General features: G+C 46.6%; 3 protein-coding genes and 1 long non-coding RNA gene across 5 annotated transcripts in view; 2 read left to right on the top strand and 2 right to left on the bottom strand.

Annotated features, from left to right (window-relative positions):
• Window positions 1-6,131: 6,131 nt before the first annotated feature.
• Window positions 6,132-13,768, bottom strand: LOC117286543. Of its 2 annotated transcripts, none has more exons than XR_004517731.1 (4): window positions 13,667-13,768; window positions 9,286-9,349; window positions 8,685-8,952; window positions 6,132-7,483 (listed from the first exon to the last, which is right to left on the bottom strand). It is a non-coding gene; the product is annotated as an uncharacterized LOC117286543 (long non-coding RNA). The 2 variants fall into 2 exon arrangements; XR_004517736.1 differs by having other exon boundaries at window positions 8,685-8,913.
• Sftpb (surfactant protein B) lies at window positions 11,488-20,401 on the top strand. Its single transcript, XM_033765185.1, has 11 exons — window positions 11,488-11,746; window positions 12,001-12,128; window positions 12,402-12,473; window positions 12,757-12,882; window positions 13,303-13,479; window positions 13,684-13,773; window positions 16,433-16,616; window positions 16,761-16,918; window positions 18,052-18,132; window positions 18,573-18,652; window positions 20,347-20,401. Exons 1-11 carry the CDS (start codon window positions 11,590-11,592, stop codon window positions 20,348-20,350), a joined length of 1,257 nt encoding a protein of 418 aa, XP_033621076.1. The 5' UTR covers window positions 11,488-11,589; the 3' UTR covers window positions 20,351-20,401.
• A 7,930-nt stretch (window positions 20,402-28,331) lies between these two features.
• Window positions 28,332-53,626, bottom strand: Usp39 (ubiquitin specific peptidase 39). The gene is made up of 13 exons (XM_010625679.3): window positions 53,429-53,626; window positions 51,157-51,226; window positions 47,055-47,149; window positions 44,802-44,938; window positions 43,952-44,104; window positions 42,647-42,872; window positions 39,743-39,820; window positions 37,412-37,479; window positions 36,782-36,970; window positions 34,759-34,901; window positions 31,469-31,604; window positions 29,268-29,354; window positions 28,332-28,777 (listed from the first exon to the last, which is right to left on the bottom strand). The coding sequence occupies exons 1-13, from the start codon at window positions 53,571-53,573 to the stop codon at window positions 28,730-28,732; spliced, it is 1,575 nt and encodes a 524-aa protein (XP_010623981.1). The 5' UTR covers window positions 53,574-53,626; the 3' UTR covers window positions 28,332-28,729.
• A 2,836-nt stretch (window positions 53,627-56,462) lies between these two features.
• The window catches only part of CUNH2orf68 (chromosome unknown C2orf68 homolog), a 3,698-nt gene continuing 3,461 nt past the window's right edge, over window positions 56,463-56,699 (top strand). The window contains exon 1 of the mRNA XM_010625697.1: window positions 56,463-56,693. Coding sequence (XP_010623999.1) covers window positions 56,577-56,693 — 117 coding nt within the window. The 5' untranslated portion in view covers window positions 56,463-56,576. The remainder of the gene's footprint in view (window positions 56,694-56,699) is intronic.

Here is a 56,699-nt window from a genome sequence, read left to right as displayed (position 1 = left end):
ATATGTATAAAACAGTAAGTCTGCTCCTTCAGTGTACTCTGATACATTATCTTATTTACTTTGTTTTGTTTTGTTTTGTTTTGTGGTGCTGGGGATTGATCCCAGTGCCTTCATAAGGAGGTACACCCACAGCCCTTTTTTTATTTTGAGACAGGGTCTCACTAAGTTACTAAATTGCCTAGGCTGGGCTTGAACTTGCAATCCTCCTGCCTCAGCCTCTCAGGATGCTTGGATACCATGCCAACACAAATTAATTTTAACCTGTTATGGTTTATATCTAGATGTCTCCCAAGAGCCTCATGTGCTCAGACGTGGGCCTTGGGTAAAGTGGTTGGTGTTGGGGGAGGGGTGCTATAGCTGACTTGCTGTTGGCAGGGGAAGCCTTGTTGAAGGTGGGTAACTGAGGGTGTGATCAGAAAGGATGTATCTCCCTCCCTGGCTCCTTCCTTCACTCTGCTTCCTGACCACTACACCATGAGCAGCTATTCCTCCCCTGTACTTTTCTGCCATGCCATCTTGCCTTGAAGCCAGAGGACTATGGTCTGAAAGTGTGAGGCAAAATAAACTTCTTCTCCTTTAAACTGTGGATGTAGGCTGGACATGGTGGCACATGCCTGTAATCCCAAAGCTCAGGAGACTGAGACAGGAGGATCACAGTAAGTTTGAGGCCAGCCTGGGCTACATAGTGAGTAGTCTGAACTTCATAGCAAGATCCTGTCTCAAAAAAAAAATAAATAAATTTTTTAAAAATTGTGGATGTTGGGTATTATGTTCCAGCAATGAGAAAATATGACTAAGATAGATTTTGGTGCCAGAGAAGCGGGGTCATTGCTATCACTACCTGACCAAATGGGTTAGAAGCCTTTGGAACTGGTTTGTGGGAGAAGGAAATACCAGCTATAGAAGCCCAGAGTGCTGTAAGATAAGCTTGATGGGAGATTCTTGTTGCAGCTCAGAAGAAAAGAATGCTGATTTTTTTTTTTTTTTTTTTTTTTTTAACGGCAGAAAGTAAAGACTAGGCTCAGGAGGCTTCAGTTAAAAACAAGAACTCCATTGGCAGTTGGACTGTAGGCCATGTATATTATGCTCTGGTAGAAAATTTACCTACATTTTGCTCATGTCCTAAGACTTTGCAATACACTGAGATTGAGGGTGGCAGACTAATTAATCCAGTGGAGAAAATTTCAAGACACTTCAATGTTCAGAAACATGGGTACTGCTTTCTGCTTTTAAAAAAGATTTATACTGAGAAACAGATGCAAAAGGCTCATTTTAAAAGTTTTGCAGGGGCTGGGGATTTAGTGCAGTGGTACTGCACCTGCCATGCAAGTGAAATGTCCTGAGTTCAATCCCTGGTACTTAGACAAAAAAAAGTTTTCCATTTCCCCAGAAAGGACAGGCCTGCAAAGTTAGTGGCTTTGAAGTGGAGGTCACTGAAAAGATTAAAAAGAAGCCAAGTATTTAACATGAGAACAATAGGAAAGAAGACTTGAGGGCATTTTGGGAAAAAGAAAGACCCTGCCCTTCACCCTGCAAAAGTGGAAGACTTTGCATTGGGAAGAGAGCCACAGGGCACCCTGCCCTTTCTGGGCAGAAGAGGGAAATGTTTCCCAGAGTTCAGCCATCCAGGTACTCACAGACCTCTGCAGTCATGATCCAGGGAGAACCGGCTACTGCTCAAGTTGTCAGCAGAACTTGGTATCATAAACATGGTGGTAGTTGTATGGGCATGCCGAATGCAGAATTTGTGGGGTCAGGAAGGCTAACATCCAGGTTTAAGAAGAAGCCTGGAAAGCCAGGCAATGTGCCTTTAGAGGACAACGTATGAGACTGTGAGAGTGAAGCCAAGAGTGCAGTGGGAACCAGGAAGGTGAAGCCACCAGGAAAATGGATCATCTCTGAGAAAGGCCACAATTAATGAGAAAAGCCAGCCGGCGTGAGGGCTGTGTTATGGTTTGTATCGAGAAGTCCCCCACAAGCCTCACTCACGCATAAGCAGGCTTTGGGAAGGTGAGTAGTTTATGGGGGCAGTATAGCTAACCTGCTGCTAGGAGGTAGGATCTGGTTGGAGGGGCGTGACAGTGGCTCTTCCTTTGCTTTCTGCTTCCTGGCCATCATGGCATCAGCAGCTTTTCCTCCACTATGCTCCTCTTCCGTGCTGTCCTGCCTTGAAACTAGTGGACTATGGACTAAAAATGTGAGCCAAAATAAACTTGTCCTCCTTTGAGGTGTGCGTGTCAGGTGTCGTGTGGCAGTGATAAGAAGGCGGCTAAGACAGACTAGAACTGGCAGTGCCACGGAGGCAGGGCCATCCACGCTGTTTGGAGTTCATGTCTTTGTTCAGGGTGCCAGGAAGGTATCTACAGATTTAAGATTTGCCCTGCAGGGTTTCAATTTTGCATTGGTCCAGCTCCTTTCCATCTCCCTGTTCCTCTCTTTTGGGATGGGAAAATTTAACTTGTGTCGTTGTATGTCAGCAGTGTGTAACTTTATTTTGTTCTTTACAACTAAGAGTTTGCCTTGAGTCTCACAGGATACTTTGGACTTGGACTTTTCAGTAGTGCTGGAACTATTGAGATTTAGGGGCCAGGTGTGGTGGTGCACTCAGAAGCTGAGGCAGAAGGATCACTTCAAGTCTGAAGCCAGCCTGTGCTACATAGTGAGTTCAAGGCCAGTCTGAACTACATAGCGACAGTCTGCCTCAAAAAACCAAATAATAGTAATAATAATAATAAAAGTAAGACTTAGGCAACCCTTTGCAGTGGTCTATTTGCATTTTGCATAAGGAAAGGTACATGAGTCTTTGGGGTAGAATGTTATGGTATATATCTAGATGTCCTCCAAGAGCCTCGTGGGCTCAGGTGGGGCTTTTGGAAGGTGACTAGAACATGGAGGGTGCTATAATTGACTTGCTGTTGGGAAACAGAGTCTGGACAGAGCGGACAGGTCACTAGGGGTGTGACCTGGAAGGGAACATCTCCCTCCCTGGCTCTTTCTTTTACTCTCTGCTTTTTGGGTGCCATGACGTGATCAGCTTTTCCTCCTCTTGGCCTCTCTGCTGTCCTGTTCCTACCTTGGAGCTAGCAGACCATGGACTGAAAACATGAGCTGAAGTAAAGCTCTCCTCCTCAGATACTCGTTCCAAGTGACCAGGAAAGTGATGAGATGTAGGGAACAGGGAAAGGGGATGTTACTAGAAGCTCTCAGTAAGTCCTAGTCTCTTACAAGTCGTGACAGCACAAGGCGAATTAATTCATTAGACAGAAATTATAGAAAAATGAGACTGGGAGAAGAAGCTGAGTTTTAGGCCTGATCAATGCTGCTCTGAGCTTGCCACACCTTTATTTGGTACTTGGGAGTAACAGACGTAACAGGTGAACATTTTGTTCCTCCCCTGGACGACTTCAGCTGGTGTAATCCTGCCCTGGAGCATCACAGCATCAGTTTTAGCTGTAACCAGAGACAAAAACTTAGTTGTCTCAATATGCCATAGCTGGCCTGTAGGCAGGAAAACTAGGCCTAATCACAATTTTATCTTTTATTGTATTTGTTTATTTTTATTTATTTATTGGTACCAGGGCTCAAATTCTGCACCTTGTGCTTGCAAGGCAGGCTGCAGCACACTGAGCTAAATCCCCTGAGCTAAATCCTATAATTTTAATTGTGAAATGATTTTTCCCAAAAATTATGTAGAATTGCTCCCAACAATAAGACACATCCCAGTGTCATTGCCATCGTAGAAAATGTCACCACCATCCATTTAAGATCAAAATGCTGTGAGTCATTTTACTCAGATTTTTAAATAATTTCAAATTTTGAGAAAATTTACATTTGCAAAAGTGCACCTGTTTACTCTTAAACCAGATTCTCCACTGTTAGAATTTCACCACAGGTATGTGGTATGTGCCTCATTATACTACCCTTATACAAACATATTAACATGTTTCTGAATTATGTAGTGATGACCCAGTATCCCTTTAATATGTTAGTGTGATCTGAGCATCGTGGTGCAGGGCTATAATCCCAGCACTCGGGAGGCTGAGGCAGGATGCTCTCTTCAAATTCCAGGCCAGCCTGGGCTACACAGAGAGTTCAAGACCAGCCTGAACTACATAGAGATCCTATCTCAACCCTCTCCCTCAGAACAAAAACAAAAAATGTTAATATGTATTTCTTAACAGGAGAGACATTGCCATATGCCACAAGTACAGCCATCAGAGTCTGGAAATCACTGCCAGGATATTGTCATCAGGGACTGCAGTCACAATGTAGACATTGCCCCAATTATGTCCTGTATTGATCCAGATTCAGAGCAATATCATGTGTCATGAATAGTTGTCGTGTCTCCTTAGTTGCTTCCATTGAGCAATTCATCCATCCTTCCTTGTCTTTTATGATCTTGACATTTTTGAAGACTACAAATCCACTACTGTGTAAAATGTCAGTCTGGGTTTGTCTGGTGTTCCCTTTGATTTATACATATTTGGCAGGAACAGCACAACAGTGGAGTTATGGTCCTCTCAGAGTACTATGTCATGAAGGCCATGATCCATTAGTGGTGACACTAACCTTCGTCATCTGTGTGCCAGGTTTCTCTAATCGCATTACCTAATAAGGGGTGTATTAACTAATATCAAATGAGTAAGTATTTTGGGGGGATAAACTTTGTGACTGTGTCTGTATTCATTGGCATTTGATTGGAATATTGCACTTTTCCTTTTTCCTTATTTATTCATTATCTAAGTGAACATATAGATTCTAATTTGCTTGATGAGTTATAAATCAATTATTCTTATCATCTATTTTGATTCTCAAATCAGCCCATATTTGGCCCCTGGGGGGAGGTCCCTTTTACCTGCTTGAGATGAACCCTGATGACAGGCCTGCCCCCTGGGTAACCAGCATCCATTTCCCTCTCCCACCACCACCAGCCCAGAATAGGGTAGGCTGGAACCCACTTCAGCCCCAGGAGGTGTGCCTTACTTGGTGTCAGTCAATCAAAATGTTCTGCTCCCTGGACACAGTGATTGGATCAAGGGTGGTCACATGACCCCTAAGAACTAGCCAATGAGTACTGAGAAACTATGGATGGGACTTTTGGGAGAGAAGGTTCCTCTCTCTTTCCAAGGGAACTCCAGGGAAAGAGGCTGCCAAAGGAGCTCTCTCTCCCTCTGAATATCCCACTGTGAAAAGGAAAGGTTGCCCCATGAAGCCATTTCTACTGCCAAGAAGGAAGTCAGACCAAAACCAATTTTAATATATAAAGGAGGGAAGAACCAAGAATTTCAAAGAAACAAGACTGGAGCTGCGTTAATGCTACATACTGCCTCACCATTCTGTTCCTGGAGCTATTGGTGGACTGCTTTATTGTTTGGGCCAAGAAAAGACCATTTTGTTCTGTTTTGTTTTGTTTTGAGATAGGGTCTGTAGACGTAGACCAAGCTGGCCTTGAACTCGCTACATAGCCCAGGTTGGCTTTGAACCTCAATGCTCCAAGTGCTGGGATTACAGGCCTACACTACTACACCTGGCTTGAAAAGACCTTTTTAATTTATACCAAAATGAAATGAGACTTGTGTTGCTTGTAATCAAAGGACCCCTAAACCATACACTTTCTCAGATCGGCAAAGGGAGCCTGTCCAGGGGAGGTTCCTTGTCATCAAAACAACCCTAGCTATAGCCATGCTGGTCTCCACAGCAGGTCTGAGCTCCACAGAGAGCACTGTGCACACAACCTCTGGGAATAGTGCTTGGCACTAGTGAGGGCCTGGGCAGTATTCCAAGACTAAGAGTGTGAGGTCTCAATCCCTGGCAACAGCTTGCGGGACACTCAATATTCATGGAATAAAAATCTCCCCACCTTGCCACCAAACCTCTCCTCAAATTTATCCAACAAACAGCAGCTCTAGTTAACACTTTGCAAATCCCTTTATTCCCCTAGGAGGAGAAAGCAGTGGGGGGAACTGGGAGACTTTCTTGGAGAATATGAAGGTTAATCTGCATAAAAAGAATGGAAAGGGCCTGGGATTTAGCTCAGTGGTTCTACTGCCTGCCTCACAAGCACGAGGTCCTGACTTCCATCCCCCATACCAAAAAAAAAGGAAAAAATAGACTTTCTCCTCTTTCTCCCTCCCTTTTTTTCTCCTTATCCTTCCTTTCTTTCTGATTTTCTTTTCTCTTTTCTTTCTTCTACCTTTGGTTAAGATGATTAAGGCTACACATAACAGAATATCTGGCTAGTAATTGTACAAATAATACAGGATTGGTTCAAAGTTAGTTAAATCAGCATCTTGGCCATGTTAGGGCTCTGAACTTCTTCTCTGTGCTTCTCTAAACTCCTCCTTCTTGGAGCAGAATGGCTACCATGGCTCCAATATCACATCTTCGGACAGGAAGTCAAAAAGGAGAAAAAGGGTTTTTTTTCCCACCTGCCTCTTTTAACCAGGATGCAGACATTTTTGAGATGTTTCCCCCACATACTGAATCCTGAAGACTTTCATCAGGGGTAGAACCAGAACCAAAGCAATTACCAGCAAGGAGGGATGACTTAGCCTATTTGCATGGTACATCTCCGGGCTAGGACACAGAATCAGCTCTCTGCACCTCCAGAACCTGAATAAAAGCTTAGTTCCACTAGCAAGAAAGGGAGAAAAAAATCAGTTGGTTAAGCAGCCACGATGTCCCCAGGACCCTGTTGGATTCTGAGGATCGGCCATGACAGGAACATTTCCTTCCTGCAGGGAATGACCAGGTAGAGGTATAGGAAAAGGGCACTCTCTCCAGGAAGCGTAAGCAGAGGAGATTCAGCCAGAGCCCTGACGACAGGGGCCTCTGACAGATGATAGCAGAGATGACACTGGAACCTAGCATCACCCACTTCTCAAAGCCTGTTCTTCATTAAGATGCAGAGTCCGGAGCCTATGCTGTGGTCAGACCTCTTCCACCACAGCACACAACAACAATGCCAGGAACTGAGCTGGCTGTTTGCAGGGCTCACTTTGGGTCTGGAAAGTATGGGCTCACTTGCTGGCATGCGGAAGGAGGGAGGGGATGGGCTGAACACACGGCGGGCAGCTGTGCCAGTTTCCTAGGGCTGTCCTAGCACAGCACCACAAAGTGGGTGGCTGAAAACAACAGGAGGGCCTCTGCTAGAGACAGAAGTCTGCAGTCACTGTCCCCAGGCCCACGCTCCCTCTGCAGGCTCGAGGGAGGAATCTCCTTTGCCTCTTCCCAGCTTCCAGCCCTTCCTCTGACCCCAGGAGCTCCGTTGCTTGCAGCTGCCTCACTCCAGTTTCTGCCTCCATTGTCACACAGTACCTTCTCTGTGTCCAAACTTCCTTCTCATAAGGGCACCAGTCCGCCGATGCGGGCTCCCTCTATGACCGCAACCCCACTCCATTACATCTGCAGGCTCTTCTCAAAAAAATCCACAGATCCCAGGGGTTAGGGCTCCAGCACATCTTCTAGGGAGACATAATTCAACCTACAAGAGGAAGGAGGATGTGAAGATCGAAGCCAACATTGCCAACTCACCCCATCAGGTGTCTGTGAGACTCCAGTGAGCTTGGGGAGACAAAAGGAGCAAAGGGGCTGATCCTGTTAGCCACAGAAGCTCAGGTCCAGAGCCTTGGGGCTGCTTGTGTAGGGGGAAGGGGTTTATAGACAGGGAAAGAGTAGAATAAGAGCTCATTCGGTTTCCTAGATAATCCTGACTAGAAAGAGTTAAAACTTTACTGGAGGGAACAAAAGGGAGAGGTGATAAGCAAAACTGGATCTGAGCCCAATAAGCAAATCTGATTGTAGCAAATTCTTGGTGTCCGCCTGGTAGGGAAGGGGCCTTAAAATCTAATTTAAGGAGCAGGAGACAAAGGGCCCATGGGAATCCATCTTTCTGGAGCCCCCTGTCACCTCTTCAGGGCAGCTTTCTGTTCTCTGCTTTTTCCTCCTTACAAATAAAGGATCTTCCTTGCTAGAACCCTGCCCCATTAATTCGTTACTGGTGCTGAATTTACGATCCCCGCTAGCTGCTCGTCCCAGGGGAGTAGCAGAGCAGAGATGCTCACCCCTGACACGACACTGGGGAGGTGGAGATTTAGGGCTGGCCCCACAACTTGGGAAGTGTGCCTCCATTGCTTCCTCCATCAAATAGGAAGAAATCATCCATGGATCAGGCCCATGTGCTCTCTTCTCCTGGAGCTTTGCTGAAGTGGTTGCCTCTACTTGGGCCAAGTTATCAGGTCAACTCCTCTGGTCCTCAGATCTCCACTTAGCCATCCTCGCTGGAGTCTCTCCTTCCCAGGCCTGGCTGGTGTCCCCATAAATGTAAGCCCACCAGGGCAGTGACCGCTGCCCTCCCTACTCCCAACTCATCGGCCATGTTTTAGTCAGATGAGTGAGGGAGTTAAAGCTCTCTGTGAGCTCAAAGTTTCAGGTCAAGGCCCCGTCCTCTGCTCTCCTCTAGTGGAGCCTCTTTTTTTTGAAAGACAAACGTGAGACACTGGGCTCAGGAAGTCTGTCACAAGACCTTCCAAGGTGGCATTCACCTTGGATTTCCCACCGGTGCTGCCTCCAAAGCAGAAATGTTGCTCAAACATGTAGGGACAGGGAAGGGGATGCTACTAGAACTCCTTCAGTGAGCCATGACAGCACAGGCGAAATTAACAAAGGAAGAAAATGAGACTTACAGAAGAAGCTGTGCTTTGGACCTGATCGATGCTGCTCCGGGCAGCAGAGACGAAAGTCCCCAAGCTTGCCCCACCTTCGTTGGGTATATCAGTATATCTGGAGTAACAGATGACTCAGAGGGCAGCCTCAACAATCCTAGAACAGTGAGGAACTTTCCAGGAAGATCCTAGGTCAGAGGAACGCATGTTGATCAGGAATCTGCTCCTCCCTGGGATGTCTTCAGCTGCCCTGGAACATCACAGCATCAAGGGACCATTGAGGTTTTTGCTGTGATCGGAGGCAAAACTGGAGTCATATCTCAACAGGCCATAGCTGGCCTGTAGTCAGGAGAACTAGGCCTAAGCATAATTTAATTGTGAAATGATTTTCCCAAAATATGTAGAATTGCTGCTGACAAAACAAATCCAAGAGTGGGCATGGGTGAGGAAGACAGTCCTAGGACCAAGCACTGCCAGGGAAAGGCAGCTCAAAATGCCCCACAAAGAACAGAAAAGAGTTTGCAGCCTCTTTGCTCATACAAAGAATGTAAAACAGATTCTTAATATAAAACCCTCCGCTGATCTCTTTCATATCAGCTTCCAGCTCTCCCTAGTCTCATACCTGGGTTGTCCATGATCAAATAGAAATGAGATTTTCCACTATGACCGCTGAGGGGAGCCTTCTCCTGCAAATACACACAAATTGATCAAATTCGCAGCCCTGCTATCAGAAGAGTCCTCCCTTTCCTTTCTACTTTTCTTTTTTTCTTCTTTCTTTCTTTTTCAGGACTTGGGATCAAACCCAGAGCCTTTGCACTAAGCTTCATCTTTTATTTTTCATTCTGAGACAAGGTCTTGGTAAATTGCCCAGGCTGGGATTAAACTAGAAATCCTCCTGCTTCAGCCTCCCACAGTGCTGCGATTACTGGTGTGTTCCACCATGTGCAGCTTCTTTTCTTTTTTTCTTTAGAATGTTTCTTTATTCATTTACAGTGAGAAGATGGCCAGGCGACACCCTCCTGTGTGAGCAGATCCAAATAGGCTGTCCTGGAGCTGCATCTCATGAGAGCCCCATTCCAATCAGAGACTTTACAGGACACATTCTTCAGAGCACAGAACCAGGGGCTGTCCCTGTGAGCCAGGATACCCTCACCACCACCACCACCACCCTGCCAGGGCTGGGACAGCTACCTGGGGGTATTTCCTTTATTGGTGCTCTCAGATAGCAGCTCTCAACAGTCTAGAGGTTCCATTTTGAGGGCCTGAAGGAAGCCACAGACCCACTATCTAGAAACTCCCGCCAAGCACAAGGCTCTGCATCCACAGGGAGGGTCTGAAACAGTGTACGGCCCCCAGCTCCTGCTAGTACGTGGGAATGCGGCATTTTCTAGCCTGCCGTGGAGCCCTGTGGCGAAAGTCAGAGGGCAGAGGTGGCTGACACCACTCTAGGCCAGATCCCAAAACTCCCCCTCAACCTCTTTTGCCCTTTCTCCCACGTCCAGACGCAGGGGATGCAGGGAGGGTTTGGAGCCCTCTGAGAAGCAAAGGGAGGGGCCTGAGCCCCTGAATGGCTGTGTGGACCTCTGCTTTCCGATCCAGAGCTGACCCGCTCTGCACAGTGACGTGAGGGGGAAGGAAGCACAGCTATGTGAAGCCGGGAGCCTGGTGGTTGGATGACCCAGACCATCATAACCCTGGTGGTGCCACTCGTAAATCCCACTGCCCTGCTCAGCCTGCCCTGATTGTATCCAAACCTGTCCCGGCATTGCTCATTGCTTTTGTTGTTGGGGTTTGTGGTTTGGGTGCTGGGTACTGGACCCAGTGCCTCCCGCATGCCACACGCACACTGTCCTGCTGAGTTATGCCCCGGCCTGTGGCTCCTGAAATTACTGCATGCTAAATCACACACCCATTCCAGCTCCCCCATCCCTAGCCTCCATGGAAGTCACTGGGTTCCCCGTCTTTGGTCACACATTTGTACACTCTCGGCTAACTCCCACGGTGGCAGCTGTGTTTGTCATAGTGACCAAGGCTTGAGGCCAACAGAAACTGTATGAATCCTTGAGTGACCCTGAGTGTGTGTCACTTTACCACTTGCGTCCCCTTGCTTGCATCACAAGACTCTCTCCTTTGCTCCTTGCCCTTGAGCTCTGGGGCGCTTCCTGCCACATGGAGGCCTGGGAGCCCCCAGTGGAGACAGGGTCCAGCTCACCATCACCAGAGTGGTGACCGTGTGTGACTGCTCATTCCCTCCACCCCAACAGCGCCTGCATTCCACAGGCTATGGGTTCCATGTGCCCTGCCCAGTGGGGACCTGGCCTGAGAGCTCTGCAGCCTCACAGGACCATTCCTCCTGAACCATCAGCTGTCCCAAGAAGATGAGGGCAGCAGCCTCTGATAGAGCTGAGAGTCATTCGGGGCCACCGTGATCTCAGCTGTCACTCACATCCCTGTCAGACTTTCAGGGCACTTTGTTCTCTTGTTATTTTACAAACACTTTTCTGACAAATGTCAACCACGTGTCCATAGAAGCAGAGGATTTTTCTAGGAGGAGAAAAGGCAAGGAAGTGGCAGGAGGAGCTCCAGAGGGTCCCAGGTTTGCCCTTCCTGTGCTCAGCCTGGATCAAGAGCCAGGCAGGAAGCTCTTAAGAGCATTGCTCAAGAGCAAAGGAGGCCAGGAGATGTTGGGTGCGGCCAGGGGGAAATCACCCTGGCTGCTCCCCAACCCTGGCCCTGCCTCAGTTTACCTCCCACCACCCCGAGATTTGGGACCAAGCTCTCTGATGGAAGGGAGCCGCAAGTTCTGGCCCTTGGGAGTTAGGGCAATGGCTAAGTGAGTGAGACAGGCCAACCGCCAGGCAGTGGAGGGCGGCAGGGGTGTCTGCTGAGAAGAGGTGGGACCAAAGCACCTGGAGGGCTCTCCAGGATGAAGGCAAACACTGAGGTCACAGGCTCCATGGAGCCCTGCCCCAGCTATAAGAGACCCTGGGCGCCCTGGGCACCCAGCTGCAGCGGTGTCATGGCCAAGTCACACCTTCTGCCCTGGCTGCTTCTGCTGCCCACGCTATGTGGTGCTGTTGCTGGTGAGTTGCCCTGGCCTCCCTCTCAGAGGTATCTTCACCACGCACAGAGCTCTGTGCCCAGTCACCCCAGGTTCGCACATAATGCTCATTTTAAAGTCATCTGAGGCTCAGAGGTCACACTGCTGGCAGGAACTGGGGCAGAAAACCCAGAGCTCTTATGTGTTTGCATTTCCAGCAAACTGAATTTGGGGCTGGGTGAAATCAAGCTGCCTCGTCTGGATCCTGACTAACGTTGCTCTGGCCCCAAACTTTAGCTCTCTGGACCGCCTCATCCCTGGCCTGTACCCAGGGTCCCAAGTTCTGGTGCCAAAGCCTGGAGCAAGCAGTGCAGTGCAGAGCCCTGGGACACTGTCTACAAGAAGTCTGGGGATACGTGAGAGCTGTGAGTACCACCCAAGGGCACTGGATGGGCTCTGTGTGGGCCTGAAGAGATGGTAGCCCCCACAGAGGAGGAGTGGGATGGGTGAACAGAGGAGATGGATAAAACAATGACCAGCATTGGATAAGGTAGGATGGATGGACTAAGATGACACCAAACGGGATGGGGGTGGGTGGGGAGGACAGTGTGGTGGGCAGCTGCTCACCCCTTGGACAGCCCGATCAGCCTGTGCCCGAGAAGGCCCCGCTAACTTGCCTCCACCTGGCCCCCCTCTAGGATGACCTGTGCCAAGAATGTGAGGACATCGTCCGCATCCTCACAAAGGTGGCTAAGGAGGCCATTTTGCAGGTGATGAAGCCAAGATCCTGGCTGAAGTTTGGGGAACAATAGATGAGGGACAGAGCAGAGGGACAGGTGGGGCCTGGGACTCCAATCTGCTCCTGGCCAGGTCCAGGTCCTGGGAGTAAGCTCACCACAGGTGTCCGGCTGAAGCAGGAGAGGTCCTCCATGCGCCCAGCTAAGAGTGACCCGTGACACTCTTAATCCAAGTGCCAGTCCACACTGTTGGCAGCCTGGCATCAAGGGAGAGGGTCAGGCACAGACCAGGCTGACGTCCCCCCTGTTCCCCCAGAAAACCATTCGGAAATTCCTGGAGCATGAGTGCGACGTCCTCCCTTTGAAGCTGCTTGTGCCCCGGTGCTACCGCATGCTAGAAGCTGGCTTCCCTCTGATCATCGACTACTTCCAGAACCACACTGTGAGGGTTCCCAGCCTGAGCCCACCTGCCTACCTGCACAGATCACAAGCACTCTAGGACCAGAATGACGTGTGTGCAGCAGTTACACACACATGCACATGTGCCCCATACCAATTAGACACAGGCACGACACCCCAGACAGACACACACACTCACCCTGCCCACAACTGGCCCAGGAAACCAAGTGCCCACCAGGTCAGCAGTTCCAACCCGAGGGCACACACGCTCACACTTACTCTCATACCGGTGCCCATGCTCATCACACACACCCTTACAAAGCTACCCCAAGTCCCCACATGACTTGGCCTCTGCCTTTTGTCCCCCACCACGTCCCCCTCCTGTCCCCCTCCACTCCACACCCAAAGACAGTGGCCCTCATCCCAGGGGCCTCTGATGGCCCCGCACTTGCACTGTTCCTAGACCCCAAAGTACATCTGCCAGAACCTTGGCCTGTGTGGACGCGGGCAGCTGGAGCCAGAGACGGAGCCAGGGACGCGGGACCCTCTGCCTTACTCTCTGTCAGAGCCTCTGCCGGACAAGCTGGTGTTCCCCAGACTGCAGAGGGACCTCTCAGTGTGGCCTGGGCCTCACACCCAGGTGAGGTAGCCCCCGTGGCCAGAGGGTAGAAGGGCAACTGGGAGCCAGGCACACTTGGGTCCCGGGAGAGGCAGTGCCAGAAGGGACCTGAAGCTCCAGCCTGGCCTAAATGAGAAGGGTGAGAAGCAGAGGTGGAGATCTGGCCTGTGAGGACACCATCGCCTCTCTAGCCAGGCCCAGCTCCTACCTCATTCCGTCCCGCAGGATCTCTCCGAGCAGCAGTTCCCCATCCCGCTGCCCTTCTGCTGGCTCTGCAGAACGCTGCTCAAGCGGGTCCAAGCCATGATTCCCAAGGTGAGGTATTCAGCAGGCGCCCCACACCTCCCCTCCCCGCTCCAGCTCCCACCGTCAGGGCTGGCGCACTGTGACCTCCCAGGGCGCCCTGAGGCTCCAGCCCAGAGTTCACTCAGTGAGCACTGAGGCCTTGCTGTGCCAGGCATGGGCCAGGTGCCAGCGTGTAAGACCAGATGAGCCTGGACTCTGTCCCTGGTTGAGGAGTCCAGGTGACTCTGAAGAAGAAATGCTCTTTAAAATATTTATTTATTTATTTTGTACATTTTATTTTATTTTATCCCATTTCTACCCTTCAGCCCCCTCCCCTCCCCATGTACAGAAGCTTTGTTTCCATTTTTTTCCTTCTATTTTCACTTCTTTCTTGTCCCTTCCTTCCTTTCTCCCTCCCTCCTCCCCTGGTCCCCTTCCCATCTGAACACTCGCTTCCCATTTCCTGACATCCATTATACAGAGGAGGTGCTTTAATGTCTCCAAAAGAGCCTTTCCACAGGTAGATTTCCCATTGCTGCCCGTGTCCAGCACATCTGGGTCTCTGGGCCCCCGATCTGCAGTGGCCTTTGCCCAGGGAGCCCCTCTGCCCTGCCCAAGTGGGATCCCACAGGACACCTGGTCACTGAGCATCCACAGCCCTGGACGAGATCGCTGCTCTGCCCGAGACCGTGCCAGAGCAGAGGGTCACATGGGACAAGGTGACAGACAGTGATGGGGGTGAAGCCGGTGGGTCCGGGAGAGCCCCTGAGAAGGTGACAGTTCAGCTGAGACCCAGGGACAACAAGGCTGTGATGGGCCATGGGCCTGGATCAAAATGAGAAGGGCTGGGGATGTAGCTCAGTGGTAGAGTGCTTGCCTAGCATGCAAGGTCCTGGATTCAGTCTGCAGTATTACAAAAAGGAAAATAAAAAAGAAACACTGTTTTGTTCTGAATGCAGTTTACAGCTATTGCAGCATTTCAAGCGGGGGAAGATGGCTCCTTCTGTTTGCAGGGCAGACTGGGCAGGTGAGGGGCAAGGATGAAAGCGAGATTAATAGGAGATTCCTATTGGTAGGCGAGGTGTGGGGCAGGGGTGGAGCTGAGAGGGCGGACACATGGGAAGGTGGGCTTGGCTGGACTTGGTGATCAATGGGATTGGGGAGTGAGGACAGCAGACGAATCCTGATGACCCCTATAGACTCTGGGTCTCTGGGCACCCCCAGCAGAGGTAGGGCATTTGAGAAGAATGAGGTTCAAGAGGGTAAGCAGAGAGTTCTCTCTGGGCTGTGTCAACCTGGAGTTGCCTGTGCCACACCCAGGAGGAGAGAAGTCAAGTGGGGGGCCAGACATCAAGCCCTGGGGACGGGGCCACACCAGCGATCTGCTGCGCATCATTAGCTACAGACCAGCTCGAGCACAGCACGGGTCAGGCACCTGTGGACAGGCACAGCAGGAGGCGCGGGCAGGCACAGGGGAGCAGCAGCAAGAGGGGTAGCTATGAGGTGGGGAACTATGGCGCGGTAACACAGAAGCCCGGGGAAGGTGTTCGGAGCTGGGGCATTCACGTGGGCCAAAGCTGCCGGCGATCAGGCAACGTGAGAGATGACCAGAGGGTGTGGCAAGAAAGAGGTTGTTGGTGACCTGAGAGCTGTTTGGAGGCAGCGGTGGAGACAGGAGCTGGGCTTGGTGGTGCTTTGGAGGCTGAGGCAGAAGGATCTCTGAGAGGTCAGGGCCAGCCCGAACTGCACAGTAAGACCCTGTCTCAAAGCAAAAAATAAGAAGCCCAAAGGGAGCAGGTTCTGGGGACAATGGGAGACAGTGAAGCAGAGCAGCAAGTCCTGCCCACATCGCCGAGAAGCTGTTCCCCAAGGGGAGGAGGAGGGCGGCTGGGACTGCGCACTAGTGACAGCCCGGGTTTTGATGTCGCAGCAGGAGAGGAGACCATTGTGGGTATCAAGCAGGGGTGACATGAACCCTAAAGGAGCATGTGCTGCTGAGCGCCGCCTTGCTCCAGCCCTGGCGCAGGACCAGCCCGACACATGTTGGGAGGGATGAAGGCTGGAGGGACGAAGCCACATGCTTGCTGCCTCTCTGCTGTCCTCTGGCTTGGAGGTTTTGATGGAACTGGGGCGAGGCAGGGAAACTGCTGGCTTTCCCGGAACCAGGGACACGTTGGCTCCAGCAGCCAAAAGTAGGAGCCACCTGTCATTCTTCTGGGCCATGAGATGTAGAGGGAGCCCTGGGTCAGAAGGAGTAGACTTGGCTGTTGCTTCCAGCTCTGGCCCAGCTGTGCCAATGCCAGGGAGCCTAGAGCCTGGGCAGCCAGACCTGGGTCCGCTGCCAGCTGCTGCGGCCAGTCAGCAACTTCTGGTGTGTCTGACATCCTCTAGTCCTCTAGTCTCCCTGCCCTTCCGTGTCCTTATCTGCAAGCAACAGGCCTCTGTCCCTGCTGGAAGGAACAAGGGTGAATGTACAAAAGTGCCACGATGAGCCAAGTATGGTGGTGCACACCCATAATGCCAGCATTCCAGAGGCTGAGGCAGGACGATCACTGCCAGTATGAGGCAGCCTGGGCTGCATAGTGAGATCCTGTCTCCAAAATAAACAAAGTATACAGCAGGTGCTGGGCACAAAGAGGAGCCTTGCCAAGGGAAGGTCCCATCTGCCCTCTCTCCACCCCTGCCCCAGGGTGTGCTGGCTGTGGCTGTGGCCCAGGTGTGCCACGTGGTGCCCCTGGTGGCGGGTGGCATCTGCCAGTGCTTGGCGGAACGCTACACAGTCCTCCTGCTGGATGCACTCATGAGCCGCATGCTGCCCCAGCTGGTATGCGGCCTCGTCCTCCGGTGCTCCATGGAGAACAGCGCCGGCCCAGGTGAGCCTGCTGCCACCCGCTCCTGCCCACCTCCTCCTCCCTGCCGTGCCTGACCTTCTCCTGCTCCCTGTCCCCCCGGTGAAGTGCAGGTAGGGTAGGAGCAGGACATTTCCACAGGATAGCTTCGACCCTTTTTCTCTCTAGTCCTCCCAGTGCTGTCCCTGCCAGAAGAATGGCTGTCGAAGAACTCGGAATGCCACCTCTGCATGTCTGTGACCACGCAGGCCTGGAACAGCAGTGAGCAGGCCAGGCCACAGGCCATGCGCCAGGCCTGCCTTAGTTTCCCGCTGGACAGGCAAAAGGTGCAGGGCGAACACACAGAGAAGTGGGACCCAAGGTCTGACCACAGTGGTGGGCAGGGGTAGAAAAGGCTGAGCCAGAGACACACAGGGCGGCTGGACTAGAGCCTGGCCAGGCACACCGGACACAGCCAAGCAGGATGTGGCCAGGCTACTGCAGGACTGCGAGGGGCAGGAGTCAGTCCAGACTCAGGCTGTGGGGACCTGGGGACCAGCAGGCCTCCATCATGGCTGAGTCGTGGCAAATCTTGGAAAGACTCATGCTGCCCTCTCTCTGCCTCTGCTCCAGGAGGTGCTGGCTGTGCCTGAGGCCCAGATCTCTGCCCCATGGTAGCCTTCCCAGTGGTGGGTGGTATATAGCAGTGCCCAGTAGATACCAGGAGAAGTGTAAGGCCAGGGATAGCTGGAGCCAGGAACAGCCTGGCCTTCTTTCCAGAGTCCTGGTCCTATCCCTGCCCTACCCTTCTCACAGTATGACTTGGTTGGGATGAGGCTACTTACAAAAGGAGTAGGCTGGGCTTGAAGGTCTTAGAGGCCCTGCCAATACTCAGTTGATGATAGTAAATTCCTTTTGAAAGCAAGATGGTGAGCCGGGTATGGTAACACCTACCTGTAATCCTGGCACTAAGGCTCGGGAGGCCACAAGTTCAAAGCCAGCCTGGGCTACATAATGAGTCCAAAAACTAAATTTAAAAAAAAAAAAAAAAAAAAAAAAGCTTGGTGTGGTGGCACACAACTATAATGTCAGCACTCAGGATGCTGAGGCAGGGGAATCACCACAAATTTGAGGCCATCCTGGGCTACGTGATGAGTTCAAGGCCAGCCTGAACTACATAGAGAGACCCTGTCTCAAAAAAAAAAAAAGGAAAAGAAGAGGAAGTAAGATGATGCCCTGAGGAAGGAAAGCTGACTGAGTCTGAGTCTCTTCCAGGGAAACAGCTCTTGGCTTTTCCACAGAAACCCTGCCATGCAGCCCCTCAGATTTGTCTTAATTTCACTCAGAGTTGCTCATAGGGCTGATGACTGGGCCCTCATCACAGGTCCAGGAGGAGCCCAGAATGACCCTGATAGGCAGAGAGGCAGAACATCAAGGTATGAAAAGCCTGAGTCCACTCACCCTGTCTGTTTTTCCTCAGTGTGAGCAATTTGTGGAACAGTACTTGCCCCAGCTGCTGGCCCTGGTGCCCAAAGGCAAGAATGTCCGCACCACCTGCCAGGTACCAACCCTCTAGGATTCCCCTAAGCTCCCACACTGACCCCTCTGGCCTGTGACCCTCAGGGCCCTCACTGTCCTGGACCTGGTATTAGGAGGCTCCCTCCATGTTTTCATGTAGCAAAGACCTTGGTCACAGGGAGAGAAACCGTCACCACAGAAAGGAAAAGGAGCTGCATGGGAGGGTAGGGGCAGCCTGATGGGATCGGCGTGATGCCCACTGTGGGATGGGACTGTGTCTACTGGCAGTGTGTGTCTAGGGTGGGGACAGGGGACAGAGAGTGGATGTAGTAGTGCTGGAATGGCAGTAGGAGTTGATAAGGTCATACCAAGAGTGCCCACCAGGTGGCAGGCACAATGAGAGCTGTCCTTTCTGGGGAGCCTCTGTGTCCCCCTCAGAGCTGGGAGTTGGGAGTTGCAGCCCTAATGCTGTCCCTCTGGCAGGCGCTGGGGGTGTGCGAGGCTGGGTCCAACCCTCTCCAGTGTTTCCAGATCCTGAGTTCTGATGAGAGCTCAGCTTCCAGGTGAGTCCTGGCCCCAGTTGGGGGGTTGAGGAGGGACAGGTCCTTACTGGTCAGGGTGGAGGCACTCCTATTCCCAGCTGGAATGGGGGCTCTCTGCAGAGGCTGCTGCATCCTATCTCACCCCATCCTATCTCCTCAGGCACAGCTCTGGGTTCCTGAGGGCCTCTAGTGGCACCATCAGGAAAGAGCCCTTCCTCCGACCCTGACCTCTCCCCTCCCCTCAGAGACTCCTCCTCACCCTGTCCCAGCCCCTCATTCAGACCTGATTCAGACCCCTGGTCACCCTCCTCCCCCTTGGGACTGTCTACCTTCCAGACCAGTTGTGTTCAGGTCAAGGATGGCCAGTGTTTCCTGAACCTCAGGGGAAATCAGGCTCACTGTCCAAAGCTGTCTCTTCCTCAGATGTCAAGAATAGCACTGCTATCTAACTCCACCTCCTGACACCCACTTCTGTCACCTTGATCCTCATCTTCTAGGTCAGAGTAGCACCTTGGGCTAGAAGGTTGGCTCAGAGGCAGATTCCATGAGCAGTCCTGGGGACCATGAAATGACCTTGAGACAGAAGGACAGAGCAAGAGTGGTCTTGAAGTGGCCTTCAGAGCAAACTGTGTCCACTGTATAAATCTGCTCAGAGCCAGCCCCCTTGATAGGGCCTTCATTTAGTCATTTGTTCATTCACTTTTCAAAAATTCAGTGAGTGCCTGAGCCAGGCCACATTCTAGCAGCCAGGGCTATAGACAAGAGGGAGACCCCGTTCCCTTCATGCACAGCCAGGACTACCGCTTCCCCAGAGGGGAAGGAGTCAGGCCTTCCCTGGAGCCCTGAGAAGCACAGCGGCTGAGTGACAAGGGCTCTGGCCCTCCTGAGCTCTCACCTATGGCCCGAGGCCCACTGCCCTCACTGAAAAGGAGCCTCACAGTCCACACTTGCCCTCCCCGGTCCTTTTCCTCATAGAAACTCACACTAGGGAATCACAAGCCCCAGCCTGCGCCTTCAGATGTGTCAGCCCTGTCTGTGCAGCTCTATCCATGGCACTAGGGCCACTTCTGTACCCTGGAAGAGGCTGCACCAGAGTAGTCACACCCACCAGCATCCGGCCCGGCTCCCAAGCCTTTGGGCCAGGCTGAGGAGAAACTGCCCTGCTCCAGCAGGGTGGTGGGGAGAGGCTGAGCCTGGCCTCCTACCAACTCCGTTGCACTCAAGTGAGACTGTTATGGTTTTTTGTTAATATGCTTGCAAAATTAAAACCTCGAAGAATAAAAATTGAGAACATAAAGTACTGTAAAAGGTAAACCTGAAATTCTTAAATAAGGCTTTTTCAAAAAATCAGGAAATCCCTGGTGTGGGGAGAGGTGCACACGACATGCTGGGAAGGAGGCTGGTCAAAAGTCCGGATTTGAAATGTTCGGCTGCTTGAGAGCTGTTGCTTGATTAAGATACAAAAAGTAGATTTTAAGGGCTAGGTGTGTAGTTCAGTGGTAGAATACTTGCATAGCAAGCACAAAGCTCTGGGTTCAATCCCCAGCAAATCAAGAAGGGGCAGCTGGGTTTCTTTCTGGGTTTTCCTTAGGAGGGTGCCCAAACTGGTCTTGAGCTCAAGGTGATCCAACTTCAACCTCCTAACTCCTGGGGATTACAGGCGTGTACCAACACACCCAGCTCCTTTTTTTTTTTTTTTTTTAATCTTTTTTAAGGTGAATTTGCCAACCTTTGCATGAAATTCCAGTGGTGACTGTTTCTCCTATGATTTAACTGCTCAGAGCTCAGGTGGGGCAACACATGCCAAGTTTCTACGTAACACAGTGCCTGTATCATGCTAATAAAGTTCTGTTTGCTCCTGCAAAAAAAAGAAGACATTATATTTTAAGGTGTGGCAGGAGCTGCAGCCTCACCCTGGAGCCAGCTGGGCCGGGACCCACCTCACCCTGTCACTTGGCAGAGTGGAGTGTCACCTTCCCCTCAGAACTGCCTGCAGCTGGCTGGGCCTCCTACCCATTATCCTCTCCCAAAGAGAGCTGTGATGGCGTGAGGCCACCAAAACTTCTAAATAAACAAGCACACACGCCTGATGACTGTTAATCCCGATGTGTCAACTTCGTTGGATTAAGAGACTCCTAGCAGATTAGGACTGCATACCCTGGTGTGTCTGGGTGGCCCTTGGTGGTATGGCCTTTGGTACCACATTTGGTCCCTACCCCATTCCTCTCTGGCACTGTTCCCCTGCTTTGCTTCCCCAGCACCATGGGGAAGCAACTGTGCTCCGCCACGCCGTCCCACCATGCTGGAGCCAGCTGACCATGGACCACAAACCACAGAATGATTCTCTGCGGATGTGAGCCAAATTAAACTGCTCCTTTAAGTTGTGGATGCTAAGTATTGTGTCTTAGCAACAGGAAAGTTGGCTCATACACACCTTTAGCTCTAAAGACCAAAATTCATGGAAATATCCCTTTATGAGAAATTTTGTCATATTTCTTAACATAAAAGTAATATGTGTTGGGCATTGTGGTGGCACACCAGTAATCCTAGCTTAAGAGGGAGACGCAGGAGGATCGCCACAAGTTTGAGGCCAGCCTGGGCTGTGTGGTGAGTTCAAGGCCAGCCTGAGCTACACAGTGAGACCCTGTCTCAAAACAAAACAAAATAGGGCCGGGGATTTAGCTCAGCAGTTCAGTGGCCTGCCTTGCAAGCTCAAGGACCGGAGTTTGATCCCCAGTACCCTCCCAAAAAAAAACCAAAAAAAAAAAAAACCCCAACATGGAATATGTGACTATTGCAGAAAATTCAGAAACTACACACAAAAAAGGAATAGCAATCATCCACAGTCCTGCCAGTCCCAGGAGAGAACTCTATCAGGATGTGTATTTTGACACACAACACGGGGCTTCTCAGTGCTTTCCCCTCCCTCCAACTCTACCCTCACCATCCAGAAAACAAGGCAGCAAGCTTTCTGCCCATCCTGCTCTTGACCTAAAGGTGAGACAAAAATCCTTGGCCTCTGCCTTTGAACTCTTCAGTAGGCTTTTGTAAATGTATATGCAGACTGTCATTTAAAAGCCACTGTTTCCATTACGAAAACCAGGTCTCTGAGAGGAACTGGTGTTTTATATAAAAAGCAGCAGCGACTTGGTCGGGAAGATGAAGAGCCAGAGCTTGCAGGCAGGGAGTCATCTATCCCCCCCAGAAAGAGTGACAATGACAGGGAAGAGGCTTCGCTCAAAGAAAATTGAGTGGACCAGCTGATTAGAGGACAGCCTTGGCAGAAGGTAGCTTCCCACGAGACAAAGAAGGTCCCTGAAAAGTGTTTAGCATCCTGTGGCTTGCATGAGACAGTGGACACATGAGAGCCCATGGCTGGGGACAAAGCAGTGAAAGATTTCACGACCTCGTAATGAGCAGACATCAGACACACGTGGCAATGTGGCCACAAGAAGGCAGTATCCAGACAAGTGACACCTCCATCCAGACTTGGGGGATCAAGGACAGCATAGCACCATATTTCACAAGAATGCAATTTATACATCATCCCCAAGGAAAAGAGGAGGAGGATTCAGCAGTTAGTGACTCAAGGGAGCCCGAGTATTAAGCAAGAAAAAACTGAGTTTATGTTTGGGAGCAAATGAGATTAAGTAAGTTCAGTCACTGAGGAAAAGACAATTACATGAATGGTCCTATGACTAATGACTGAAATTTCAAGTCCACAACTCAACTCTATTGACATTATACGTCATTCCAAGCCTTTCTGTGCACATATACAAAAACAGATACAGCTGATTGGAACATCATATACTGCTTTGTAACCTGCGTTGATTGCTCCTTTAATGATAACCTTTCCAGGGTAATAAATAAAGATTATCTACCATCATTGCTAAGCATTACATGACACTTTTTTCTAGATACAACTCTTCCCTTTTTTCGACAGCTATTATTGGGCCTACGAGTGCGGCTTAGTGAATAAAACACTTGCCTAGAGTGCATACAAGGCCCTGGGTTTGATGCCCAGCACCACAAAAAACAAAAACCAACAACTATTATCAACAATGTTGTGAAGAATAAAAATCCTTACTTCTCTATTTAGTTATATTGATAGAGAACATTTTAATAGCAAAAACCCTACAAAATGTCACAATGTAAGATAACTTCTGCCCTTTGCTCTGTTTAGTTCAGAATTAACCGACACAGACACCAGAGGCATCTAGTCTCCCTCAGAAGTTTTGTACATGAGAACCATTGTTAGCTTTGCTGACCAAACATGCCCCCTTCCCCTTGGCTAGAATAGATAAATGAATCTTAAAGGTAACCTCCCCTACCAAAGAAGTGCTACATCAGGGTTGAAATTCAACTACCTCACCACCATGTTTTGAATATAAGCAATGTGAATTGTGAAAATGCAGTGTAACCACCTGAATGAGATCAAGGCTGTAAAACCCTATAAACAGGGGAGTTGTAGGCCAGTACACAAATGATCAGGGCACTGCCATTAGGTGTGATTGATCCCCATCGAAGGAGTAAACTTTTGTTATTTTACTTCCATTCCGCTGCCTCTCTGTGTGTCACTTGCCAATTCCTTCCGTAACATCATCTCTATTTAGTCTTATCTCCTTAGAATCATTTTCAAGATATGAAACTTTGGGGACAAAATGTACACACCACTTTTTGTGTACTTTTATTATTACCTGCATTACCTCTGTACAAGAACCAGTTTCTATCCTCATAGTAAACAACTGCCTTTTCCATTCTCACCATACCTGGGTATTAGCAATCTTTCATATCTTTGCTAATCAATGTATAAAAAGTAACCTCTTATGGCTGTTGTAATTTGCATCTTTAGTTCAGAAACAAATATCATCTACATGTTTATTGGCCACTTATATTTCACTTTGTGAAATGTTTCTTTGGGCTCTCTGCCCAATTGTTACCAGTACAAATGTGCTAGATATATTCATTTATTTATTGCCTTGTGTTGCAAAATTTCCCCTAGCACATATCTTAAACCTAAAATGTGTTACCCATATCTCTCTCTGTTCCTTTGTAAATTCTGGGTTTGAGGTCACGCTTAGCAGGAACTTCTTTATCTGTGATTCAGATACAGTCTCAGGTCTCTGAAGAGAAAGTGCATGCTGGGATTGTGTCTGTGGGTACATTCAGGCCAACCCCACTCAGCACTGTGGAAGCAAACCATGTGTTACCTAAAGGACCTTAAACTCTATGTTTTTGTTTTGTTTTGTTTTTTGTACTGGGGATTGAACTCAAGACCTTGCACTTGTGAGGCGGGCGGTGGAACCACTGAGCTAAATCCCCAGCCCAGGACATTCCGCTCTTAAGTGACTATGTATTGCTGTCATCTTGGGAGAGCATAAACACAAAATTATGCAAAAGGACAACATAAGCCAAGCATGGTCACATTATTCAACAAATGTGATTGACCCCAAGTGTCAAGCATGTCCCTAGGACCGAGCACAAAACAAATAGTTCCTGTCCTTTGGAATTAGACTAAGGACCTAGTTAGGAAAATGCATTAATCAAGCAAACACAGGGAAAAAAACAAATTCCCTAGGTACAGGGACTATAGAGGTAAACATGGTATACAAGTATACAAGAGGTCACGGAGAAAAAGGAAGAGAAAGAGCACACTGTTCATTGACAATATCTTTCCCTAGGCAATAAACAAAGGTATCCACCGTCACTGCTGGTCCCCTCATGATATTTTGTGTCTTGTAGTACAGCCCAGTAACAGACTGAAGGTTATGAGCCTGGGATCAAGAACAATCACAGACTTTCTGAGAAATGAGACCAGCAGTTAAGATCTCAATCTTGAGCCTAAGAGCCAAACAAGTGCTTTTATAAGTAGGGAGGCCAGGTATGCTTAGATTTGTGTTTTAAAAGATTGGTTCAGGCAAAAAGCAGTCATGAACTGGAGATAGGAGGGAAAGAATGCAGGGGTCCATTCTGTTGAAAACAGAAACTACAGTAGCATAGATTAAAATGATAATGGCAGAGGGCCCTTGCAGATGGCTGATTCCTTGCCATCAACTCCTGTCACCCCATCCACTTGTCTCTCCTAGGGAGTTCAGCTGACTGAGGAAAACTCTGGTTAGGGTTTTTATATAGATGTCCCCCTGAAGCCCCAAGGGATCACAGGTGCGACCTTTGGGAAGTGACTGGATTATGGTATGGCTGGCCTACTGTTAGGAGCTGGGGCCCGAATGCAAGAGATGGGTCACTGTGCAAGGTTCCATCTCTTCCCACCTCCTCCCTTGACTCTCTCTGCTACCAAACAGTAAGCAAGTATTCCTTTGCCATGCCCGTGCCATGCCATCCTCCCTTGATGCCCCGAATCTGGACTGTTTCAGACTTTGAGCCAAAAATAAATTTTTCCTTCTTTAATTTGTTGGTATCCGGCATTGTGTCCCAGCAACAAGAAAATGATGATGACAATGGGCTTTTACAACATGCTAGTACAACCCTCAAGTGGACAGCTGCAGCACTTCATCCCCACTCATCAAATCTGTGTAGCCAGACATGTGGTGCAGGCCTGTCATCCCAGCACTCAGAAGGCTGAAGGATTGCTGCAAATTAGTTCAAGGCCAGTCTGAACTACATAGCCAGATCCTGTCTCAAAACAATGAAACAAAACAATAACTAACTGAAAACCAGTGCTATCATCCCAAGATTTGAGACTTTCATGATTCATTGTACTTGAGAATGAATGATGGCCAGAAATATAGGTCTAGACTAATTCATGGTGAGTTCCCCATAGTTTGGTTAAGTGATCAGGGATTCAAATGGAACTGAACCTGAAAGATTGGTGAAAGGAACTATGAGGAAGATGTATAAGGACCCACCTGCCTAAATGAGTGTATGTCATGAAAATATTCGTGTGCCACATGAATGCCCACCAAAAGGCATCCACTGCAGAGAACACGCTTAATAATCAGTGTACACAGGCTACACGCTCTGTGGGCATCAGCAGCCTTCCTCCAGCCTGCCTCTGTGCTTGCCCAGTGAAGCTATGAGTCAGAGTGGCAGGGCGGGTCATGGATGGCATCGACACAGAATGGACTGCACTCGTCTCCTAGCCTGATGAGTACTGCTGTCTAGTTTACCAACAGCAGATTAACCCTGCAGTGCCATCCTCATAGGGTCCAGCTGGCTGCAATGAGGATTACCTCTCCCATTATGAGAGAGGCAGAGATCCATCCTTATAAAAATAGGAAAATATTCTGAATGTGGATCTGCCTTTTCTGCCTATGTTTATTTTCCATTTGTTTGTTACACGTGATGATTTATATATGCTAACCATTTTAAACTTCTCCCATTTTTTTTTTTCCACACTTGTTGCAACAGAATGGCTCTTGGGACTGCATCTCATTTTGGGGGAAGAAGGGTAGGTGTATTTTGTGAGGCACAAACATGAGCTATTGTCTTTGTTGTTTAATGGGAATTCAGAGGTATGTAGAAAGGCGTGTATAGAAACTAAATTTGCCAAGGATGGACTGTGCCAGCTATCAGTTCATTGCCTGTCAGTACCAACTTCTATGAAAATGGATCTGTGCCTTTAGATTTGTCAGCTGGAACTGGGGCTCTGTCAGAAGGCGGCACTGAAGGGACAGTGCAGAAGAAAGGGTTTTGCTTCCTGGTTCCGAAGTGCTCCACCTGAAAGCAGCATGTGTGGCTGTCTCCACTGTCAGGCTCCTGTAGCGCTTGCTGACTGGCCAGGGCCTGGATCCTGGAGCACACTTGGCACCCAGCAGCCTCACTGGCATTCTCCCCTCCGGCATCAGTTCTGTGGCACAGTGCCTCCAGCAATACACTTCTTGTGAATAAACAGCTTTCCTCGAAGCACTACAAAGCAGAACCCTCGGGGGATGGGGAGGATGTTGAGGATGTAACCCAGGGCCGCACACATACCAAGCACATGCTCTACCACTGAGCCATGTCCCCTGCCCAAAGCAGATTCGTAACAAGTTCCAGAGAGCCTGGGTCTCAGCCTCAGACACTCTAAGGCAACCTACAGTAGTGGCTGCTCCTTCAATCTGTTATTCCTACATTCTTCAGGGTTCAGTGTACTTATTTCCAGCCAATTCCCCATGAAAAAGTTTAACTTATTAGACAGGCGTGGTGGTGCACGCCTGTAATCACAGCACTTGGAAGGCTGAGGCAGGATTGCTGCAAGTTTGAGACCAGCCTGGGCTGTCTAGTGAGTTCCAGTTCAGTCTCAACTACATAGTGAGACCCTGTGTGAAAAACAAACAAACAAACAAAAAACAGCAACAAAAAAAATAGTTTAACTTAAACTTTCCTTGAGCAGATTACTACATGGTTTCTCTCCTGACTAAATTCAGACTGACTATACTACTACACTAAGCTAGCAGTCAGTCTCAACTACATAGTGAGACCCTGTGTGAAAAACAAACAAACAAACAAAAAACAGCAACCAAAAAAATAGTTTAACTTAAACTTTCCTTGAGATTACTACATGGTTTCTCTCCTGACTAAATTCAGACTGACTATACTACTACACTAAGCTAGCACATATTTAGACTAGATAGTGGCAGAGAATGGTAGGTAGGTAGGCTGTTCAAACTACAAAGAAAAATGGTCAGGATGTAGTAATAAATAAAGTGAAGAGGGATATAAAAGATTACTGCTGTATGATTTTCCAATTTAGGTAACTGGATGGATGGTGGAATCTTTCATCTAGAAAACACTGGAAAAGGGCTAAATTTAAAAGGGCAATTCACATCTCAGTTTTGAGTAATGTTGAACCTGAGTTGACTTTTAAGATACCCAAAATAAACCACATGGGCAGAAGACTCTAAAGGTCAAGAATTTAGACACATTTAGGGAGTTTTTGTTTTGTTTTTTTCTGGTACCGGGAATTGAACTCAGAACTTGAGCTTGCCAGGCAGGCACAGTGCCACTAAGTTAAATCCCTAGCCCATAGGGTTATTTATGAATCATCTCCCTCAGAGTAAGAAGTAAAGCCACAGGCAACCTTTAAACGGCCTAGGTAGAAAGTAAACAAGACATGGCCCAGAACTGTCTTGTGGAATCCCACCTTTTAGCAGCTGGATGAGGGGAGAAGCCTGCAGAGGAAATACAGAAGCTGTGAGAGGTCAAGGAAAGAAGTGCAGGGTGGCAGACAGAAGTGTACGGTGCCAAGAGAGCCGCTAGAGGGGCTGATGGCTTCCAGCTGCTCTCTCAGGCGCTCCATATTGTCGGGTCTGCGGCTGTGCTCAGGCCAAGACCACATTTCCTCCTGGGTGCCAGGAGTCAGTGACTGAGCTTGACAGGAGCCACTTCTGCCAATTCTTCCAAGGCAGCCTGTGCTCTGGGGCTCACCCTGCCCAGCTGAGCCCAGCTCTGAACTGTACTTCACTCGCCTTCCTCCTGTCCCACGCAGAGCTATGCTTTCGGTCTGAGACTGCCCACCTCCCGCCATCTCGTTAAGCCCAACAGTAATTTGTGACTTCTAGTCAGTATTTTGTTCCTTTGAGATAAATGTACCCCAACTGTCACACCACCCACACACTGACAAGGAGAGACAAGAATGATGTCCACCAGATGACAGACTGCAGGCTAGAATTTCAGGAAGATGAAAAAGGAAAATGAGTATTTCCCTTAGCCGGTAGTCTAAGTGAAGGATATAAAACAAGAGGCTGGTTTAAAAACAGGAGAATGTTTAATCTGTTCCAAAAACACATAAGGAAATGAAGGAAAGTCATCTACCTACAACAGATGACATGTTAAGGTCATCACGCTCCTATTCCCAGAATCCCAAGGCTTGATGTCTGTAGGACATTATCTGTCCTTCAGGACTCCATTCTACTCAGAAATAAATTACATTAATCTGTGAAAAAATTCTACCTGCTGAAGCAAAAAGGGAGATAGGAAGGAGAAACATCAATTTACAATAACCTGATCCAAAAACAGCTAAGGACAGCAAAGGGACATCCCAGGCAGATAGGTTCCCCTGTGCAGGCGGAACCCATAAAAACTGGACTGGCCCAGGGAATCTGTAATCAGTCTGTGTTCAGCAACAGCTTCAGTGTTCTTATTCACTGCCCTCCTCCTTCAAGCCCCCTGCTGGTTGACGTCATCATTATCCCTCCTTTTCCAAATCTGTCAGAAAAAAAACCACAGGCATTAATGATTTAGAACCTTTCAAACTATCCCTCCCCCATTCCATTTTCATTTTCCCACCCACTTTCTCCTTTTGTTCTCATTCTAAAAAAGCATGAGGGGGCCAGGGATTTAGCTCAGTGGCTCCACCACCTGCCTTTCAAGCACAAGGACCTGAGTTTGATCCCTGGTACCAAAAACAAAACAAAACAAAACAAAACAAAAAAACAGAATCTGAGATCTAAAAAAGCATGAGGGCCTGGGGATATAGCTCAGTGCGGTGTAGGCCAGGCTCTTCCTCCTAAAAACTAGAACACATGGCTCCACAAAATTCACCCGAATTTACACAGAGCATTCTTTGCACCCTCACAGATTATCAGGCTACTCTTCGCTCCTAAAAATCTGACTTTTAGGGCCATATCATGCCCCCATCTTACTCTTCAATACTTTCCAACAGGAGGCCAAGGTTCTAACTCAATCCAACACCCACCTGAATGTAAGCCTCAGACAGGGTGATCATTTGGGGCAGGATGTCTGTCACCTGGAGGTCTTGTAATTCGTACCATTTGCCAGTCCCCTGCAGAAAATACAAAGGGCTAGATTAGTCTGCTGAAAGAATATAGAAGGGATTGAAGCCTAAAGAAAGAAAACTCAGAATAGTCACTGAAAGTCAACCAACAAGAGTCACAGGGAGAAGGAAGCAGGACCTTAGCACGATTCAATCAACAGAGCTGTGTGTGTCCATTGTGGCAACCTTAAGTCCTGTCAAGCCCTTGAAATACAGTGGAGTCTCAAATACTCAGCGTAACATTTAAGAAGAAAGAGGAGAAACAGAAGCTTTCTAAGATATCTTCTTCTAAGATATCTCCTTCCTGACCAGAAATGATAGGCTAGACACACTCAGGAGCTGGATACTAGAAGAATGTAACTGTGGACACTCTCCCCCATAAACCCAGCTTCACTCTAGAGAACAGCACCAACAGTCAAGAAAAAGTGTCACAGTAGACAATGTTTCCTTTGGCCTGCAAGGCCAACAAAACGAACAGAGCCAAACTACCTTACTACATGCTTCCATAAACAAGAGGGAAAGGCTTCTGGATTAAGGCACCTCTGGTAGCCCATTTGTCTCGCCCATCCAAAATTCTAACAAATGACAGCAGGGACTGGATTAATACAATATAGACATTTCAGATATTCCATGAATTTCAAATACAGGACAAATAAGAAAGCTCAGGGTGGGTGTGCTGGTACATGGCTATAATCCCAGCTACTTTAGAAGGCTGAAGCAGGATTGTAAAATCATCACCAGTCTGAATGGAGCAAGACTGTCTCACAAAAAAAAAAAAAAAAAAAGACTGGATATGTGACTCATTGGTAGAGTAACCCTAGGTTTGATCCTCAATACTGGGAAGGGGCAAAAAAAAAAAAAAAAAAAAAAGAGAGAGAGAGAAAGAAAAACTCAGGATCACAGAAAAAGCCCCATTCCTGATTTAAGGGGGCCAAGTATCTGGGTCCAAATTCTTATTCTACTGACTTCAGATAAATTACTCAAACTGTGGGCCTAGGTTTCTCACCTGTAAAAAGGATGACATACCTGCCTTGGAGGTGCAGGGTTTTTTTGTTTTTTGAGAGGGTCTCACTATGTAGTTCAAGCTGGCCTTCAACTTGAACTCATTACGTAGCAAAGGATGGCCTTGAACTTGAGGTGATCCTTCTGCCTTAGCTTCCCAACTGCGGGGATTACAGGCACGCACCCCCACCCTGAGGTGGAGAAGTGTTTTAAGGATAAAAAGACAATATACAGTAATCACTTGGCATACATCCTAGCCCAAAGAAAAACACTTGATAAACAATGCTATTATTAAACCCACAGTCCCAGAAGAGATTAATCAAAATAGAACAATCTGTGCTAAAAATTTGCAATGCCAAATATATCTCAAGTATGTTTTGTGTTTTCAGTTCAAGACAAATACACTAAATGTTTGATATGAAAGAGCCTCTACTCTAGTGCTTCACAAACTAATTTCAGAGATATCAGCAGGTCTTGTTAAAATGCTCATTTTGATTTTGCAGGCTTGGGGGAGGCTGAGAGTCTGCAGTTCTAACAAGCTCTCAGTTGCTGCTGATGCTAACAGTCCAAGGACTCCAGGATGGCAGCTCTCTAGTCCAGAACAGAGGTTCTCACATCAGGATCTCCTGGGAAACTTCAAAACACCAGATAACTTAAACCCTCTGGACAACCTGATGCATAGTATCTTAACCTTGGGCTGGGGATTTAGCTCAGTGATGCCACTGCCTGCCTTGAAAGCACAAGGTCCTGAGTTCAATCCCTGGTACCAAAAAAAAAAAAAAAAAAAAAAAAAAATAGAACTGGTATCTTAACCTTGATACTGACTTTTTGGGCCAGATCTACAGAAACAAGCCTGGCCTCTGCCCAAGCTGAGAACTGCGTTCTAATGGAATTATCCTAATGTAACTGCCTGGTACTCAGGCATCCAGATTTTGCAAAGTTCCCCAAGCGTCCAATGCACAACCACAACTGAGAACCACTCCCTTAAACTAACCACCAGCAGCTCACTTATTTCCAGAGTCCTGAAGCCAGGCCATGGAAAGGCAAACTGAAGGAGCTGCTTCTGAAACGCCAAAAGGACACCACCACTCTGTGCCCCAAGACAGCGGGTGGCCACTCACATGATGGAGCACATGGATCCGATAGGAGCCCTCCGAGGGCTTGCCATCGTGCACGATGTTGGCAATGAGGTCATAGGTGGTGTTCTTGTGGACTGCTTGTACTTCTTCAGACAAGTACTCTCTCAGATCCACATTTCTAGTGATGAGGAAAAAGAAAGCCAGGATCAGACCAAAGTGAAGTTAGGGAAGTGGTTCTACACGCACAGACCACAAAGCTGCCTACCCCTATTTCAGGACCCCAGCTCTAGGAAGGCTTACAGATTCTCAGAGCTGCGAGTTTAACACATTCACAATGAGGCCACGATTCATATGTCACGCTGCTGGGAAGCTTGAACTCAAGATTTCATGACTGAACCAAAATTATTCCAGTGACAAAAAGAACAAAGACATGTTTCATTGTTTTGTTCTAAAAAACATGCAAATGTGCAAATGACACTTACCTCCACCAAAACAGTCCTATTCAGAAAAAGCCCAGTTAGCTGCCCTCAAAAAAACCCTATTTCCAATGAGCAGAGGGCATGTAACTAAGTTTATACTTCTTTAACAGAAAGAGAGTATGTTATGAATAAAACACAGAAGAGTTGGCATGAAAAGGGTCCTTTCCAAGAAGGACAGTCAAATCATCTAAAACATATTATTCTAAAAGCAATTCGTGCAAAACATAGTTAAAAAGCAGAATTCCAGAACTGATCACAGTTTGAAGTCCTCTAAAAGGCTGATTATGAAAGAATCTTCTCCTTAACCTCTCAGCGCATGTGTTCTGAAGTGCAAATTACCAAAGAGTTACCAAACATCCAAATGCAATTGGTGGGAAAATAAACACATCCAGACCCAGTATAAAAGAAAGCCACGAGGTACAGCAGATTCTGTGGCAATTGAGCAGAGCAAGCATTCACAGATGGTCCTCCTCCCTCCGCATGGTCCAAGTCAAGCGCGCTCCTTCCTACCAGAAAGATTGATGACAGTGGCAATTCACAAGAGGCCAATTGTGCAATAAAACCCTGATCAATGGAATTTCAAGGAAGTGCCTCTGTGTTCCCACTCAAGGTAGCAGAGATCCAGCTTCGACATCCCCCATTTCATTCTAGTCACACAAAGACACTAGTGAAGAACAGGAAGTGTGGGAAAAGAGAAAGAAATTCTTTCGCAATCTCATTAAGAAATTCTCCTATAGGGCCAGGGATTTAGCTCCGTGGTTCCACCGCCTGCCTTGCAAGCGCAAGGACCCGAGTTTGATCTCCTGTACCAAAAAAAAAAAATCTCCTATAATCCTCTTTTTGCTTACCACCCACTGTTTAGATTCCTAAAGATCATGAAATCTAGAAAAAATAAAATGTTAGACCTGGAAGGACACTTAGGGCTTATCGAGGCAAACCCTCTTATTTTACTAATGAGAAATACAGAGAACACATGCAAAAAATAGGCAAATGACCCACACCAGGTCACACTGCCTGGGCAAACCAGAATTCAGGACTCTTAAGCCCACAATCTGCACACTGAGCTACATTCCCAGCCCTCTATATATATATATAAATAATTTTTTTTTTTGGAGGTAGGGTCTTGCTAAGTTACCCAGATGTGACTCAAATTTTCAATTTTCTTGACTCAGCCTCCCAAAGTACTGCATGTGTGCACCACCATACCCAGCAATTCTTTTAAACCCTACAGAGAATTAAAATCTGAAACTACTTTCAAAAGAAATTAATTGGCAGTCCTAGTATAGTTTGGAAAAATGGAAGAGGAAAGAAGAAACAAGATAAGCATTTTTCCATTTGTCAGCTCCTAAACTATTTTGTAAAGACAAAAAAAAAAAAGTAAAGTGACAGGCATGGTGGTGCAGATATAATCCCAGATACTTGGGAGGCGGAGGCAGGAGGATCACAAGTTAGAGGCAAGCCTGTCTCAAAAATAAGAAAGACTGGGGCCAGGGATTTAGCTCAGTGGTGCCACCGCCTACCTCGCAAGTGCAAGGTCCCGAGTTTGACCCCCAGTATCAAAAAAAATTTTTTTAAATAAAAATAAAAAAGGCTAGAAGAGGGGCCGGGGATTTAGCTCAGCGGTTCGGAGGCCTGCCTTGCAAGCGCAAGGACCTGAGTTCAATCCCTGGTGCCAAAAAAAAAAAAAGGCTAGAAGAGCCCGGGATTTAGCTCAGTGATGCCGCTGCCTGCCTCTCAAACACAAAGTCCTGAGTTTGATTCCTGGTACAAAACAGAAAGACTGGAGATGTGGTTCAATGGTAAAGAACCCTTGGGTTCAATCTCTGGTACCATAAAAATTAAGCTCTAAAAAGACTAAAAAGTTAAAATATAAGACTACTGAAGCTGGGTGTCATGGCAAATGCCTGTAATCCCAGTGAGACCTTGTCTCAAAAACAACAACAAAAATAAAATATAAAAAGATTACTGCGCTAAACATCACACCCTGGTCCAAATTCTTATACTATTTAGAACTCTCTCTGTCACCTTACCTAAACTGTGGCAGCCCACACACTGAGATTCAGGCTTCTCCCCACCAGCCTCACTGCTAGGTTTCTCTGTGTTCTCTGGGACATTTCTTCAGAGTGTGAAAAACCTTATTTTATGAGAATGGAAAACCAATGCTCTACTCCTAAAAGGGTGTTTCTGAGTTAGAAAACAGCAAACTAAAAACATCTGGTACAGGGCCGGGGATTTAGTTCAGTGGTGCCACCGCCTACCTTATAAGGGCAAGGACCTGAGTTCAATCCCTGGTACAAAAAAAAAAAAAAAAAATCTGATATAACTCCTAATCACCCATTAAAATACTCACAAATGTTAATTAAAAACACAGTGGCATGACAAATTAAAACAAAGTTAAATATCATAATTTCCAACTTCCCTGTTGACAGGAGGACATCAAACACATTCTAGACTTTAATCTGAGGAAAAACGAGAAATGGGCCCTAAGGTGGAAGGATAACTTTGGGGCTATCCCTGTCTGTACCCAGCAAAGTGTACAAGAAGGGAGAGAGGCAGCCCTGAGTGATCAGAAGACCCAGGTCAAATCCTACCTGCCCTACACAACTTGATCAGCACTTCCCTATGCTGAGACCACAATTCCCTGCCAGCAGCCAGATAGAAGATGAAGGAGGTAAATAAACATCTATCCTCAGGATCCCTTAAATATGTGCATCCTCCCAAGAAAAATCTAAACTTAGTATAGGGAGGCTCTGTTCCTTGCAATCCCCACTTGGAAAGATCCAAAATTAATAATGGCACCAACATATGAAAAGAAATCCAGGGCCCTAGATGGACATGAGGGATGATACTCACGTAATAGGGAAGTTGACAATCGTTGGATTCTTCTCCACAAAGAAGTTGTTCTTAGTGAATCTCTTGATACAAAAGATTAGATATGGAGGCAGCTTGGTGAGCTGGAAGCGCTTCAGAAAGTTCTCCTTGTAAGTCTTATACTCCTAGAGAAAGGAAAAAACTTATCAAATGAGTGCTGCAGTTCAGTATTTACTGGAGCAGGGGCATGAGGTTTTCTTTGTTCTTAAATGCAATTCTGCCTCACACCCAGACTTCAGAAGACACCTGACCCCAGAAACTACAGAAGAGGCTAAGCTTAGCAATCTGCCTGAGGCTGATTAAAATACCTCAACTGTGGGCACTGTATGAGCCAGTATATAAACACACTGTTAAACTATAATCATAGTAACATGGGTACCAGGTTCTATAAGGTAAACAAAACTGTCAAGTGAGAGGATTTGTTAAAAGCTGAATTAAAACCATGCAAGTCTTATTTACATAATTCATAAAGAACTTCCTGACTTTTCCAACAGTGAAGAGCCCCAGCTCCCACGAGTACTCCTGCAGAGGTGGTGGCCACAAACTTCCGATGTTCCTCCCCACTCAAAGGTCTCAAGACTGAGATTGGGGAGGTGGCTCAGCAACAGTCACTAGCAGGCCTCATTTCCTGAGGGCTTCCTCGCTAACCACGTTGGAAGAAGACTGGAGGGCCAGGGCAACTGTGCAGCCCATGGGACTAAACGCTCATAAATATGAATCATGAATTTGTTTTTCCCAACACAAATTTTTATCCTTGTTAAAGAGGTTAAGAGTGAAAGACTAACCATTACCAGATAGAAAAATACCAGTGAAATCCTCTGTCTCCAGAGTGAGTTCTGGAGGGAACAACAGACTCCTGCAGGGGTCCTCAAGCTTCCCAGGAAAATTTACTAATTTATCTGGGGTTTTTGTTTGTTTTTGTTACTGGGGATCAAACTCGGGAACTTGCGCTTACAAGGCAAGTGGCAGCACCACTGAGCTAAATCCCTACCTTATTTTTGCTTTTTTGAGACAAGGTCTCACTTTGTAGTTCAGGCTGGTCCTGAACTCACTAGGCAGTCCAGGATGGCCTCGAACTTGTGGCAATCCTGTTTCAGCCTCCCAAGTGCTGAGATTACAGGCATGTGCCACCATGCTTGGCTCTTGTTTTTTTTGTTTTTTTTCCCCAGGAAAATATTTTAACTTAAAATTAGAATATACATACTTCAAAATCATTCAGCCAGGTATGGTGGTACATACCTATAACCCAGCTATTACAGAAGGCTAAAGGAGAATCATGAGTTCAAGACCAGCACATGCAGTTTAGTAGGACCTTGTCTCAAAATCCTAAAAAAGGGCTGGGGATATAACTCAGCGCTCCCTGGGCTCAATTCCCAGTACCAGGATATTCGAGAAAGAGATAATGCAGACTACTACTCCACGAACCCCAACAGAATGAATCCACCAGGCAAGGCAAGCAATTAAAGAGGCAAAGAAAAGAAAAAGAGAGAGAATTCCCAGTATCCGCCCCCCAAAGATTCAAACCATCTAGGACAAAAGAAGGAATTAAACTAGGAAATCAAGAAAAATCTCAGCAGATAACAAGAAACTTTTAATTTGGTAAAGGGCAAAATTATAGTAATAAAATTATTTCATTTATTTATCTTTTAGTTCTGTAATTCTCATACACTAATACTGATGTTCTGATATTTTTTTAAAGGATGGGAGTATCTTCCTACCTCTGTGAGTCTACTCTCTAGTACCCAGGGGCAGGGAGCAGTCTAACAGGGACATACGAGACACATAAGACAGGGCACTGCAAGTTAAGAGCTGAAAACCAAAGTGTCTAGGAGGCTCAATAAAGAAAATATAGTTTATAGTAATAAATGTATCACACCCACATGGTGATTCTGAAGTATAAAAAGAAGACAAAGAGACTGGAGTGTAGGTAAATGATGAGCACTTGCCTGGCACATGTCAAGAAAGAGAGCGAAATACAAGCAGGGCAGGTATGCACAGGGACTACCTTCTCGGTGATGCCGTTGAACTTGGCCAGGATGTTGAAGAGTGGCACTTGGGGGATAATAAGCTGCTCCTTCTCATCCTTGTAGAGCGGGGCAGTTGGAAGGTCCAGCGTCAGGTACATAAATGTGGACTCCACCATCGTCTCCTGGTACTCGTCATTATGGAGCAGCTGCTCTTTTTCTTCTGCTGGCTAAGCATGAGTGAGAAGAAAGGGAAGGAAGGAGTGTGAGCAGTGTCTTCGCTGTTAGAAATGAGGGAGGTGCCCAGGGCAGTCACACACAGCAGCACTACCTGAGCAGATGAAATCAAGAATGGAGAGCTTTCCTTCTTCTGACAAATTTTATTTTTTATGGTAGGCTATCTAAAAAGCTCTCAGCCTATGCAGAAAGCTTGGAAAAACACGCCAGCACCACTCAGTGGGCAACAAATCCAGCCTGCAGACTACACCAACCACTAGCTCTCCGGCTTGCAGTGCACTGCCACAACAGGGACCTGGGTCACTGCCACCCAGCAGAGGCTCAGTGGAACTCTTCAGGGGCACTCAGGTTTGTCAGCTCTCTAAGTATCTCTCTGTTGCCTCCAAATCCCCAGGCAACATAAATTGGTCTAAGACCTGGCTCAATCCACTCACCAGATCAGGATGGGGAAGCTTTTTAGTGAAGATCCTCATAGACCCCTGGAAAACATCGGTCACAATAGCTGCACAAATAGAAAACAAAGTACAAGTTCTGTGAGTCTGGAAAGCATGTCAAAACATACTGCTAACTTCTATATTTCTAAAATGAACCAGCATCTTCAAGCCTAAGAACCAAAGCTCTCCCTAAGTCCAGAAGTTTCCCTTTGTAACACACCATGGTTAGTTTATAACTGTTTGTGTAAATAATTGTATTATGTCTCCTCTAAAAGACAACCTTTGATTTACAAAGCTTGGAGATGTAGGAATCACAAGTAAAACAGTCCAGCCCAGGTACTTCCCACATACTGCCTAAAAAGGAGATGTCTAGCCTGTGTTGGACCAAAAAAAAAAAAGAAAGAAAGAAAACGAACTAAGAGATGGACGAAAATGGAAGCAAAGCAATGACACAAAACACAACCAGGTCCTAGAATCCACCAGGACACAAGTTAAGAGAACTCAGAGGGCAGCAAGCACAGGCTGAAGACATGTGGTAGCAGTGCAGGGCCATCTAGTGGAAAGAGCACCAGACCACATCAAGACACCATCAGCGATCAGAACACAAGACAGTAGAACCGCATTAGGTATCCGAAATGACTCACCTGGTTTTGCAGTCTATAACTAGTAGCTATAATAACACTCATAAAAACCACCTAAGCAGGGTGTGTTGTGCACACCTGTAATCCCAGCACTCGGGAGGCTGAGGCAGGAGGATGGCTGTGAGTTCAAGATCAGCCTGGGCTACATAGTGAGTTCCAGGTCAGTCTCAACTACAGAGTGAGACCCTGCCTCAAAAAAAACCAAACCAAACAAAACAAAACAAAAAAAAACCTAATACCACTAAGCCAGTGTGAATGCTGAGAGACAACAGAAGGACTCCAAGGCTGGAACCCTGGGAGGAGACCTCAGCCCTCCAAGTTCTGACTCAGACTGCAGAACTAGCTTTGATTTTGCTCTAACCTTCAACCCACAGACCAGGCAAGCCACCCACTGCATCTTCCTCACACTAATTCTTGCGCAAGCAGGAGGCTTGGGGTCCTCAACATCTGATCTGGTCAACCTTCAGTTCAAAAAAGGTCAGGATCTCTAGGGCAAAACTTTGGCAACTTCTGCTTTCTTTTCACTTGTAGTGCTGGGGATTGAGCCCAGAGCCTCACACATGATAGTTAAGAGCTCTACCACTGAGTCACATGCCCAGCCCCTACTTTTTCTTGGTACCAGGGACTGAAGTCAGGACCTTGCGCTTGCCAGGCAGATGCAGCACCACTGAACTAAATTCCCAGCCTCCCAGCCCCTACCTTTTGACATTACTATACATGCACTATACATGATGTGTAATGATCAGGTGAAGCAACTGGCAAATCCCCCACCTCACACCTCTGTCATTTCTTTATGCTGGGAGCATTTAAAATCCTCTCTACTAGCTATTTATACAGTTCACTGTTGTTAACCATCATTATCACTCCGCTATAGAGCATTAAAACTCACTCCTCCTTTTCAACTACTTATTACCTGTACCCATTAACTATCTTCTCTTCTTCCCCTCCTCCTTCCACACCCTCCCTGTGGTAACCACTATTCTACTCCTTTTATGATATCAACTTTTTTGGCTTCTATAAGTGACAATATACTTCACTCACTGTACCTGACTTGAAGATAATCATCTTCCAGGGATTTCAGCTTATTAAAAATACCACTGGGGGCCCAAGCACAGGGGCACACGCTTATAATCTCAGCACTCAGGAGGCTTAGGTAAGGAAATCACTGCAAGTTCAAGGCCAGCATGGGCTCCACAGTGAGCTCAAGACCTGCCTGAAATACATAGTGAGACCATGTTTCAAAAGAACAAAAACTAAAAAACTATTGGGAATATACCCATATTCGAATAAAAAACTGTGGAAAGCCAGGCATGGTGGTGCATGTCTGTAATGCTAGCTTCTGAGGAAACTGAAGCATAACGATTACAAATCCAAGGCCAGCCTGGGCAATTTAGCAAGGCCTTGTCTCAAAATAAAAATAAATAAATAAAAAGGGCTGAGAATGTAGCTCAGTACTGTCTGGGTTCAATCCCTAATACCACCAAAAACACCAAAAAAAAAAAAACCAAAAACCCTACAGTTATGGAGAGAGCCCTAGTCTGGAAGAAAATGTAGTCTATGTGTACAACAGATACTAGCCCCTTGCCTCCAAAAGAGATAAACAGCTAAGAACAAAAGGATAGGAAGTTGCAAAGATTTTTGGAAGGGAGCAAAGGAAAAAGAGCTCCTTTTCAAAAGCAACATGACTTACTCTTCTTCTTCTTCTTTGTGCCACCCAGAGCAGCGTGTAGGGCATTCAGAAACCAAGACAGGAAGTCAACTCCATCCCCTGAGAAAAAAGAAGAATGGAACATGCTGAAATTGGGAGGCTTAAGAGGAACCCAAACCACACACTGGTTGGCCCCATCCCACAGTTCGGCTGCTTCAGTGGCCACACCACTGCCTGCACCTCTATTTTTCTTTTTTTTCTGAGATAGGGTCTCGCTACGTAGTTGAGACTGACCTCGAACTCACTATATAGCCCACAATGGTCTCGAACTTACAGCAATCCTCCTGCCTCAGCCTCCCGAGTGCTGGGCTTACCAGGCCTGGCTACGCCTCTATTAATGCTGGCACTCTTCAGAGTCAAGCTCTTCCTCTCCAATCTCTACTCTCCTCCTACCTGCTTGTACCTACCAGACCCACAGCAGGACCTTCAACTATCATCTCTATCCTACACTCCTATCCCATCACCAGTGATGACAAACAAATGAATGATGACCCTGTAATACCACTTCTCCTGGGGAAGCTTTGACTTCCTTCTTCTGTCCTGCTCCTACCATGGTTTCTGAGATCAGACACATGGGCAACATTCCTGACCCATGCGGTGGGTGCTTGAGGAGCCTCCCACTCAATCTGGGATGATGGCTACTTCCTTACCTAGTAAGATTTACTTCTATTCACTTCCTCTTTGCTCATCCAATTAAAATCTCAAAGGCCATAAAACATCTTTCTTAACTTCATTTCCCTAATCCTAAAGGCCTCTGACAGGTGCTGGGATGTAGCTCGGTAGTGTTAACACTTGTCTAGTAGCCACAAGGCCCTGGGCTCCATCCCCAGCACAGCAAAAAGAAAAAAGAAAGAAAGAGAGAAAGGTGGTGGGGAGGGGGAAGGGGGAAGGGGGAGGGGAAGAAGGAAGGAGGAAGCAGGGAAGGGGAGGGGAGGGAGGAAGGGAGAAAGGGAAAAAAATCCAAAGGCCCCTGCCAACTCCAAAGGAGGACATTCTTTCCTCCCACCCAAGCAAAATGTTTTCAAGTGACAACAACTGATCAAAGCTAAAGATTATGTACCTGACAATGACTCAGGTCTCAGAGACTGAGGGAATTATGTTTATGCAACAATACAGAGAGTGGTAATAATAGAAGCAGCTAAATAAATTTACAGCTAGGGTAAAGATTTCTATATCTGCAGCCAATTTTGGTTTAACTTTCTAAATCTGTCAAAAGCTGAAAGGCTCCAATATCCACCTTCGGTCTGTGAGTTACCTGGGGATCTCTGCAAATGTTGACATGGATATATCCAGCCACAGTTCACAGAAAATTCATCTCCATAAAAATCTCATACCTTGATGCAGCCTTAATGTAAAAATCTAGGACCTTACATAGAGTTGGTTCAGAAACAAAAATGACCCTATAAACAGAAGACACCCTAGCAATCCTAGCTACTGGAATCCGATGGTCCTAGCCAGCATACAACCTGGCTATCACCTGCTCAGAGTTTATCTTAAGTTTGTTGAAAAGAAAATTTTGTGTTATTATCTGTTTTTTTTGTAAAAATGTTTTTGGCTTATTTTGTACTCTAAGTTACTTTTTTGGGGGAACTGGGGATCAAACTCACAACCTCACAATTGCCAGGCAGGCATCCCGAGCTCTAAGTAACTGCTTTGAACACAATGATACACAGTGTAATAACTGTTAGTCTCCCCCCCAACAACAAAAAAAAAAGAAGGGTGAGGTACTCAGATTACGATGCCACTGTTGTGGTTGTAAAATGCTAAACACCACGCTCAAGTAGTTCATTTGAGAATAAATCACAGTGCTTCTGATCAATACCTATCATTCATCCCAATAGGCATCTTACTCCCTAAAACCCCAAGGGTCCCCTGGGGCCCACTCTACTTACCTTACCACGCCCTTGTTCCCCTTTCCTCCTTAAGTACCCCAGACTCTTAAAAGCCACTATTAATCTATCTTCCTGTCTAAGTCACTCCTCAGCTGGGAAATGTTTTGCAAAAACAGACCTATGCCTGAAAGCCTTCACTGACTCCCTCCGCTACTAGGACTTGTCCACACTCATAGTATTACATACACCAGGAAATCTAGTCCCCTCTTCTCCACCGAGCCTAGACATCCAGGCCCAGTTCTTACAGTCTGTCTGCTGTGCCAGGCACCTCTGTGCTTCTGCTTGCCCATCCTCTCCACCAGGAATGTCCATCCCTGAGCTGCCTCCTCCTCTGCCTAAAATACAGGGATCTGCTCCTCTACTCTGGCCTCTGATCTACCTCCCACCTTCACCTGGGAGTCCCTGCTCCATGCTCTCTCTCACAAGACACTTGTGACGGCAATTAAGACACTGGGACCACTTTTACACAATTACCTTCCCCACTAGCCTGGAGCTCCTGAAAGAGAAAAATCTTATCCTGGAAGCTCCAAAACCTAGCACCATGATGCACATTGCTGGCCAATACCATAGGAGATCCGGGTACTAAGAGTCAGGTTCCACTTAACATACAAGGTAATGACAACTTGGGCCAGAGAGATGAGAACAGTCAAAAGGGTTTACAAGAGTACCCTAGAACCGGACATGGCAAAATAAGCACAGGTAGCCGAGGCTTAAAAAGGGTTGGTCCCTTTCCCAGCCTCCTACTTTCCCCTGAGCCGTACAGTTTATTTCACCAAATGGACAGACTTTCCATTCAGTAGAATTTCCTGGGAGTCTGAGCAGAGCCAACTAATCAGAGAGGAATGAGGAACTTCACCTTGGTACCCATCAGGCACTCACTGCAGGCTACATTAGTCGCTTTACTTACTTCAGTCAGTACAAAGTAGAAATAAGTTTTGTCTGTCAAATTAGTTCTGCTCTCAACTCAGGGAAACATGGATAACTTGCTCCTTACCTTGTTTGGTGATCTGAAAAGTCTTTTTGCTGCAAAGCACAACAGCCTGAAGCATCTCATGGGGAGAGACATGCGCCTTGAAATTCCGAGGGTTCCACAGCTTTCTCATCAGCTCTCCAAAACGCTGCACCAGCAAGAACATGATATCCCCTGGGGGGCGCTTGATGTTCTTATAATTATCTTCTTCCAGGAAGTAGTTCCGGAGAGGAGGAACATTAGACAGAGCCTAGAAGTCAAACTCTGGTTAATCCAAAGCCCCTTTGCACGACCTCTTGGAGCCAAGCTCTTGAGGCTAGCTTTCTTCTAACAGAACCTTGGGATAGGCCTGGGGTGACCTTAAAGAGACTGAAGTAACAGACCCTCAAAGAATCCTGCTGGGAGCCAACATTATAGAAAAACCTCATGCTGGCCATCCTGAACTATATGACAAGACTCTGACTCAAAAACAAAAAAAAAAGAAGGGCTAGGGATTAAGTTCAGTGGCACCCTGCCTGCCTCACAAATGCAAGGTCCTGAGTTTGATCCCTGGTACCAAAAAAAATTTTTTCCCAAAATAAAACCATATAATTACATGTGAATGCACAGTTAGGATGGAAAATGATCAAGCCAGGTGTGATGGCACACACCTATAATGTCAGTATCTGGAATCTAAAGCAGAAGGATCACAAGTTCAAGGCCAGTCTGAGAACTTACTGAGACCCTGCCTCAAAATTAAAAACAAAGGGGCCTCGGATTATTTAGCTGAGCAGTGAGGCCTTAGGTTTGATTCCCAGTAAAGAAAAAAGAAAGAAAAAGACCGATAGAGAAAATCAGAAACAGAGACAGAGACAGAGAAGCAGGCAGAAAAGAAAAAGAGAAAATTAAAGCCAAGCATAGTGATACACACCTGTAACTCCATTACTTGGGAGGCTGAGGCAGGAACTGAGAAAGGGAGATCACTGTGAGTTTGAGGACAGCATGGGCTACATAGTGAGTTCAAGGCCAGAATGTACTACACAGCAAGACCTTGTCTCAAAAAAAGGGGGGAGGTGCAAAATAAAAGATGATAGGAAATGGGAAGATGGGAATGGAAGAAAAAAGGAAGCAGGAAGCCAGACTATGTAGAGATTGGAGGAGGTTCTAGGGATGGAGGGAGACTTGAAAGAAAGGGAAGTGAAAGTAAAAAGGATCAAGATGAGGGCTGGGGATTTAGTTCAGTGGTACTGCACCTGCCTCACAAGTCTAAGGTCCTGAGTTCGATCCCTGGTACCAAAAATAAAAAAGCAATATGAATACATACTAATTCCTATCAATTCTTGATCCTACCTGAAGGACAGCATTGGCATAGTCGTTGGCCTTTATGTTATTCAGTCCCACGATACCCGGTAGGTAAGTGGTACCATCATATGCCCGAGACAATTTGGCTTGCTTGTCCAAGTTTGCAATCTGCTGCTTTGTGAAAGTAGGCTTCAACACATACTGGAGAGCAAAAACAACAACAACAACAACAACAACAAAATTCTAAGTTGTTTTACAGCTGTAAACAGAGTTCACAAAATATGTCTGCCAAAACCTAAAACAAAAATGCTTTGGTCATGAATGTCCCACCATACAAGAAAAGACCCCAATCTGCCAGGCAGTACAATCACCCAGTACTCAGGAAACGGAGGCAGGAAGACGCAACACTCAGCTCTCTAAAGCATATGAAAACTAATGTGGAGGGGCATGCCTGTAATCCAGCATTCAGGAGGTGGAGACAGGAGGATTACCCTAAATTTGGGGCCAGCCTCAACTAGTAAGTTCAAGGTCAGCCTGAGTGACACTGGGAGACCCTGCCTCAAAAAAAAAAAAGCATGTAAGAGTTCGAGTTCCAAATGGAACTTTATCCAGAGTGGCACACATACTTAGCTCAAGAGCAGAGTAGCTCCTCCCTTCTGGGCAGGACTGGGGACCTCAGGTTCCACGGGACTAGAGGGGCAGGATCTTCCCAGAGTTATGACAGTCATTGTGTCACAGACTAGATGGAGGTCATTATGAACTTGCTCTCTGATACCTTTGAGTGTATTCCAGTTCTCCCTCCATCTAGCCTCCCTTGACCTGAGGTGAGCCAGTTCCCAGGGAGCCCTGGCCTGCTCACGGAAGAGTTTGCCCCGAACTAGGCCTTTGATGCACACACCGTGATGTCCTCCAGTGAGGAATCGATGATCTCATAGTTGTCTGGAAGGCAGTAAAACTTGAGGGTGTGGAGGTTGAGGAAGACATGGTGGCTAAATTGGACACTGTGAATATAGGCATGAGACTTCAAACCCCGGCCTGTAGGAAAGAGGAAAAGGCTCTGAGAAGGGCAGACAGATCAGGTTTGCTCTTCCTTGTGTTATTTTGTACTAGAACATGTTAAAAGCGAAGAAAGCATTATGCCACCCATGACATGAATCTCCTGCATGAACTCCCATCATCAAACAGCAGCAAGAAAGAACAGTGTATTACTTGTTTCATTCCCTAGAATGCATTAAAACACTGGATGGAGCTGAATGCAGTGGCACACATCTGTTAATACCAGCCCTCAGGAGGCCAAGGCATGAAGATTGCAAGTTCAAGTCCAGCCTGGGCTACACAGCGAGTTCAAGGTCACCTTAGGCTACACAGCAAGATTCCACCTCAAAAGGCCAAAAAAAGGAACACTAATTAGGGAGACTAATTTACACATATACATATATAAGCTAGTTTTATAGGTAACAGAAACTAGGACTATCAACGAATCTTACATATGATATATAGAGATATATACGGAGATCCGTATGAATATGCACACACACAAATTGATGTATCTTATGACAGTCCATCACCACTCAGTCCTCAATTTCCAAATGCCACAATCCAGTACCTATGTAGTTTGTTTACATTGCCACTCCTTCCTGCTATCTCTTCCTTAACCCACCCACACCCCGTATGTCCTGCCAATTCAAGTCCCACGCACCTCCTGCACAAACTCAGCACAAACACCACAGCTAATTCTACCCCACCTCCTCCAAAAACTCAAACACTGACCTTTGCATATTCGAGCTCCTCCTCCTTTTACTCACTGCCTGAGTCTAGCACGAATCTTTATAGTCTGATAGAACTTGTTGATGACTGCTTTATGCAAACCTCAACCCTTCTGAGAGCAAAGAATGTAATTTCTATCTCTTTTGAATCCCCTACTATCTAATGTACATAGCATTTGCTTGGTCTGAAGAAGCTGAAATAATAAATTTTCAGAAAAGAACAGAATTTAAAAAGTCCTTGACGGGCTGGGGATTTAGCACCGCGGCACAGCACCTGCCTGGCAAGCAAAAAGTCCTGAGTTTGATCCCCAGTACCAAATAAATAAATACATAAATAAGTCTTGGGCTGGAGAGTTGGCTCAGTGGTTTTGCTGCCTGCCTCACAAGCGCAAGGACCCGAATTCAATCCCCAGTACCATAAAGAAAGGAAGAAAGAAAGAGAGAGAGAGAGAGAGAGAGAGAGAGAGAGAGAGAGAGTGAGTCCTTGGAGCAAAATGACAAAGAGAGAAGTAGTAGTAGTAGTAGTAGTAGCAGCAGCAGCAGCAGCAGCAGCAGTAGTAGCAGTAGTAGTAGGGTGTAGGCTATAACTCAGTGGTTGAATGACTACTGTGCCCTGGGTTCAATCTCCACCACTACCAAAAAATTCCAGAATAGGCACATCAGAGACTGAGAAACCCAGAGTGTCTGAGATCATCATCATTCACAGAGCTAGTTCTCCTCCTCAAATATATTCAGGTTCTGACCAGTCAGAGAACTGTGCCCTCACTGGTTTTCTTAGAGTATTCTAACTTCTTGGTTAAAAGAGAGAGAGAGAAGGGGCTGAGGATTTAGCTCAGTGGTACGGCATCTGCCTTGCAAGTGCAAAAGACCTGAGTTTACTCACCGGTACCAAACAAAAAACAACCTCCTCCCACAGAAAGTCACATTATTCAATGTGACACCTGAGAATGAGCTTTTTTGTTTTGGGGATTGTTTAGTTTTGGTGGCACTGTGGACTAGACCCAGGGCCTCATGCACTGTCGGAAGACATGCTACCCTTGAGCTACATTCCTATACCTTTTTATTTTATTTTGAGATTGGATCTTACTAAATTACTCAAACTAGGGGCCAGGGATTTAGTTCAGTGGCACCGCGCCTCCCTCACAAGCACAAGGTCCTGAGTTCAATCCCCAGTACCAGAAAAAAATAAGCAAACAAACAAATAAATAAATAAATAACTCAAACTAGCCTAATTTGAAATCCTCCTGCTTTAGCTCCTGAGTAGCTGGGATGGCAGGTGTGCAGCACTGCACCTGGCAGAAGAATAACTTACTTTCTAGAAAAAAAAAAAAAGACCAGTAGGCAGCTTTGAAAACTTGAGTGTATAATTTGTAACATTCATTTACCTTGAAAGTACTTGCCACACACCAGACAGGCATATGCATTGATATGCGAGAGGGAGATAGAGCACAGTTTCTCAAAGTCAAAATCCAGCACACTCCTAAGAGAACCAAAACAACACAGGAAAACAAAAACACACAATTAACAAGGATGAAGGTCTAGGAGGGCATCTGAATGAAGCAATGGTGGCTCCACGTTCCACAGCATCACACAGCAGCCTTCACAGAATGGTAACCAGATACAAACCACAAGAGACACTCAGTACTCCCCACCGCCACTCACCAGGCCCAAGGATGTGCTACCGCATCTGCACAGAACCCAACACCAGAACCCTCTCTCTTGTTAGATGTAGTTTATACTCACTCATGGATTCTGCACCAGTGGATTCAAACAACCATGGATCAAAAATATTTGAGAGAAAAATCACATCCATAGCGAAACAAATACATACCTCTTTGGTCTTTCTCATTATTCCCTACTGATATAGTGTGACAACTACTTATGCAGCATTTATAGTGCATTAAGAATTAGTAATCTACGAGGCCGGGCATGGTGGTGCACGCCTGTAATCCCAGCACTCGGGAGGCTGAGGCACGAGGATTGCTGTGAGTTCGAGACCAGCCTGGGCTACATAGTGAGTTCCAGGTCAGTCTTAACTACATAGTGAGACCCTGTCTAAAAAAAACAAAAACAAACAAACAAACAAAGAATTGGTAATCCAGGGCTGGGGATTTAGCTCAGTGTGGTTCCGCCACCTGCCTTGCAAGTACAAGGTTCCAAGTTTGATCCCCAGTACCAAAAAAAAAAAAATGAGAGAGAGAATTAGTAATCTGGAGATGATTTAAGTATACAACAGGATAGTCAGAGACTATAAGCATGATGCTGTTTCATTTGATATTTTTGTTGATCTGTTTTGCGGTTTTTTATAATATTGAGGATTGAACCTAGGACTGCATACATGTTAGGCAGGTGCTCCACCACTAAGCTACACTCTTCAGCCACACAATGCCTCTTTTCATCGTTGTTTTCTGAGACAAGGTCTCACCAGTTCAAACTAGCCTTGAATGCACTATGTAGCCTAGGCTGAATTTTTGATCTTCCTGCCTCAGCTTCCCAAATGCTGGGATTATAGGAATGCACTACTGCACCCAGCTCATGATGCCATTTTATTTTATTTATTTATTTTTCTCATTGAGTTTATTGGTACATTTTAGGTATACAGTACAGTTACATTCATCATTGGGATCTTGTACCTTTACATGACAGGTCTTGGTTCTCATTTTTTCCCCATACCCCTGCCCTCCATGACGCCATTTTACATAAGGGTCTTAAGCATCCACATATTTTGGTATCCATGGAGAGTCTTGCTACCAATCCTTCACGGACACCAAGGGACAAATACATTTAGAAACAGTCAAAAACCTCCCAGCCCAGCGTGGTGGCACATGCCTATAATCTATCCCAACACTTAGAAAGCTAAGGCAGGAGGATCTCTGCAAGTTCATGGCCAGCCTGGGGTATATAGTGAGTTAAAGACCAGCATGAACTGCATAACGAGACTCTGCCTAAAAAATTTTAAAAACCCTTTCATTAGTTACTTTCTCACTTTCTCTGAAGGGAGTGCTGTAAGACAAAACCCCAACAGCAGTGTGAAGTGAGGCCATGAAAAGAATGAGCATACTCCTTTATAAAAATTTATTTCTGTCTATAAGAATAAAGAGGAAACTGGAAGAATTTTAAGGAAAAATCTATAACTGTAACTATTCAAGTAAATAGTATGTATTAGAAAGGAACAAAAACTTTACATCCACTGAACCAACAGGTGAAAAAGGGATTTCTTCTCAAATAGTAACTCTAATTAACTGTGAACAATTCTGCACAATTGTGCTAATATGTGGTTAGTAACAACTAAGCTTATTTTTATTTATTTTGGGTTTTTTTGGTTTGGTTTTTTTTTTTGGTACCAGGGATCAAACTTGGGACCTTGAGCTTGTGAGGCAGGCAGCAGAACTACTGAGCTAAATCCCCAGCCCTATTTTGGTTTTTTTGAGGCAGGGTCTTGCTATGTAGCTCATTCTGGCCTTTAATTCACTCTGAAGCCCAGACTGGCCTCAAACTTTTGTCAATCCTCCTGCCTTGGCCTTCTGAGTGCTGCAACTATAGGCATGTGCCACCATGCCTGGAAACAACTAAATTTAAAATAATTAAATTTAAAAGCTTAAAATTCAGTTCCTAGGCTGGGAGTATAGCTCAGTGGTGGAGGGTGTACTTAGCAAGCATGCACTAGATTCAATTTCCAACACCAAAATTCAGGACCCCACCCCACCCAGTGACAAAAGCCACATACCAAGTATTCAAAAGCTACATGTGGCTTGCATGACCATAATGAAGAGCTGTTATAAAAAGTAATTCCAAGCCGGGCATGGTGGGACAAGCCTGTAATCCCAGCACTCGGGAGGCTGAGGCAGGAGGATCGCTGTGAGTTCGAGACCACCCTGGGCTTCATAGTGAGTTCCAGGTCAGTCTCAACTCTACATAGTGAGACCCTGTCTCAAAAAATAAAAACAAAAACAAAAGCAAAAAGTAATTCCAGAGCTGGGCATGGTGACACACGCCTCTGATCCCAGCACTCAGGAGGCTGAGGCAGGAGGATCGCTCTGAGTTCGAGACCAGCTTGGGCTACATAGTGAGTTCCAGGTCAGTCTCAACTACATAGTGGGACCATGTCTCAAAAAACCAAAAAAACAAAAACAAAAGAGGGAGAAAGAAAAGGGCTGGAGGATGGACATAGTGGCACACATCTGTAATCCCAGCACTTGGGAGGATGAAAGAAGGTCACTGTGAGTTGAAGGCCAGCATGGGCTATCTAGTAAGTTCAAGGTCAGCCTAAACTGCACAGTAAGACCCTGTTTCAAAAGAAAAATTTTTAAAAAGGGCTAGGAATGCAGCTCAATCCTTTTACAGGCCTTGGGTTCAATACCCAGTATCCCCACCATCACCCACACATACAAAGCAATTTCATTACTGCATAAAGTTCTATTGGACAGCATCAACATTGAACACAGGCCATGTGGGAATGAGAGAATACCATAAGTGGGTAACTAGCTCTGCATTCAAAAATAAACTTTGTTTTTGTCTGAATCCTAGGCACCTAGAATAGTGCTGTAGTATTAGCCACCTTCCTCATCACTGATAACAATACCTGATACCCCACAACTTGGAGAAGCTTATTTGGCTCACAGCAGCCCGTGGTTCAGTCCATAGTTGGCTGGCTCCAAGGCAGAAATGGATGGCAGAGGACAGCTGCCCGTCCCACGGCAGCCAGCATTAGACAAGGGAAGCTGGAAACAAGTGTACCCGCTTCTAGAGCGACCCATCTGCAGCGGGCCCGGCCTCCTCCCAGTACGGTCAGCTATGAACTCATCCTCGATCTGACCATCTTCCAAACACAGGAAGTTTCAATCTCAACCACAAGTACATAGTATATAGTGATGCTGAAGAAATATTTAAGCTTTCTATTGTTATTGCAGGTACGTTATGTATCTCCTTATTCTAAAACACAAATTTAAAATGAGGCAAGTTTTTTGTTTTTGCAGTAATGAGAATGAACCTAGGCCCTATACAGTACTGTACTGCACCCAAGTCTTTTTTCCATTTTTATTTTGTGACAGTCTCCCTAAGTTGCCCAAACTGAGCTCCAACTTGCAGTCCTCCTGCCTCAGCACTAAGAGTCCTTTATACGTGTGCTTACCCTCAAACAAAATGTGATGACATTTCTACAATATGTACTCTGTCACTGATTTTCTGGGCAGAAAGCTTTAAAAGTAAAATTTGTGAATATGGGACATGGTGGTACAGACCTATAATCCTAACACTCTGGGAGGCTGAGGCAGAATTTTAAGTTTGAGCCCAGTCTGGGTAACTTGACAACTCAGTGAGATCCTCAAAAAGGCTTGGAATGTGCCTCAGTGGGAAGGCCCTGGGTTCCATCCCCAATACCCACTCCCCCAAAAATTTCTGAATATGTTATTTCATCCATCATCCAAACAATTTTCTAGAGAGGTCCCATTTTTCTTTTAAGGCCTTCAACCTCTCTACCCTACTGACCTGTTAATGGTATCTAGATATGGGCAGTGGCGGCTCCTCCGGTCCTCAGAATCCACACGGCCATTCTTTGCTGAAAAGAAAATAATCACAGGCTTTGAACATGGTAAACATGTACTCAGGGGTCAACTAACAGTACAAAGAAACACAGAAGTAGTAATATAATCAAGAAAAGCTCCAAGCCAGGCATGGCGATACACATCTGTAATTCTAACTACTCAGTGGGCTAAGGCAGGTGGATCACAAGTTCAAGGTCAGCTTGGGGAACTTAGCAAGACCCTGTCTCAAAATAGAATAAAAATAGGCCCTGGGGATGCAGTATAGAGGAGGTAGCTCAGATGCAAAGCATCTGCCTAGACATGTGAGACCCCAGGTTCAAATCCTCAGTACTTGAGGAAAGACATCCAAGGAGGCATGAAAGGTATCATGAAATATACAAGTAACCAGATAAACTGAATGTTAACATAAAAGCAGTTTTTAATTTTTTTGTAGGATTTTTTGCTTTTTGTTGTTTTTTGAGACAGGGTCTCGCTATGTAGTTCAGGCTGGCCTTGAACTTGTAGTTATCCTCCTGCCTCAGGCTCCTGAGTGCTAGGATTACAGGCATGTGCAACTATACCCAGAAGCACACAAGTAGGGTTTTTTTGTTTTGTTTTCTTTTTGAGACAGGGTAAGGCTATATAGCCCAGGCTGACGGAGAATTCACAGCAACCCTTCTGTCTCAGTCTCCCTAGTGCTGGGATTACAGATGTGCATCATTATGCCCAGTTTTTTTTTATTTTGAGACAAAGTCTCACTAAACTGTCAAACTTGCATTCCTCCTGCCTCAGCCTTCTGTGTTGGAATTACAGGCACATGCACCACCACGCCTGCCCAGCAAACAGGAGTACAGTTTGAAGTGTCCCTGCCTCTTCACTTGTACCAGCATCCTTACCAATTGGCAAATCTACCAATTGTGAAGAATAATGAAGGGTCTGAGATTTTACCATATATTCTGGCTAAGTTAACCTGTTAGTTTCATGGATGCTGATGAAGATCTGTAACTACTGGATCTAAAACAAAGGATAGTTTTATTACAGCAATAGCCGGAATATAGCACTGTTGGAACATCCCAAAAGGGAACAAGGTGAGAACATGTGCACAGAGTGAGCTGCCTTACTGAAGAACCAACCCTAAGCTTAGAGAAAGTGAACCTTTTATAACTGGTTGTGAGACTGCCTCCCCTTTCCTGTTCACTATCCCAATATTCTTAACAATACAGAAAGGAGAAGCCTCTGGCTGTAGTATGTGCAAAAAAATCCCCAATCAACGAGACAAAAATGGAGAACTGTCCCCTAAACTATTCAACCTAAATAGTGCATAAAGCCCAGGACTTAGCTCAGCAGCGCAGCTCCTGCCTGGCAAGCCAGGGCCTGTTAGGTTCGTGGTAACAAAACAAAACAAAAAAGTAGTACACAACTAGTACTTCAATCAGGTGCCTGGGATTCAGGCTCTCGGCTGAGGTCTTGACTCCAGAGATTATACCAAGACCCCATACTAAGTTAGGGGTTTTGTAGAAACTGGAGGAGGTAACATCTGTGAGCTCATTAGCACAGCACCTGGCCCAGGTTAGGCATCCGATAGCAGGAAGCTGCTGCTGTTACTGCACTTAAAAATACTTAATTATAGTTATTAAGATTTAGTACTAGCTGGGAGTGGTGGCGCACGCCTGCCAGCACTTGGGAGGCTGAGGCAGGAGGATCGCTGTGAGTTCGAGACCAACCTGGGCTAGTGAGTTCCAGGCCAGTCTGAACTACATAGTGAGACCCTGTCTCAAAAAACAAAACAAAACAAAACAAAACAAAACAAAAAAAGATTTAGTACTAGCTTCATTAAAACAATCAAGTCTGGATTCCTCTACCCCTTCCCCTCCGGGTAGGCAAGCTGCGAAAGGTTAGAAAGAAAAAAAAAATTGGACTGAGGGTTTGGCTCAGCGGTTCCGCGGCCTGCCTCGCAAGCGCAAGGGCCCCAGTTCGATCCCCGAAAGATGGAACCTTTGCCCGACCCGACCCAGCCCAGCCCCGCGCACCTCGCACCTCCCGCTCGGGCTCCGAGTCCTCGTCGGCCTCGCGCTCCTAGGCAAGCTGCGAAAGGTTAGAAAGAAAAAAAAAATTGGACTGAGGGTTTGGCTCAGCGGTTCCGCGGCCTGCCTCGCAAGCGCAAGGGCCCCAGTTCGATCCCCGAAAGATGGAACCTTTGCCCGACCCGACCCAGCCCAGCCCCGCGCACCTCGCACCTCCCGCTCGGGCTCCGAGTCCTCGTCGGCCTCGCGCTCCCCCACGATCTCGTTCCCGCTTTATGCGACCCGAGCTGGGGCGCGACTCGGACTCGCGCTTCCAGCGGGTGGAACCACGAGACTCCCGCTTAGACCGACTGGACATCGCCACAGCCGGAGGAAAGAACTACCGCAGGCGCCGGGAACGCTTGCGCGCGCATGTCACAACCAATCAGCAGCGAGTCTGTTACCGAGCCCAAAACTCTCTACGAGTCGTCAATAGGGACAATTCATGCAGTCAGATACTTGCTGGAGCTAAGCGCCCCTGCGAGAAGCTGTGGACCCCTCGTCTCCTTATCTGTCATTTTCGTCTCACCTTAAAGAGACAGGAACATGAAGTCGGGCGTAGTAGTTTATGCCTGTAATCCCAACACTCGGAAGGCAGAGGCAGGAGGATTGCTACGAGTTCGAGGCCAGCCCGAGCTACATAATATGTTCAGGGCCAGCCTGAATTATAAAGTGAGACGCTGTCTCAAAAAACTAAAAAAAAAAAAAAAGAGAGAGAGAGAGAGAGACAGGAACATCTTATGGCCTATGGAATTTTCTGGATAAAGCTGTCATTCGAGCCCAGATTTTATTTATTTGTTTTTATTTTTGGACCTGGGATCAAACTCAGGACCTTGTGCTTGCAAGGCAGGCAGCAGCACCACTGAGCTAAATCCCCGGCCCCAGATTTTGTTGTTGTTGTTCTTCCAAATAACACAGAGGATTATTTTAAGAGGCCACTGTTACAAAAAAAATCTCTTTATGCACATTTAGAAAACTAGGAGTGAACAAATAAACTACAAAGCCAGTGCATACCACCACGAGTTCAAGGCTAGCCTGAGCCGCATAGCCAGATGTCTCAAAACAAAATCAGTGTAGCCGCGAGTGGTGGCTGAGGAAGGAGGATAGCAGTGAGTTCGAGGTCAACCTGGGCTACAAAGTTCAGGGGTAGGCTGGACAAAGCAAGACCCTGTCTCAAAAAAAAGTCAGTGTATAGACATTTCAGCGATTAAGGAAAGAGGTGGGAAGCCTAACTGATCTCAGATTTCTTCAAGAGACTGTGTGCCTCCAAACCACTATGGGGAGGTCATCTCACTCAGTTTGTTTTCCTCAGAGAATGATGATTCTGTACGAGAAAAGAAGGAAATATCCCCATACCATTCCCTTCATGCTTTAATTCCACATTTAGAGGATTCTTAGTATCAAAAAAGCCCAAACAGCTATCATGCCTTTCCATGATAGCTGACACTTTCCCAGAAGTAGCATGTACTTTTATATTTGCATTTACCTTCTTTTTCTATTTACTTGGCCCACTATTCATTTTTGCTATCTTCAATAAACTGAGACAAAGGCATAAACATCCTGCCAAGGAATATTTACGGTAAAACTAAGAAAACTCTAATTTCAGGACCTGCTTTGAATGTGTTTGCCTAGTTTTTTCAGTTGTTTGGTTTTTTCTAGTGGTGTTTGGCATTACACTTAGGGTCTCATACATGCTAAGTGCATGCTCTACCATTGAACTACCCTTGAAACTGCCTGTTTAAGAGTTCCATTGAGGTATAACTGTCACAAGGCACTGCATGTTTGATGTCCTCTGTGAACACCTCTGAAGTCAGCACTTCAATGAAGATAAGGAAACTGTCCAGCCCCAGAAGTGCCCTTGAACCCTTAGGAAATAAATCTCTGCCAGGCCACTAATCCATCTGTCTGTCATGATAACAGTGTTGTATTTCCTAGAGTTTTATATGCAAGGGTCATATGGGTCTTTATTCTTTTTGGCCTGGCCTCTTTCATTCTGTATTTATTTTTGGATCGGTCCCTGTTGTCGAGTATATGGATAGTTCATTCTTTTGCTTTGAAAAGTAACATCCTATTGTGTGGATATACATAACTGTATTCATTCATTAGTTTATTTGTTTGCTTTGTATGCTAGGGATGAACCCAGGGCTTCTGCGTGCTGAGCAAAGTTCTCTACTAGTGAGCTATATCCCCAGCCCTCTTTGTTCCTGTTCTAAATATGAATTCCTGATTTTGACTTTTAAAATGAGAATCTAAATGGGTGTGATGGCATATACCTGTAAACCCAGCACTTTGGGAGGATGAGGCAGGAAGATCTCACAAGCCCAGACTGTACAACATAGAATTTACTGTGATCCTGTCTCTAAAGTTAAAAAGGGCCAATGACATAGTTTAGAATGAAGGCCTAGATTTAAGCCCCACTGCCACAAAATAACACGAACAACATTTTAAAAATAAGGCTCAAAAATTATACATCCTCAAAAGTCCTGGTACCTCTCACAAGGACAGATAAACTCCTGTGTGCGGTGGGCGCCCAGGTGGGCAGCAGCTGAGCACCATGGATGCCAGTGAGACTGGGCAGGGCGCCCCGCTCAGCTACTGTGCTGACTATTTGAAACAGCTGCCCTCGGTGTGTCCACTTACAAATGAAGAAAGTGAGGTTCATCAGGGTTAATGAGTCAGCCAAGGTCATATAGGTGGTGATGAATTATCATTTATCGCCAGAAAAAAGAACTGATATTAATGAACATTCATGGGTGGTTTACATTATTTTGAATTTTCTAACATCAGTTGTAAGCAGAAATCTTTGTTTCTTATCGATACCGTCACCAACAAAATAAAAAGTCGGACATAGTGACACAAGTCTGTAATCTCGGCACTCTGGGAGGCAGAGGCAGGAGGATCCCAAATTCAAGCCCTGCCTGGGCAAGGAAGTGACTTAGTGAGACTGTGACTCAAAAAATAAAAAGGGCTGGGGATGTAGCTTATTGCGAAGGCCCCAGTACCCAGAGAAAAACAAAGAAAAACAAGGAATAAAATAAAGAAGGAAAAAAAAGGGGAGAAAAAGACAAACAGAAAAAGAAACAAAGGCAGAGACTGCAAAGCAACAAAGTCTCAACGGGGCGGTGGAATCGGGGCAAGCCCCACCCGGGCAAGCCCCACCCTAGCCCCGCCCATAAATTGCGCACGCAGCGACCTCTTCGGAGACCGGAAGTCCTGGTTCAGTGGCGGAAGCGGTGCGAGTGGCCCCGGGACCTCTCCTCCCGGGAGGGCTATAGTTGGGCCAGTTGAGGCAGCGGCGGCGGCTTCACGTCCTGGAATCCAGATGGAGGCGGCCCGGAACCCCGGACCGGGGTTCTGTTGTAAGCCTGGCGGGCGGCTAGACATGAGCCACGGCTTCGTGCACCATATCCGACGGAACCAGATCGCTCGGTACCGCCCCGCCCCG

The sequence above is a fragment of the Fukomys damarensis genome, unplaced genomic scaffold (genome assembly GCF_012274545.1).
Source record: "Fukomys damarensis isolate Sample0158 unplaced genomic scaffold, DMR_v1.0_HiC HiC_scaffold_2, whole genome shotgun sequence".
NCBI lineage: Eukaryota > Metazoa > Chordata > Mammalia > Rodentia > Bathyergidae > Fukomys > Fukomys damarensis.
Note: the sequence above shows the minus strand (reverse complement) of the source record. Positions and strands in the feature narration are given on the sequence as shown.

Bases quoted from the DNA above. Each gene is read 5' to 3' on its own strand.
- Sftpb (XM_033765185.1), top strand. From the start codon at position 11,590: ATGAAGGCAAACACTGAGGTCACAGGCTCCATGGAGCCCTGCCCCAGC. The intron at 12,129-12,401 runs GTGAGTACCACC...GCCCCCCTCTAG, and splicing joins TCTGGGGATACGTGAGAGCT to GATGACCTGTGCCAAGAATG. The intron at 16,617-16,760 runs GTGAGCCTGCTG...TTTTCTCTCTAG, and splicing joins GGAGAACAGCGCCGGCCCAG to TCCTCCCAGTGCTGTCCCTG.
- Usp39 (XM_010625679.3), bottom strand. From the start codon at position 53,573: ATGTCCAGTCGGTCTAAGCGGGAGTCTCGTGGTTCCACCCGCTGGAAG. The intron at 47,150-51,156 runs GTCAGTAGGGTA...TGGTTCTCTTAG, and splicing joins TATCTAGATACCATTAACAG to GAGTGTGCTGGATTTTGACT. The intron at 28,778-29,267 runs GTGGGTGTTGGA...TTTTTCTGACAG, and splicing joins TGTCTGAGGCTTACATTCAG to ATTTGGAAAAGGAGGGATAA.